Raw genomic sequence first — 72089 nt, 5'->3', positions numbered from 1 at the left:
ACAATTTTTCTATGATTGTTGCTAAAGATTTAATGACATTACCAACAATCACATATAGATGCACAATAGGTGATTCACCTTAGTTGCCAATTCACTGATTTAGTAACATTTGGTTATACAATTAGCAAACAATGGTAAGCTTTGTTCCCAATTCAATAATTTAGTAATAGTTCGAGATGAAATGAGCAACAGTTAGGTAATATTTGTTGCAAATTCATCTGTTTTAGCAACAATGTTGATCAACTGTAGCTGAAATTTATCTTTCAGCAACAATTATTTACAACTATAAGAAATTGCCTGTTGCCAAAGTTCAATTTTATTATAGCATGTTCTTTTTACTAAAGCAAATAGGGACGAAGCTGTCAAATTGCTATGCAAATTTCAAGAGATCTCAAATTTCAAAAGTAAGGAGTCTAGTTTAGCCATAATACCCAAAAAAAGGATGAAAAAGTTGAGAAAACAAATGAAAATGCCTCAATTGAGTCAGAACTATAAATATTTAGGGGTGCCCATGTTTCGAGAAAATAGAAAGCAAAATCTTTAGATTTTTTTAGAAAAACTAAGAGGGAAGTTGAGCAAGTGGAGAGCTTCTTCTCTTTCTTATGCTAGGAGACAAATTCTTGTTCAATCAGCTTTATAGTTTGTCCCAATTCATTGCATGAGTGTAGTCCAATTCTCCAAGAAATCCTTGAATTAATGAACTAGAGAAAATTTAGAGGAAGCTTTGGTTGAGGAGTATGATAGTAACAAGTTTATGAAGTGGGCTAGCTGGGATAAACTTTATTCTCCAATAAAGGTGGATTAGGATTTTAATGAATAGGTTTTGATGATGGGTAAAAGTGGCACACCACTCATTTGTTGCCACATGGACACCTAGAGCCCCCTCAGACCACCTCGACACCTAACGTGGTGACACCTCGGAAAATGTTCATTAGCAGGACGTTTCATGCTGACCAGGACTACCCAAGCTTAGTTGAAGACAGCTTGGGAAGACCGGCCTAAGACATCGGTCATCACCTTGGAGCGTTTATGCGGGCCAAGCATCTGACGAGTTATTTGACCTCATGATGACCGACCTACATCGTTCACTCTTCTTGTACTATTTAGGCCATTTAGTGCCTCCAATATATTCGGGGGCACATCACCCACATAGTGGCAGTTACATGATTCTCCCCCATTTCTTGGGAAAACGACAAGTGGTCGATTTAGTGACCATTCTTGAGTGTTCCCTAAAATCCTGGTTGTTGAGGCCCGCTACCTCTGAGTATGTCGGGGACATTCTGGCCACTCCTCGAGGCCTATATAAGGGCAGTTCCTCGCCCTCAAATGGTACACTCTCATATTGCCAGCTCTCTAGCTCTCATTTTGTTCCTCCCTGCTCTCAGCTCTCTTAGCTTTCTCAGCTCGGTATTGACTTGACCGTCGAAGTCTCCACACCTGGGTCCATAACCTAGGCTCTTTGACATTTGTCTTCTTCGCAGATCCAATGCACTCTACCTTGTTTGACTCACCACTCCAACAGGGACATCAAGCTAAATCAGGTTTAATGAATAAAGATCTGTTTTCTAAAACAACTTGCAGTTTTTTATCTCAGGTTTTCTTTCTCCTAGTAGTAGTACTAAGGGTGGCTTTGGCAATAGCAAAGACCATAAAAACACTAGCATGAATAACAATCTTGTACTGTAACCATACATCCTTAAAGCCGAAAATATTGGGAAAGGGACTTTGAGAGGAACCAGCCATTTTGAAAAAATTGTATTATTAAAACCCTAAAAATAAAAATTAATTACAACTTACTTGGTCCACCGATCCAGAATCCTAACTTAATTTCAACTGGTGAAGTTTCTAATTAAACCTCCCAAATTGCTAACTTGAGATAATTGAGAAATCATTTTACTTGTTAAAATTTAAATACAGTTGAGAATTAGGGACCAGAGAGCAAGAGATTAAGAGAGTATGCCAGTGTATAGGAGAGTATATGAGAGTATGAGAGTTAGTGTGATGAGAATGAAGATGGTAAGGGTATATATAGGAGTTGGAATTAAATTAATTAACCAAAATACCCTTAAAACTAGTTGTTTTATAATTGTTTGGAGGAATATTTTGGTCTTTTACAAAGTTAATTATCATTTCACCAAAATGCCCCCCAAACTAGCCTATTGGAGGACACTATTATCATTTTTCTTGCCCCCCCCCTCCCCCCTGCCCTCCAAAGCCAAACTACAAAAATACTCCTAAACTAGCTGTCTAGAGTTATTGAGTAGGTATTTGCGTAAAAACAGTCAAAAAAGAAAAAAAGTAGCCATTAGGTGGTCCCCAATGACTATAATCTTGGTGGGCTGGCATGGCCCATAGCGGGCCTTGCCGTTGCCGGCTTACGACCCTCAAAACCAAAGCTAGCCATGGCTCATAAATCATGCCAGGCTGTACCGGCCCAGAAACAACATGACCCACTTTCCTACTCTCAATACTTTGACAAATTTGAGCAAGGGGGCAGCTTCTATCTTCTTTTTATGAATATATGGCTGTAATATACATTCACATTGAATCATTTGCCCGTCTAGGAGAAACATAGACATAATTTGATGGTTCTTACACCATACTCCTTTTGATGGATAAAGCGGAGCACAAAAATATTTTGTCCATTTCTAAGTTGAACCATTTTATCTAGACAAGGAATTAGTGCCAATAAACAAATTTATGCAACTCTTAGAAACTTCCCACTATTTTTAAGGAAGTTTTCAAGATAGTTGCATTAATATACAATTATTTATGTAACTTATCCAGACACTTTATTATTTATAGAATAATATTCGGAAAGTTAATCATCAATTGGGGAGAAGAAGCTTGAACAAGCATGGGGTAATGAGATGCCACGGATTGGGGAAGTGAATGAACAGTTTTATTGGCTACATGAAATTGAAAATACAAGAAACCTCATTGACTCAAACCCGAGAGAGAGTGTAGTTACTGGTGAAGGGATAAGGATTAAGGCAATAGATTATTTTGGTGTGTCTCATGTCAGCAGCACTCCCTAAAACAATTTGAAAAATCTCTGAGCAGTGATGATCCAGTGATTAATTAATTAAGTAGAACCCGTTTTCTCTTATGTATTTTATCATTCATTTGCTCTACAATGCTAGAAGTTAACACTACTTAACAGGTTTTAGTGTCCATTCAATTAATGGTTTCTAACAATTAATTGAATAATATTAATTCCTTTGTCTTGTTGCCAATAAGTCAATGGCAAATGCAGAAGTGCTTTATCAAAATTAAAATATCAATTCCTTTATCACCGTTTTTACTAAAGAACGGTAGAACACAAACAAGCATCTAAAAGCACATTGCATTCGGTGTAGTTGGACATATAAGACCAAAGAATTATAATAGACAAATTAATTGGAAAAGGACCCTTCTCTTACTTGGTTCTCAATTGTGGATCATGGCATTAACTAAAGAATATTATTAAGATACTTGGAAAAGGGTTTCCAAATTCCAACTAAAGCTCTTTATTCTAGTTGGTCTGCCTTTTTCTTTCTTTTTTGACATGTAAGGAGATGATGTGTTCAATTTAGACCAGACCGGAGTTGGAACTGTTAGGGTTGGCAACTTCTTTGCTCTCCTCAATCCACATCAATGTAATTGGCTGTCCGAATTAATGCTTCAAATTCTAAATTCATGACAATGCGTTGACTCGATGTTCACCGAGATCGACCCAGATAGGCCACTGGGTTACCGGGTCAGTGGTTCAACCATCCGGCCGGTCCGAGTATGCATGGGGTCTTCTGGGTCCTCCCAGCAGTTTTCCTAGGAGGAAGATTCTTAGGTCACTTGGATATTTTCTCTAGATGACTCAACTAACAAACCCATGCCCTAATATTATACTTCTAGCTAGCTCTTATTATAATTGAGTTGATCGAATGCCCAAATCAGTGGACCATGTAAAAGCTGCAATGGGCTACATGTACAAGCTATCTTCACATGGCAAAGGTTAGCCCTCAATCACTACTTTCTTCTTCTTCTTCTTCATGTTACATGAGTTTAAAAAGAGAAATATTCACAGTATGGATGAAATCGCTTATAATGAGCGGCAATGGTTGCACCGTCTTTGACTCACATGGAGAGATAATTTATCGCATGGATAACTACGACTGCAGACGCAATGACAGAGTTTATCTCATGGATGCCAGAGGCGAAGTCCTACTGACTGTGGTTAGAAAGGTATGTACGTAACAGAATTATGAATTCCATGGCGCTCATATTATATATTTTGCAGTATTTAGTTTCTTGAAGAGAATGAAACCAAAATTTGTCTTCTGTTTTTGATTTATTTTACAGAAATTTAGCTTTACTGGACACTGGGAAGGCTATAGATCCATTGGTTCCAAGCTTGAGAAAGGGAAGCCATGGTTCCGAGTTAGAAAAACTTGCAATATTCTACGAGATTTTCCCTGCCAAGTCACCGTATCATGTCATGAGAATGAAACAGATTCTTTCAAAATACTTGCCTCAGCTAGAAGAAACTCAGCATGCAAAATTGTAGACAGGGAAGGTCGACTTGTTGCAGAGGTAATTAAGTCCAATATCTTTCTAATTTCAATGAACCTTGTTCAACCGGCCAGTCAAACCAGTGATGAGTCATATTTTGGGTTGGGTTGACTCAGACAGTTTAACCGTTGATTCATCTGATCTGACCTGTTCAGCAGGTTGTCGTTTTTTTTTTTTTTTGTTTTCTTCATTGACCCAAAGGCTTACTACATGCATGGGACCCTTGGGTCTTGCTCTGATTGCTTGCAAATTAAATTCTTTTTATTATTCTTGGGTTTCAATTAAAGAGTAAGTCAGATGGTGTGTTATCTAATTTTGTTATATTATATTAATATAGTTTGTAATGAATAATTAAGCAGGTGTATCTAAAGAAAGCACCCTCGGGAGAATTGTTAGGAGATGATGTACTGACTCTGGTGGTCGAGCCTTTTGTTGATCACTCGCTCGTGATGGGACTTGTTACTGTCTACAATATGATCAAGCGCAAAATATAAACAATGTATTCTGAGGAGTGCATATGTTTAATTAACACCTTGAAGTATAAAAGATCACATTTCGGCTTAGAAGAAAAGAAGCATATGACACTTGGGATTGTTGCTTATTTATTTATATTGGTCCACTCAACAAGGCCTTCACTGAACCGCATTTCCCTCCTTTGACAGTAATCGAAGTACATTTTTAATCTAGAAATAGCTTTTTTTTCTTTTTTTTTTTTTTCATGTCCGACTACAAGAAAAAGGAAATCCGTCACTATAGATCTATAGTGACAAACAAATGATGAAATTTCATCCATCACTATAAGTGGCATTACTATAGACTATGGTGACGAGTAATGTTAGTTTTATAGTGACAGTTACATTCGTTACTATAAAATCTTGTTATATTAACAAAATGACCATCACTATAGATGATCATCTATAATGATAAATTTGAAATCCGTCACTAATATTAGGCCTATAGTGTCGTTAATATAAATTTTTGTTATAATGACAAACAACATATGACCGTCACTATAGATATTTGCCTATAGTGAAATCCATCACTAATATTAGGTTTATAGTAGCGGTTACATTCATCACTATAAATTTTTGTTATAGTAACAAACAACATATGACCGTCACTATACATATTTACTTATAGTGGCGAATTTCAAAAGTTGTTACTAATTTTAGACCTTTAGTGATGGTTACATTTGTTATTGTGGCTGCATTTGGTTGCAGTGTAAATATGATTTTTACTAATGTAAATGCATTGGAGTGCAAATCTAGTTTAGTTTTGCACTGGCATTTGCACTTGTCATGTTTAGTTGAAGGTGATGCAACTAATAATACAATTTTGCATTTGTTTGTTTGAATTGTAAAAAGTAAATATAGCAAATAAAATGCAAAGCTTAGATTCTTATTAATTTTTTTGACTCTACCAAGATATAGATTGACATATGCATATGTACCACATGTATAGCTATTAATACATTTTATCTATTAATACACCTGGACCCCACTTATAACATAAATTTATTTAGTTTATAAAACTCAATCTTGATTCCTTACTTTGTCCTTGCTAAAATAGGCTTACATATGCATATGTACCATGTTTAGAACTTACATAGGCATCAAAGCATCGGTAACGATAACATTCCAATGTGGGCCCCACCTATAAACCCAAAGAACTTATAGACAACATGGTCTTAGTGTGGAAAATCAATTATTTTGATGGGTGTTTTGAATTTCATTTTGTACAATTGTTATCGAAATACAAAATTTTTGAATTGCGGGACAAAGATGATCCCGCCCCCTATCTATATTGTCTTTAGAGGAAAAAGAATCAAATATCTTCTACTACAAACTCTCACTTGTTGCTAAGAAACTTGAGTGGACCTAGTTAGAAACCTCGTGCCATAACCGATAAAAGAAAATTAGTAATAGAGAGGGCAACAATTTAATAAATAAATAAACCATTTTAACAATCAATAATCTTCTTTCTGCAATAATCATTAATCTACTTCACTTGTGTGTAATAATAGTCATTAATTAACATAAATAAAGAAGTGGATTAATGGTAATAAACTAAACAAGAAAAATGTTTAGCTAGTTGGGATAAATGTAAGCATAGATCAATAATAAATGTGCAGAAGCTACTTCTAGAACTAACTGAAGTCTTCAATAATAGAAGTTCATTTAAAATACCATATACAACAATAAGAAATTGCATATTAATGGTCTCTCCTACATGAACCAACTTAAACCACCACTTGTTCACTACTAAAGAGTAAAGATAGTTACAACCCTTAATAAGATCCTTATAATTAATCACCTGATATCCAAAGGTATGTGTAGGTGAGGTGGTGGGGTTACATATGAGGGACTCCTTGAAAGACAAAGGAAGATCAAATACAAGAGGTGGGCTAAAGACTAGGGCAAATGTGAATGATAAGTTGATGATTTCATTATGACATGGATCCCTATTTATAGGGAGAGATCCCGAGGTCCCAAAAGGAAAGAGTCAAAAGCATTTGATTCGCACTAGGAAAGAGAATATTGGATTTGCTATCAATTGTCAGGGGACATTGTTAGGGTTTCACCATGTGTCTTACAAGATATCTCCAGTATGAACTTTCCTTTCGTACAAGGATTCTCATAATCCGTGTGTACTACTTCCTTTCGTGACCCATTTAACCAGCATGGCACAAATGATGTCATTATTTAGAGGGTGCACCTGTACTAGGTTTACAGAGTGTATTGTCACGCGCATAAATTAAAGATGCATGTGTTTCTAGCATTCATTCCTGGTCCACAGTAGCTTTGCACTTGTCGCGGCTCCGTAATAGCTTTGAAGTCTATCGCGGATCTGCTTGTGTACAAAGTTCATCGCGGGGTTGCGCATGTCCAAAGATTATTGCAAATTTGTGTGGGTTTAAAGCTCATCACAAATCTATGCGTGTCTAAATCTCATCACAAGTTTACACTAGCCAAAGTTCATCACGACCCGTTTCGGATGCGAGTTTGTTGCACTCATGCGATGAATTATAAATTCATTGCATACGTCCAATGAGTTATAAACTCATCGCAGGCATTCATATGGTATTTATTCGACACCTTTTGTACTTTGATGGTCTGAGTGACCACTATGTACCTATTGTATGGACATTGAAAAAACGTGTTGCTTATGCCAAAGATGATGATGAAACAATACCCAACTTGCTTATACATTGTAGTTTTTTCTCTTTATATGTGGATTCTTTTTATTTTTTTTTGGATTTTGCAACTGTTTATGGGATCTTGGGTATTAATGAGAAATCTATCTATGTCGATTGTTGCATGATCAGTCATAGGATTTTGTCATAGAGGATCTATTTTATAGAATGTCCTTTCCCTTCACAGTTTGCTGGTTCAATTGGAAAGAAAGGGCTTCACAAATCTTAAATATATTAATGCCTTACAACCTATATCTTATAGGCAAAACCAAAAGAATTTTGGTTGGCTATCGAGATCTTTAACCATGTAAAGATTTTGTAGCTTTAGGTTTTGCCCTTTTGATATCCAACAATACAATACTATCTGATGTAGGCGCACATGGCCCTGGCCAATAACACGCACACATGTGTCAGATGGAAGCAACTAGGGTGGACCCAATAAGGGAATGCACAGAACAGAGGCCAGCGTTCAACTCGAAGCCAATGATGCGGTCACATCTGGTGACCTCGGATGGTCGTGATCCTCAAGGCTAGACTGCATCCTAACCGTCCGAGCCCACCTATCTCTAGATGGCCTCAAGTATAAATAGGGGGACAATCCTCTATAAGTAAACATCTGGAATCTAGACTCGAGACTGCCTAGAACTCTCCAATTTCCCTTGTGGCCTTGTCTGAGTGTTCTCACCTTAGGCCTCGTCCACCTGGTGTTGCACCCATACTAACTTGACCGTCGGAGTCCCCGCCTCGGGTTAGCACCTAGGGCCTCTGATGTTTTCTCTCTCTTTGTAGCTCCGACCTACCAGTCCTTGGCCACACTAGACTTTGGACTCCTCAGTTAGCCCTCAGCTCTGAAGTAGAATTACAGTGTTACCCTTAGCCCATTCTGACCAGCAATAATTGGCACCGTCTGCGGGAACATCGCTAGGACTTCGTTCAATTAAACTCACACTCTAAGAAACTTAAGAATTAACTCCTAAGCTTCAGCTGACATGGCAAGAAACACTAGGAACACTTAGAACCTGGTTGCGATGAACCAACTTCATGTGGTCCTCAACAGGATTAACAACCTCGTATAGAGGCTGGACGAGGTGGGGCGCCCGACAGGAGGCCTCCCTCAAGGCAGCTGCCCCACTAGAAGCCTGGGGCACCATGGGGAGCGCATGTCTCCAAAAACGTTGGGCATTGGACTAGTCGGATCCAATAGGGACAACCCCTCAGAGTTCGCTAGCAATCGACGTGCTAGCTAGCCGCCGAGGACCTCTCGATCCCCTAGCCGAAGAGGGGGTGAATTTGCACAGTCTCGCGATTACCGCTGAGACTAGGACATCGCCACCACCACTGATGAGAAAGTTCTCAAGATGAAGGCGGGAAATCGGGCCACCACAGCCCCCCTTCGAGGGCCAAGGGCCGACACCATGCTTCTCCTTCTCGCATCTTAGATCTCCGAGACCTCCTGAATGATAGGTGGGCTAGAAGAAATGAACAATACCCGCATCAAAGTACTCGAGGAACCAAGCTGACCCATACCGCATTCGAGAGAACCTAGAAGCATCCCAAGCCCCCATCGACCAGAAGATCGTCGACCTTTAGGCGTAGCTTAACGTCGTCAAGGATGAGCTCCGCTAAGTCAAAGAGAACCGAGCTGGCACCTCGGCCAGCCAGAACCCTGCCTCGGGTAGGATGGATGCCTTTACCCCAGACATCATCTAAGAGCCTCTTCCACCACACTTCAAAGCGCCCACACTCGAGATGTACGATGGAACGACAGACCCGGGCGATCACCTGGAAAGTTTCAAGAAGCCCATGCTCCTTTATGGATACTCCAACACCCTGACGTGCCGAACTTTCCAGGTGACCTTCAAGGGTGCGGCTTGCCGATTGTTCTCCGAGCTCCCTCCTTGATCCATCGGTTCATTGGAACGATTCGCTAGCCTTTGAAGGGAAGGGAGATCGAACATATGGATGGCTGACCCATGTAGGGTGGCTAGGTGAAATTTCAAAAATTTTCTTTCTCCCTTTTGGGAATTGTATTCCTTGATTTAGAAAAACTACATTTTTCAAGGTTCGTTATTGAAATAAATCGGACAAGATCTGTAACCAAAAGAAAGGGAGGGATATACCTGATATGGAATCCACAAACGTAGCTCCCAACGTAGGTGTTCACGCCCAAAGAGGCCACCAAATCCTACCTCCACTAAAGATGACATAGCTTGAGACGAAGCAGGATCAGCAAAGTAGTTCTTCAGCAAGGACTACAATCCTTCAACAAGGATCACGTAGGGGATGTGAGCACAACATCAGATCTGATTTTTCTAGCAAAAATCAGAATCAATATCGAATCTTGATCAGTCCAAGACTTTGGAGATCAAACTGGGTAGGGTGGCAAGAACAGAGGAAAGAACTGGATTCTACAAAAGTGTTTAACAGAAGGAATTCGCCCTCTATTTATATCCTATTTGGATCAGCTTCCTAATCCTATCAGGAAAGAGTTCTTTAATCCAAATCTTTATTTGGATCTGAACTCTTAAGTGGACAAGACTTATCTTATTCTCTTGTTGATTCAGATTCAGATCTAATATGAAATTTTCCCACTTTTAATTAATCTCATTAACTCAGTTCGAAGGCTTTAGGCCCATTAAGTTACTAGGCTCACTTCCCTTTTAATTTGCTGGCTGACTTGGCTCTCTTTGTATGGCGTGGGACCCTAACATTAATCTCCACAAAAGTCATATTGGTTTAGCCTAGCCTCTGTTATAAGGCCTGGCCGAATTCACTGTTGAACACATTGAACCCCTGAGCCCATCAGTATGGGCTCTTAGCAGGCCCAACAGTTACACTAAATGGTCTTACACTTAACCTCTCAGCCCATAATGATCAAAACTGCCCGATAAGAGAGGACCTCTCCCTCGACTGGAAGGTACAGTGTCACACTCCCTACTCAGGATGGATCTTGAGAATTAAAACCTTTGCAAAAGATTTTCATAAAACATTATATATATAAATATATTTTGCAAAACAAATCTCAAACACATTTGAAATCAACTACTGATAGCTTAGTTTTCTATCAGAGAGAGTGTTGTTCCCTGATCATGCACTTTGTCCGACAAAGGGGCTGATTCTGTCACTATGATCACCCACTCAGGTGAATTCTCAGACTGCCCCAACATACCCAGGTTTTGACCCCCGCTAAGGATCTCATTGATTGACATATCAAAGACAACCCAATCCAACACATAGTGCAATACCATAATCAAGTCTAGGGGTTAGGTGTAACTTTCTAGTTTTGCCCATCTGTCTCCATGGTCTAGGGCATAACTAACCCCCGCTAAGGATCTCATTGATTGACATATCAAAGACAACCCAATCCGACACATAGTGCAGTACCATAATCAAGTCTAGGGGTTAGGTGTAACTTTCTAGTTTTGCCCATCTGTCTCCATGGTCTAGGGCATAACTTGAAAATGGTCTAGTTTAGAGTTTCAATCAAACCCTGGCAATTGAGACAAGCCACCCCAACAGACTTGGCAACACATTAGTGTCAACCTTGGTAGGATAAACCTCCCCAGGTCTATCCAATGGTTGTAAAGATTCTAAACCAACACAAGTCTCATAAGTGTCCAGTTTAAGGGTATTACACAGGAACACACCATATATAACATGAATCAATTATGTACTATTATTCATTTACAATAAATGTCAAAAGTACATCAATCTGATTGGAGCTAAGGGCTTACACTGTCTAACAGCCTCTTCCTCACCCACCTCATCAACAACAAGCGATGTCAGAAGAGTGTCATCTCGCTCATGGCTGTCCAGTAAAAGCACGGTGAGAGCCTACGGTCCTATATCAACCGCTTTAAGAAGGAGGAATTCGAGGTCTGAGACCTCGACCCCATGGTTTCCATGCACGCCGCCATCAACAGCCTCATGTCGGGCTCGGCCCGCAAGTGCTTGGTAGCCAAGACACCACCAAGGTGTAAGGAGGAATTTTAAAGAAGGCTTAGAAGTATACCGTTGCCGAGGATGCCTCGGCTAGCGATCGCCAAGAAGGAGAGGATGACCACCATCACGGGGGCTCGGAGAAGAAAAGAAGAAATGGAGACAACGACAACAACGACAACGACAACAACAACAAGGACAGCAAGAAGCCACTAGCCTTGACCCTGGCTTAGAGCAAGTACATGCCACTAAACTTCACCCAAACATAGATTCTCATGCAAGTAGGGAAGGAGGAGTACTTGAAGTGGCTAGAGAAGATGAAGAGAAACCCCAAGAGGGGAAACCCGAAGAAGTACTACAAGTATCATCATGGCACCGACCACGATACCAAGGACTGCTATGAGTTAAAGAATGAAATCGAGTCCCTCATCCACCTTAGCCATGTGAAATAGTACATGGGAGGTGAGGTTGGTGCCTCATCCTCACAACAACAAAAGCAGTAGCAATAGTAGTTAACCGGCATCATAGACGTCATCATCGGGAGTACGACCTCGGGTGGAGCATCGGCCTCGGCCCGCAAGGCCTATGCCAAGCATTTGAACATCTAGGGGTTGACTCCCAAGAAGCTGGAGCAAAATGAAGCCCTTGCATTCACAAGCAAGGACTTGAAGGGGATCTCGGTCCCCCATGATGATGTGTTCCTGGTGTCCACCATTGTTGCAAACTTTATGGTGAAGAGGATATTGGTGGACAGTGGTTCCTTGGCCAACATCCTCTTTTACGATACATTTGAGAGAATGAAGCTGGCACCTGAGCGCCTCCAGCCCGCCGACATGCCATTCATCGGCTTCTCCAGAAACATGATCAGACCGGAAGGAATAATCACCCTACTAGTCACAGTAGGGACGAAACCTCGATAGGTATTGAGGATGAACGGGTTCCTAGTCATGAATATCAGCTCCCCCTACAATGCCATCATTGGGAGGCCGACCCTCCATGCACTCAAGGCAGTCATCTCCTCCTACCACCTCGCCCTCAAGTTCCCCACTGAACACGGCATCAGAGTTGTTCAGGGGGACTAGCAAGCCACTCGCCAGTTCTATGTGGCAACACTAAAGGGAAAAAATAAGGAAGCCTTGCCACTGAAAGGCTTCAACCTCAGGGAGAAACTAGCGAGCCGAGGCTAACCGGTCGAGGACCTTGTCTTGGTCCCCATAAATGAGGCCGAGCCTGAAAGAATAGTCTGCGTCGGGTCCAACCTTCCCGGAATTGACCCTTTCGTCATTACTCACAAGCTGAGCATGGACCCGAGCTCTAGGCCAGTTCGTCAGAAAAGAGGAACTTTGCACCGGAGCAATGGAAAGCTATAGGGGAGGAAGTTGACAAGCTACTCAACGCCGACTTCATCTGAGAGGTACATTACCCTAATTGGTTGTCCAATGTGGTTATGGTGAAGAAAGATAATGGGAAATGGTGGATCTATATTGACTTTACAGACCTCAATCGAGCCTACCCTAAAGACAATTTTCCTTTGCCAAGGATAGACCACCTCGTCGATGCCACTACAGGGTACGAGTTACTTAGCTTCATGGATGCCTTCTCAGGATATAATCAGATCAAGATGCACCCCGAGGATGAAGAGAAGACCTTGTTCATCACTGAGCATGACACATATTGTTACAAGGTCATGCCCTTTAGCCTTAAGAATGTTAGGGCCACCTACTAGTGCCTTGTAAACAAAGTCTTCAAGCACCAGATGGGAAGAAACATTGAAGCCTATGTAGACGACATGGTTGTGAAAAGCCTAAAAGCTAACTAGCATACCTGGGACCTAGCTGAGACCTTTGACACCTTGAGGAAATACAACATGAAGCTCAACCCCAGCAAGTGTGCCTTTGGCATCACATCAGGCAAATTTCTGGGCTTTGTGACACACAACGAGGTATAAAGGCCAACCTAGAGAAGATTCGAGCTATATTGGACATGGCATCACCTCGATCTGCCAAGGAGACCGAAAGGCTTACAAGCCGAGTGGCTGCCCTTAGCTGCTTCATTTCGAAGTCGGCTGACCGCTGCCTACCTTTCTTCCGGGCCATCAAGAAATTGAAAGACTTTCAATGGACGAAAGAGTGCCAGTGCGCCTTTGAAGAACTTAAGTCTTACCTTGCCTCGCCGGCCCTCCTCACCCGACCACTTCCAGGAGACGTGTTGTACTTATATCTCTCAGCCGAGGACGAGGCCACCAATTTGGTACAATTAAGTGAAGATGGAGTGCAAAGACCAATTTATTATGTTAGCAAGGTTCTCATGACACTGAGACCCGGTACCCTGATGTAGAAAAGTTAGCCTTCGCCCTATTGATCTCGGCCAAGAAGCTTAGGCCGTATTTCCAAGCCCACACCATCATGGTCCTAACCAACCAACCCCTTAAAACCATCCTCGCCAAGCCAAAGGCCTAAGGATGATTGATCAAATGGGTCATTGAACTGTTTGAGTTCGACCTCCAGTACTAGCTAAGGTCGGAAATTAAAGCACAAGCCTTGGCTGACATTGTGACAGAATGCACCTTCAACCGATCCCTTTGCCGAGCCCCAGAAGAAGAAAAGAAAGAAAGACCTCGGCCTACCTGGAAGTTGTTTGTTGATTGAACATCCAACTCTAAGGGAAGTGGAATCGACCACATACTCCTCACCCTAGACAACAATGAAGTAGAATAAACGTTGAGGTTCAATTTCTCGGCCTCCAACAATAAAGCCGAGTACGAAGCCCTCATTGCTAGTCTGTAGTTCACAAAAGACCTCGACTCCCAACACATTGAGGTCTTTTGCGACTCCCAGTTGGTGGTAAACCAAGTCAGCGGTGAGTACGATGCCAGGGAAAAGAGCATGGCCAAATACCTAGCCAAGGTTCAAGAGCTCACCCTCCACTTCCAACACTTCTCTCTATGACAAGTCCCACGATCTGAGAACATGAGGGCTGACGCCCTACCAAAATTGCCAAGTACCTTTGGTGTAGCCCTTGTGATGAGACCAAAAAGAACCCTATTTTTATCCCCTAATATTCACTCTTTTACATTTATTTAGCATTTAAATGGACTCATTACTCTTGTATTTCGATTCAGGGCAATAAAGAAGGCAATTGGAAGAAAATAGGGCAAATCGGGTGATTTTGCATAGTTTTGGCGACAGTCAGTAATCTGGGCCTAACTCTCAATTCCGGACTCCGAATTGGACAATTCAAGAAGCATTAGAAAGATGAAAGAAAGGCCCACAACTTTTATGTTTTAGGTTTCTACAGATTCGACCCGAATCGAGTACGAAAACGATCCCAAAGTCGGAGCAAGTTCGTAGCCAGGCCCATTTCACAACTTAAGCCCAACTCGCAGAAGTACCTTGAAGCAGCCCAAGTTTTAAAGCAGCCCAACTCGAATTCAAGAGTTAAGAGTCTGAATTTCGAATGTAATCTCCAAGGATAGAGTCTTATCAGATCTAAAGTCTTGAATGTAATCCTAGAGAAATAAGAAGATTGAGATTAGATCATTAGATAAGAGATAGGATAGGATTAGTTCAAAGAAGATCAAGACTCCCTAAAGATAAGATGATCTCCTAGAATGAGTTGGAAAACAGCCCTCTCCTCTGGCTATATAAAGAGGGGGGTGAACCAGCTCTAGCATCACTCACTCTTAGATCCAAGAGATCATCAAGAAGACCAAGAAGCTCAAGAAGGCAGTTCGGCTATGGAGAAGAAAAGCATGGAGATTGCGCAGATCATGAACAATTAAGCTTCTTTTTCTGGTTCAAGGGGGGAGGTTCGATTGTGTCATTGTGAGGTTCTGTAGTTAATTTACTTTCTTGATTTTTAATTCAAGTATTCATTGATTCTTGTGCATATTTTTATTGGATGTTGATGTTAATTAGTTTGACAAACTAAATTAATGTTGATATTCCTATTGCTATCCATGATTTCGGTGATCCGTAATTGTCACGAATAATGGTACAAGTAGCAATTAGGTTGATATTTTTTTGTGTCAATTGTTCGTGACAGCCTTTGACCAATGTTTTAACATGGTTCAACCTAAAGGAATCGATGGAACAAAATTCAGTAATTGCAGCTATCTCAATTATTGTTATTTTGGTTTAACTGTTTTCAGAAATCTTAATGCTATCATTGTTTAACATGGAACGCTATCGTACCCAGTTGAGTGGTGATAAGTGTTGATCGAATGTTGGGTTTGGTCAACTGAATTAGAAAAACACAAGGTTTATTATGGCTATCATAATAAATCTAAGGTTAAATGCTTGAATTGCAAGAATGCTGAACTGTACCTAAGATCGATGGCCAATCGATTCAACCCGAACCCTTGAACCAGAATTCGGTAAGACTGATTTTCTCTTGTTTGTTTAGTTTGTTATTCTTTTAATTTTAGTTATTAAATTTTCCCACACAAGATGTGAGTGCATTTTATGCTCCATCTCACACTAGTCACGATTTTATTTTCAAACTCTCTTTTTTTTTTTTGCACAAGAATCACAGGGTTTCACTGCCTGATCCATGAATTCATTGATCATGGTCTCTATATGCCTAACACAACAAGTTCTAGAATAATCAACCCGTGTTTGACATATAATTATGTGAAAATCAATCAAACCCTTATGCATCTTGCCTATTGATCGATTAAAATCATGAGGTACCATATGCAGCCAAGAAAGATTCAGTTAGTCATGCTTGCATCCTATCTTATCTATTCAACCTAAGCACATGATTACTGATAAGTTGAAATCGTTCAAGGATAAGTTTTCGGGAGCAGAAATTTCAAGAAGGTAAGGTATCCCAAATTTCCATTAGATTTCCCTAATCCCCCCACACTTAAGTTATACATTGTCCCCAATGTATGTGATTATGCATAAAGTAGAAGGATTTGGGGGTACTTCCCTGTTTGTCTTGTTGGGTTCCTGCTAAACACAAAAATCAAAACCAAACAAAATAACAAAATTAACTAAACACAATGGGTTGCCTCCCACAAGCGCAATTGTTTAACGTCGTTATGCTCGACGTTCTCCCTTGCTACCTTAACTCTCGTGGTTTCAGCTTTCGGTGTGCTCCCCTTCCATCCATCATGGGCGGGTTCAAATCAGGAATAGGGGCCTTCGTATCCAATTGTGCACTCGATTCTAGCTCCTCATTCATATCTTTTTCAAAAATTTTCTGCGCAGTTGGATCAATAGTGTCAACCGATTGGTCTTCATTTGGGTACTTCATAGCTTCAAAAATATTAAATTTAATACTCCCCGCCGATTTCGATGGAGAGGGTACCCTCATCCACATCTATTTTGGTCTTGGCCATTTTCATAAATGGCCTGCCTAATAGAAGTGGGGCTGAACTTTCAATCATGTCCTCCTCCATCTTCATAATGTAAAAATCAGCTGGGAAAATTAAATCGTTAACCTGCACCATTACATTCTCAACAATCCCTTTTGGGTAGGCGTTAGAATGATCAACTAATTGGATAATAACTTTAGTTTCCTTTAAAGGACCTAATCTCAAAGCATAGTAAATCGAGTATGGCATGACATTGATAGGTGCACCTAAGTCTAGCATGGCATTCTCAATTTGCTTATTGCCAATCACACAAGGTAGGGTGAACATACCTGGATCAGCATGTTTTTCTGGTAAGGTCCTCTTGATCATGGCTGAAATGTTCTCTCCAGCTCCTACCTTAATGGGGTTCTCGTTTGAGTCCTGTACCTCCTCTTCTTCTTGTCCTTTATCCGCCTTCCTTGGTGAGGTAGGTTCTAGCTGCAGTTCCTTCCCGCTTCTCAGCACCACTGCACTTACATTCTCCTTGGGGTTGACTACCGTTTGTGATGGTAGTTTCCCGGAGCTCTGCACCTCCAACTTGCTAATGGAAGTGGCAAGTTGGCTGATTTGGTTCCCCAAATTCTGAATGCTGGCTCTTGTTTCCTGCTGAAATTGCTGAGTATTAGTAGCTAGAGCCTTAACTATATCTTCTAATGACATACCTGAATTCGAGGGTTGGCCTTGCGCTATGATGGGTGTTGAAAACTGGGGTTGTCGACTAAAAAAATGGGGCTGATATTGCTGCTGTCTTCCTTGGTTCCCGTAGCTTAGATTTGGATGATCTCTCCACCCCGGATTGTAATAATTGGAGTAGGGATCATACTTTCATTGGGTCTGCCCCGGGAATCCTCCTACGGCGTTTACTTGCTGCATTGATCCATCTTGTAATGATGGACACATGTCCATAGGATGGCCAGGGATCGAATAGATACCACACACCCTGGCAGTTTGAAATTGTCCGGTAGCGAGTTTTCTTACCAAAGCAGTTAGGTCAGAAATCTGATTTTCTAAATTTACATGGCTTACCTCATTAACCCGTCTAATGGTACCGTCTGTCCTTGCACCGAACTGCTGTGAATTTTTGGCCATGTTGGAGATTAACTCCCTGGCTGCTTCAGGTGTCTTGTTCACTAAAGCTCCTCCACTGGCTGCATCGACCATACTTCTATCCATGGGCTGAAGCCCTTCATAGAAGTATTGGATCAAAAGATGTTTGGGTATTTGGTGGTGTGGACATCTAGCAACAAGTTGTTTAAATCTTTCCCAATATTCATATAGCGTCTCACCACCAAATTGCCGAATTCCACATATTTCTTTTCTTATATTTGCAGCCTGGGATGCAGGGAAATATTTATCCAAAAATATCCTATTCATCTCATCCCATGTGCGTATTGAACCGGGAGGAAGAATATACAACCAGTCCTTTGCTTTATCACGTAAAGTAAATGGAAAGGCTATAAGTTTTACTTGGTTCTCGGTCATACCGTGAGGCTTCATGCTTGAACAAACGATATGGAATTCTTTTAGATGCTTATGAGGGTCCTCACCTGGAAAACCATGAAAAATAGGCAATAATTGAATCAAACCAGATTTCAATTCAAAACCTACATCAAGAGTGGGATACGTGATGCATAGGGGCTGTTGGTTCATAATTGGTGCAGCCAACTCCCTCAATGTCTTCTCTCTGTCAGCCATTCTTTCTCCTTCTTTGAAGATGGGAAAATCACAAGTGGGAAATTCGCAATCTGAATTCACCCTTTTTGGTGAACGATCCTTCCTTTGCTTAGCCTCCTTCCTTAAACGACGGGTGGTCCTCTCAATTTCAGGGTTGTACTCGAGTTCACCTCGTTGAGAAGCATGAGTCATAAAACAAAAGAGGTTAACAAAGAGAAGGTAATAGCTAAGAAATTAAAGTTGCTCCCCGGCAATGGTGCCACCTTGACCGCACTAACCACATGGAGAAGTTAGCTCACCTTACCATCGAAGAAGCCCAAATACTTCCCATACAGGTCGAAACTTCTTGGATGGATCCCATCATTTCTTTCCTCCTGATCGAGCAACTACCTGATAATAGAAACTAGGCCAGACGAATTTGACGGCAGGCTGCCCACTACACTTTGCTTTAAGGGAATCTATATTGAAGATCTTTTTCATTGCCCACCCCTCCGATGCCTCTGCCAAGAGAAGGGCGAGTACGTGCTCTGAGAGATTCACAAAGGCATTTGCATCAACCACATTGGAGGCAGAGCCTTGGCCCAAAAAGCACTAAGGCAAGGGTCTTTTTGGCCGACAGTTCAGAAGGATGTAGTTGAGTTGGTGCGGAAGTGTGACCAATGCCAGAGACACTCCAACATCTCCCACCGGCTAGACACAACCCTTTCGGTCCTTAGTGGCCCATGGCCCTTTGCCAAATGGGGCATGGATTTCCTCGGCCCCTTCCCTCAAGCCACAAGAAATAGAAAATTCCTTTTCTCCACCATTGACTATTTCACCAAATGGGCTGAGCCCCTGGCTATTATCATGGCCAAGATGATACAAAGTTTCTTCTGGAAGAACATCATCTGCCGCTTCGGCCTCCCCCACATGCTAGTCACTGACAATGGGAAGGAGTTTGACAACATGATGTTTCGAGAATGCTATGCCTCCCTTGGAATCAAGCAGCAATATACCTCAGTGGGCTATCCACAAACTAACGGCCTAGCCGAGGTTACCAACAGGACTATCCTAGAAGGGATGAAGACCAGACTCGACAGAGCCAAAGGCCTCTGGGCTGACGAACTCAACAACATCATGTGGGCCTATTGGATGACACCTTAGATAGCCACGGGAGAAACCCCATTCAACATAACTTATGGCACTAAGGCCATCATTCCAGCAAAGATCAGCCATCCAACACTTTGAACCGAGGCGTATAGTGAAGTTGAGAACGATGAAGAACTTAGAACAAACCTGGACCTATTGGAAGAAATCCGAGAGTAGGCTCAAATCTGGGTAGTAGCATACTAGTAGAGAGTAGCCCATTATTATAACCCAAAGGTAAAAGAGAGACACTACAAGGAAGGAGACATCATCCTCAGAAAAGTAATGGTGGCTGAGCCCGATGTAGGCAAGCTTGGCCCCAATTGGGAAGGTCCCTATAGAATCCAACAAGTTATCAGCCCTAGCACGTTTAGGCTTAAGTATCTGAACGGAAGACTAGTCCCTCAAACATGGAACTCAAAATACCTTCTAATGTATTATTAGTGAATGTACTCCCTATTAGCTGAGCAATGAATAAAAGTTCAAAGTTCCTCCCTCCTCGGCTCAAAGTCCTAGTGGCTAGGACCCCTCGGCCACACGACCTGTTGACGTGCACAACCTCACTTGATGTTACACGCTTAGACTGGACAGTGGTCGGGGCACATGGTTCCTTATGAACCATACATCCACCCTGCCTTCACACTAAGGCAAGGAATGACAGGGACCTAGGCTACAAGCATCAACCAAAGACCCCAACCTATAACGAACAATCATACTAAAAATAACCTAAGTGCTTTGCTAAACCAGAAGAACATTGCGGCCTTAGTCAAGTGTAACTTGGTAGCTTCGGCCGTCTAAAGGGTTACACCCCAATGCACCCCTAAGAAAGTCAAGCTAGGTCGGCTAAGGTATACTTCTCACCCCGACTCCTCGGCGGCAATAGGCTACCTTGACTTTACTCACTTAGCGGGGCAAAGGTCAGGAGAGGAACAACCCCGACACCACGGTGGCTCATCCTGACCTTGTCCAACCAATCCCTTATGGAGAGATAAAGTGAGCTAAGAGAGCTAAGGACTTTTCCTCCCTTTCCTCCCCGCCAAGGAAAGAGGCCCCGATCATCTTGGTGGTACAACTCGACCTTGGCCAAACTCCTTTAACTCGACTTTTTAAGCGAACAACTAAGTGGAAGGCCACCTCAGATGACACCTTTTTGCTATTTTTGACCAATCAAATGGGGGCATAGACCCCTGGATAAAAAAAAAAAGATAAGAAGTACAAGTGCAATAAACAAGCAATAAAGGCACAAGCTACGCAAAAAGTGTACTTCATTGAGTATTCATTGTTAGCACTTCACAAAAAATTAGACCTCAAATGGGGAGGCCGAATCCTTTACAAAAAGTACATCAAGCCAAAAAGAAAACAATAGAAAGAAGGGAAGAAGCAAAGCAGACTATTGGGCATCCTCGGCGGTGGGGGCAGGGACCTTAGTGACTTCAGCAGTTGGGCCCTTGGCAGCAGGAGCAGCTGAATCCTCAGTAGCAACAATAGCTGGATCCTTGACAACAAGAGAGACTTCTTCTCTTGGGATCATCAACTGATCCACCGGGTAGACGAGCATCAACTTCAGCACTTGGAAGCTTGGTGTCCTCAAAGCCCTCCAAGTAGGAGTCCACCCCATAGTCAATGAGGTAGTGTTGATACTCCTCTAACATCCTCTAGATGGCAACAACATCCTTGGCCTTCTCCTCCACCTCCACCATTTGTGCCTGAGCAATTGCTAGGGCATCGTCTAGCTAAACACGTTTTAGCTCAAACTGCTCCAACATGTCGTTGGCTTTCTTCAAGGTCTCCTTGAGTTCTGTTATGAAGGCCTTTTCTACCTTGAGGTTGTCCTCCAAGGTCTTCTATAGCTTCTCCTCGTTCACAGCCGAGGCAGCTGATAACTAACCACTCTCGGCCTTGGTGACCCGAACCTCGAGCTGCTCTTTCTATCCCTCGGCCTTCTTCAGGTGCTGGACGAGAAGCCTGACCCGGTCGCCTAGAGCATCCTCGTTAGTAACTTAAAAAAGAAAGATGGTCCTAACCTGGAATTTAAGGAAGAAGAAATGTACCTTAGCCAAGTGGCCCAAAGCATAATCCCGGAGAACCAGTGGGCCCTTGTTCATCATCGCTAGATGATCCCCATGGGGGATCATCCCCTTGACCAAGGCCCTGCCAACCCCCCGAGTGTCGAGGGAGTCACCCTCTCTAACATCCCACTGAGGGTGGAATGTCCGCTGCATCACCAACTACCCCTCACCCTATGGCTCGGATGAAGGGTGGTGGGCTAAAGGGTGAGGCCCCCTCGCAAGGGTGTAGCCTCAGCACAAAAATGGGATGCAATATTTTCTAGGTTAGCTCCATGGCTTGGAGCCGAGCTGCCACTAGCATCGTGATGATAGTCCTCAGCATCTCAAGGATCAGAGGGTGGAGGGAAAACCTAAGACCAAACTCCAAGAAGTGTTGGTAGACACAGATTTCCCCCTCCTCCGGCATCCACGACCGATCACTGGTGTCGGGAACCCTAAGCCTATAGGATCGAGGGATGTAATACTTCCTAGCCAAGGTCTTCACCTGATCAAAGTCAAGGGTATTGTCTAGCTCCAAGTGGGGGAGACGCCCAATCATCACCCCTCGACCAGCACACTTAGCCACCGTCCTTAGGCTAGGCTCGAGGACTTCCTCCCCCTCGACCACCTCGAGGGGCCCCTCAGCCTCCCTTGGCCTTATTGATCCAACACTCTAATTGGGAGAGTCATCGCCCCTTCTGTTGCACTTGGCCTCCCTTGCGACGGAGAAGTCTTTACCTAGAAAAGGAGAACGAACGGCCTAGAATTCCCCCAATCCAACAATTGCTAAACAACCACCTCTGCAGTCCTATCCAGTGACCACCGCATGTCACTCACCTCGGGAAGACAAAATGATGTTGGGCGAGCTGACTGGTCTGCTCACCGCATTGACTGGTCCACCCAACAATGCTGAACCAAAGAGCATGTAACCTGACCAGCCTGGCGTCCGTCTCGCCTACGGACACAGTGCTATGACCCACCCCATGCACAGCTCTGACTCGGAACATGTCTCGAACACGGCTCTGACCCGCCAACGCGAAAGCCCGTGGCATGCACAGTTTGCGCCCGGCACTGAAATTCATCCCCTTCATGGGTTACGGTTTGTCAACAACAAGACCCACTCTACGTACGACTAAGTCACAAACTTCTGTCTCCAAGTGTTACCCTTGGTGGCCTCAGTTGAGGCCAATGCCTTACACAGACTAACCTAGGCACCAATAAGAAGTAGGACCCGGGGGCAAGAGCCCCTTTCACCCGTATCCAGCATGGACCTGAGGTCATAGACACAAGGGTAAAGCCGAGGCCTCTGGATAATAAAAGCCTCCACGGCATCCCTTGGAGAGAGGAATGAAAACCAAGTCGACGCCACCACAAGTAATGTCGAGTTCATCTCCAACAAACCAAAGCCAAGGTCGAGGCCCTTAATAAAGGAAGCCCTTTTGCGCTCCCCAACGAAGACAAGGCATTCTCCTCAAACATCCATCATATGGATGGCCGAACCATGCAGGGTGGCTAGGTGAAATTTCAAAAATTTCTTTTCTCCCTTCTAGGAATTGTATTCCCAGTTTTAGAAAAACTGCACTTTTCAAGGATCGTTCTTGATCCAAACTAGACCAGATCTGAACCAAAAGAAAGTGAGAGTAATACTTGATATGGAATCCACACGTGTTGCTCCCAATGTAGGTGCTCACGCCCAAAGAGGGTACCAAAACCCACCTCCATTGAAGATGGCGTAGCTGGAGATGAAGCAGGTTCAGCAATGCAGTCCTTTAGCAAGAACTACAATCCTTCATCAATGATCAAGCAATTGGGAAGGTGAACACAAAATCTGGTATGGTTTTCTTGCAAAATGAGAGGTAGGAACTGATCTCTATCAGCCCAAAAACTACAGACCAAATTAGGGTTTAGGCGGAAAGAACAGAGGGAGAGAACTGAGAGCAGAAAGGTGAGAACTGAAGCAGCCCTTCTATTTATAAGCCTTAAAGACAAGCTTCTCCTAATCCAATTAGGAGCTTCCTAATCCAAATATTTATTTGGATCTAGACTCCTTAAGTGGATAATAGTTATCCTCTCATCCCACTGCTGATCTAAAACCGTATCCATACCCAAATTTGCCCAAGTCACATGACTGCTTAAGCTGTCATGTGACTTCTTAATTAATCCAATTAATAATGGGCCTTAAGCCCATTAAGCTATCAGGTTCACTTCCCCTTTTAATTGCTGGCTAACTTGACTCTCTTTGTATGGTGTGGGACCCTACCATTGACCTCAAAAACGCCATATGGGTTCAGCCTAGCCTCTGTTACAAGGCTTGGCCCAATTCACTATTAAACACATTGAACCCCTAAGTCCATCAGTATGGGCTCTTAATGGGCCCAACATTTACACTAAATGGTCCTTGAGTCCAGCCATCTTATAAAGGCCTAAGGACTATGGTCTTAAGTGAGATTAGCCCATTAGGTATAAAAGCCCAAAATGGTCTTACACTTAACCTCTCAGCCCATAATAACCAAACACTGCCCGACAAGAGAGGACCGCTCCCTCGGCTGCAAGGTACAGTCTTGCACTCTCTGCTCACATGGATCCTCAGAATTAATACCTTTTGCAAACATTTTTCATAAAACATAATATATATATATATTCATATAAATATATTTTTCAAAACAAATCTCAAACACGATTGAACTTGATTGCCGACAGTTTTGGTTTCCATCAGAGAGAGTGTAGTCCCTGATCATTCACTTTGTTCGACAAAGGGGCTGATTTTGTCACTATGATCATCCACTCAAGTGAATTCTCAGACTGCCCCAACATACTCGGGTTTTGACCCCCGAAGGATCTTACTTATTGGCATATCAAAGATAGCCTAATTCAACAGCTAGTGCCGTACTATAATCAAGCCTAGGGATTTGGTGTAACTTTCCAGTTTTGCCCATCAATCTCCAAGGTCCAGGGCATAAATAGAAATTGGTTCGGGTTCAGTGTTTCAAGAAAACACACACTACATGTGCTTCGGGTCTAACCCTGACAACTGAGACAAGCTACCCCAACTGACTTGGTAGCACATTAGTGTCAGTCTTGGCAGGATAAACCTCCCTAGGTCTATCCAACGATTGAGAACATTCTTAACTAACACGAGTCTCATAAGTGTCTAGTTTAAGGGTAATTACATTGAAAAATACCAAGTATAACATGAATCAATTATGTACTTTTATTCATTTAAAATAAATGTTTAATGTACATCAATTTCATTGGAGCTAAGGGCATACACTGTCTAACAACTCCCACTTGCACTTAGGTCCAATCGGGTATAAGCTGGAGTCTCATACTATCCACGTGTTTCTCAAATACTTTCTGTGTTAGTGGCTTTATCAATGGGTTTGCCACATTCTCCGCTGATGCTACCATCTTAATTTTGACGTCCCCTCTACTAATAATCTCCCACAGTACATGGTACTTCCTCTCAATGTGCTTTGACTTCGAGTGGGCTCGGGGCTCCTTAGCCTGAGCAATGGCTCCAGTGTTGTCACACAATAGTGGAATGGGTGATGTGTTGTATGGAACTACTCCTAATTCTTGAATAAACTTCTTCATCCATACTTTTTCCTTGTCTGCTTCGCTTCCCGCAATGTACTCGGCCTCGGTCATGAAATCTACAATGGACCCTTGTTTGTTGCTTTTCCAGCTAACTGTACAAGACCCCATCGTAAAGATGTAACCAAATGTAGAATTTCTATCATCTGGGTTAGATTGGAAGTCAGAATTAGTATAACCTAGGATCCATAGTGAACTACCATCAAATACTAGACAAAACTCTTTTATCCTTCGAAGTTATTTGAGTATGTTCTTTATATTTGTCAAGTGCTCTTGTCCTGGGTTTGACTGGTATCTATTTACTGCACTCACAGCTTGAGAATTGTCTGGCTGAGTGCACAACATGACATACATGATGTGAAGGGGATGAGAGATCCATCATATGGATGGACGAACACCACAGGAAGATTGGGCGAAATTTCAAAAATTTCTCTCTCTCCCACGTGGGAATCACATTCCCTATTTTAGAAAACTGCATTTCAATGATCAATCTTGAACCTAAACCGAACCAGATCTGAAACCAAAAGTGAGTGGAGGGATATACCTGATACGAAGTAGTAATAACCTCCAATGAAGGTGTTCACGCCCAAGGAAAGATCTAAAGACTGCTTCCACCGGAGATGACACGGTGCAGGATGAAGCAGAATTAGCAAGATGGTTCTTTAGCAAGAACCGAATTCTTCAGCAAGAATCTGATGGAGGGCATGTGAGCACGACTTCAGATTACCTTTTCTACCAAAAGGTAATATCAAGAACTCTTCTTGATCACTCCCACATGTGGAGACCGAACTGGTATGGCAGAAAGAACAGGAGAGAAGGAGACAATGCAGTCAAACTGTGTTGTCTCTCTCTGGAAATCAACAGTCAGTCATATGATTTCTGTTGTATCCTGAGGGTTCGCCCTGCTCTGCTATTTATAGCCTTAAAGAGAGGTTCTCCTAATCTCATTAGGAGTTTCCTAATCCAAATCTTGTATTTGGATCTAGACTCTCTTTAAGAGATAAGGATAATCCCTTATCTTATCTGCAGATAAAGATCAGCCCTCCTAATCTAATTAGGAGTTTCCTGATCCAAATTGTTATTTGGATATGGACTCTCTGAGTGGATAGGGACAATCCCTTATCCTATATGTTGATCTAAATCCTAGAACCGCCACCTTTTAATTAATCTTATTAAGCCAGTTCGAGTTGGGCTTTAGGCCCATTAAGTCTATCTGCTCACTTACCCTCCAAACTGCTGCCCAGTTGGATATCCTTGTATGGCGTGAGATCCAAACATTGATCTACAAATCAGCCACATGGATCGGATTGGGTTGTCTTTGATATTCCAATCAGTGAGATTCATAGAGGGGGTCAAAACCTGGGTATGTTGGGACAATCTGAGAATTTGTCTGAGTGGGTGATCATAGTGGCAGGATCAACCCCTTTATTGGACAAAGTGAATGATCGGGGATGCACTCTCTCTAATGGAAACCTAAACTGCCGGCAGTTGATTTCAACCATTGAAATTTTTTTTGCAAAATATATTTGTATAGAGATAAACATATATATATTATGGTTTCAAAAAGTTTGCAAAAGGTTTTAATTTTAGGGATCCCATATGAGTAGAGAGTGCAACACTGTACCTTGTAGCCGAGGGAGAGGTCCTCTCTTGTGGGGCAGTGTTTGATCATTATGGGCTGAGAGGTTAAGTATAAGACCATTGAGGGTAATACCTGATGAGCTAATCTTGCATCTACCCACAGTCCTTAGGTTTTATAAGATGGCTTGACCCAAGGACCATTTAGTGTAAATGTTGGGCCCATTAAGAGCCCATGGTGATGGGCTAAGGGTTCACTATCTCCTATAGTGAATTCGGCCAGGCCTTGTAATAGAGGCCAGGCTGAGTGTAGTATCATAATCGAGTCTAGGGGTCAGATGTAACATTCCAGTTTTTCCCATCTATCACTAAGGTCCAGGGCAATACTGGAATCCTGGTCCGGTTCAAGGTTCCAAGAAAACCCACACTACATGTACCTCAGGTCTCACCCTAGCAGTTGAGACAAGCCACCCCAACCAACTTGGCGGCACATCAGTGTCAGCCTTGGCAGGATAAATCCCCCAGATCTATCCAATGGCTGTGAAGATTCTAAACTAACACGAGTCTCATATGTGTCCAGTTTAAGGGTATTACACATAAACACACCATAATAACATGAATCAAATATGTACTTTATTCATTTACATTAAATGTCATAATGTACATCATTCTGATTGGAGCTAAGGGCATACACTGTCTAACAACTCCCACTTGCACTTAGGTTCAATCGGGTGCAAGCCGGAGTTCCAGACTTTTCACATGTTTCTCAAACACTTTCTATGTCAGTGGCTTAGTCAATGGGTCTGCCACATTCTCCGCTAATGCTACCTTTTAACATCAATCTCCCATAGATCCAGTGTTGTCACACAACAGTGGAATGGGTGATGTGCGAAATTCCAAATTTCAGATTGGGCTCCTTCATTCATTAGGCAACCTCACTTACGACAATGTGTTCGGCTTGGGTTATGGACTGTTATCCTTACTACTTAGGACCCCTGTCCAAACATTCATGGGACCACATACATCAGTATGTATAAGGTCAAGTGTGCTCATCGATCCTTCAAGCTTACTGTTAAATGGTCGTTTCGTCATTTTACCCTGAAGGCAAGGTTCACAGGTTGGAAGATCTTCTACAGTTAGAAAATCCAAAGGACCATCCCTTACCAACCTTGTGTTACGATCTATGTTAATGTGTCAAGTCAGTAATGCCACAGTCACGTTGGATTGACTGTATCATGGGTTCTTTTCTTGGGGTTATTATCTGACGTAGTTTCGGTTATATTTGTTTCCAGAGAAGGATGGAGAACATAGAGACCATTCTCAAGTTCTCCACATGTGAGGAATTTGTTATTTCTTTTAGTAGTAATCATATTACTAAAGAGAACGGAATATCCATCCGCACACAGTTTTGAAAAAGAAATCAAATTTCTTCTCAAATTCGGTACACAAAGACAATCTTTTAATGTAATTAATCCTTCTCTGAAATACAATTCTACAGTCCCTGTGGCTGTAGCTGCAACACTTGCAGAAGTCCCCATGTAAAGAATCACCTCTCCGTCACTCAATCTTTTGCTTGTCCTGAACTCCTGCATCGTATTACATGCACGAGCGGAAGCTCCGGAGTCAATACATCAGGAAGCAAAAGTCTCCAACAAATTGGTTTCTATGATAAAGGATTCGAAATTACCTTATTTCTTGGTCTCCAAGTACTGAGAACAGTTCCTCTTCCAGTGGCCGGCCTGGTTATAGAAGTGACAAGCATCTGATGCTTTGTCCTTCCTCTGCCTTTTAGTCTTGCTAACTCTCTTTTGAGGCTTCTTCTTTGCCTTCTTCTTCTTCTTGCCCAATTTTCCAGTTTCAACAAGCATGGCAATGGGCTCATCCTTCTTTATCAGTTCCTCATCCCTCTACAACATATTGTTGAATTCCTGGATGTGAACATTTAAATTGTTCATGTTGTAGTTCATGATGAACTGATTGAAGGAAGAAGGCAAAGAATTTAGGATGGTATCAACCTTGGTGACATGATCAAGCCCGGATCCAAGATCCTCAAGTTCATTGATGTATCCCATCATCTTAAGACAATGGTCATGAACTTGCTAGTTCTTGGACATCTGCGCAGTCATGAACTGTTTCAAGACCTTCTGACGAGTTGAACGGTTCTGCTCCTCATACATCATCCTTAGACTGTCCAAGATATCCTTAGACAATTCGATCTGATCGATTGTCACTGTATCGGATTATCTAAGGAGGCTATGATGTAGCAGCGAGCAAGAGAATTTTTCTCTTCCCATTCTTGATAGTCCCTCCTACATGCCTCAGAAGCCCTCTTACGTTCCGGGGCAGGGTTTTTAGCTAGCTTGTCCAATTTCTCAGACGTCAGGACAAGCATAAGGTTACGATACCTGTCAGCGTAGTTTGTGCCCTTAAGTTTGCTGTCATTGAACTATTTAGCGAATTGTTTATTTACCATTTCTGATAAAGGGCAAAGCAAATATTAGTCCACAACCTTATTTGATTCATGTTATCTACATAGATATGGCTTTTAATCTATGTTCCATTTCCATTTATTCATCTCTGAGATTTCCCTCCTATCTCAGTGACGGAGACTACGGATTATGCCTCTGAAAATGTGGGAAATCACATAGGGTGCATGGAGCCAACTGTTTCAGCTACATAACCCCACCACCTCTCTATGAAGGATCATATCCACTCATCTTATGAGCTTTCCCTTTGCCCTCTGTCAGACAAGGTTCATTGCCATTTTAGGTTAAACCTTTTTGTCCAGTGAGTGCTCACCCATCATATCCGTGAATGCCAAGGTACTGTGAGAGAGTCTTCCATTTTAGGATAAGCCCCTCCCACATCGGTCTATGATGCCCCTATCATCTTATGATACAATCCAACAGATCCAACAGCAAATGGATAGACCAATTTTATGTTGCGTTTTCTCATTACTAAAGGACCCATCTCCCTATCACATGCACTCATATTTCAGTGGAGGAAATGAAATATTATGCCCTAGTTTAATTTAGGTCAAACAAAGGTGGCTCCCACAGACTTTCATAAAGCAGATTTAGGTGGGCCCTAAACGGCTAGGGTTCCGCATGGTTCCTCTCGGGGAGGTGTGGGGCCCACTATGAAGGGAGATCATCCAATGATCTTATGGACACCATGGCAATGATGTGCATTCACCATGGTGTGCGCAAGAGCCACTATCGAATCAACATGGGCCAAGTACTTATGGCCCATTAACGTTGCACATCACACATCCATACATTACATGCAATAAAAGCATAAATAATCTAATCAATTAAATAACTATAAAACCCATGATTAAAGCCCATAAAAATTCATAATATTACTGATTAATATTATCTAGGTATATAGGCTGAATTGCAAAGAGCAGTTTGGCCCATATAGCTTTTATGCTGAAATGGGCTAAAGCAGTTTTAACATATTAAAACTGGGTTTTACAGATGTTGGCTGAATTGCATCTTGCAATTAACCATCAACTCCTGGACCCATGAGTGAAAATTAGGGCTGAGAACAGCCCCCAACAAACCACAGATTGGGTCCAGTTTGGTCCAATCTGGTTCGAATGGGTCTAGGGTTTGATTTTTAATTCAAGATTTAATTCAAGAACATGATCTGAAATTAAATTACTGAAACAAGACATTTAAGAATCAGTAGGAGGGCTGTTTGTAGGAATGCTACCATGCAAAACAAAAGTTAGATCACAACATGCAGTTTCCAAAACTGCAAATCGCAGATGGCCGAACCCTAATCTGCGAAATTCTCCTCGCGCTTTCTGCTTCAACTTTGAATGGAATAAAATAGAAAACCTAATTTCTATTAATATTACATCAAAATTGAATTCCTATACATTCTGTCTAAAAATTAAAAATAATTAATTATAGACGCAGAATGAAAAAGAACAGCAGATGCACAGATTTCTTGTGTCATTAAAGATTTCGATCTCCACCGTACGAACAACCCAAACAATAAAGAAAAATATGTAGAACAATTCTAAATATAATTCAGATTTATAAATATTTAATTTTTGATCAATCTCCCAAAATCTAGGAACAAATTTCCCAGAAAACGCTAATCTACACAAATCGGGTAGAACGCCTTCTGCCCATTTGCGCAGTTTCAGATCTGGTTAATTTTGGTTCAATATTTGAACCTAGCTCTGATACCACTGAAGGGGATGAGAGATCCATCATATGGATGGCCGAACCTTGCAGGAAGGTTGGGCAAAATTTCAAAAATTTCTCTCTCTTTCACATGGGAATCACATTCCCTATTTTAGAAAACTGCATTTTCAAGGATCAATCTTGAACCTAAACCGGACCAGATCTGAAACCAAAAGGGAGTGGAGGGATATACCTGATACGAAATAGTAATAACCTCCAATGAAGGTGTTCACGCCCAAAGAAAGATCCAAAGACTGAAAGAATGGTAGGATCCATCGTATGGATGCCAAAAAGGTTGCGGAATGGGTGGGCGATTTTCAAAAATTTCCTACCTTTCTTCCAACTGAGAATCACATTCCCTTATTTTAGAATCAAATATTCAAGGATCTACTCGTACCAAACCAGACCAGATCTTAACCAAAGATCAGGAGAAGGGTTATACCTGATACGGAGAATCAAAATCTCCCAATGTTGGTGTTCACGCCCAAAGAAAGATCCAAGATCTGCTCCCGCTGAAGATGACACAACGATGGTGGGGCAGAACCAACAGCGTATGTCTCACGTACCAAACTCTTCACAAGAACTCGTTGGAGGCTTAGAGCACCGAACCAAATCAGCCTTTCAGCAAAGACTGATATCAAGAACAAATTTTTTGATTCTCCCTTCAATGGAGTTCGAACTATGCAGCAAGGTGGCGGCGGCTGGAGGAGATGCCTAAGGCTGAAAGTGTCGTGAATGCAGTTTTCAACTTAGTGAAGATGAGATCCTATCTCAGATTGCAGAGAGAGTTCACTGCAAAACCCTAGGTCGAATTCTTGTAATTCTTGATTAGGATTTCCTCCTTACTTAGTGATTAAGAAATCTCCTAATCCTATTAGGAGTTATCCCAATCCAAATCTGTATTTGGATAGGGGATAATCTTAATCCTATCTACAGATTAGATCAGCCCATTCCTGATCTCATCAAGAGGTTAATCTTAATCCTATTTGCAGATTCGCCCCCTTAAGTGGGTGATCATATCAGCCCAGTTCGGAATGGGCTTTTAGGCCCAATAAATAAATAGTGCTCAATAAGTTTCCAAATTGCTGCCCAGTTGGGCTTCTTTGTATGGCGTGGGACCCAAGCATTGATCTCCACATCAGCCAAATGGGTTCGGCCCAGCCTTTGCTACAAGGCTTAGCCGAATTCACTAGAAAGCCCAGTGAACCCCCTGAGCCCATCACATGGACCCTATGGGCCCAACACTTACACTAAGTGGTCGCTGGGCCAAGCCATCTTATAAAAGTCCAGGGACTGTGGGCAGATGCAAGATTAGCCCATCAGGTATTATCCTAAATGGCCTTACACATGACCTCTCATCCCATAATGATCAAACACTGCCCAACAAGAGAGGACCTCTCCCTCGGCTGCAAGGAACAGTGCTGCACTCTCTACTCACATGGATCCCGGGAGTTAAAACAACTTGCAAACATTTTGAAACCATATATAAGTATATATCATATATAAATTTTGCAAAACAAAATTCCAACGATTGAAATCAATTGCCGATTGAAATCAACTGTCACTATGATCACCCACTTAGATGAATTTTTAGACTGTCCCAACATACCCAGGTTTTGACCCCCGCTAAGGATCTCACTGATTGGCATATCAAAGTCAACCCAATCCGACACCTAGTGTAGTATCGTAATCGAGTCTAGGGGTCAGGTGTAACATTCCAGTTTTGCCCATCTAACTCCAAGGTCCAGGGCAATACTGGAATTCTGGTCCAGTTCAAGGTTTCAAGAAACCCACATTGCATGTACCTTAGGTCTCACCCTGGCTGCTGAGACAAGCCACCCCAAACCAACTTGGTGGCACCTCAATGTTAGCCTTGGCAGGATAAATCTCCCCAGATCTATCCAACGGCTGTGAAGATTCTAAACTAACACGAGTCTCATATGTGTCCAGTTTATGGGTATTACACAGAAACACATCATAATAACACGAATCAAATATGTACTTTATTCATTTACATTAAATGTCATAATGTACATCAAAACTGATTGGAGCTAATGGCATACAAAACTGTCCAACAAAGGCTACTTCCACCAAAGATGACACGGTGCAGGATGAAGCAGAATCAGCAGGATGGTTCTTCAGCAAGAACCAGATTCTTCAGCAAGAGTCTGATGGAGGGCTAGTGAGCACGACTTCAGATTACCTTTTCTGCCAAAAGGTAAAATCAAGAACTCTTCTTGATCGCTCCCATAGGTGGAGATCGAACAGGTATGGCGGCAAGAGCAGGAGAGAAGGAGACAGTGCAGTCAAACTGTGTTGTCTCTCTCTGGAAATCAGCAATCAATCAGATGATTTCTATTGTGTCTTGAGGGTTCACCCTGCTATGCTATTTATAGCCTCTAAGAGAGGTTCTCCTAATCCCTTTAGGAGTTTCCTAATCCAAATCTTGTATTTGGATCTGGACTCTCTTTAAGAGATAAGGATAATCCCTTATCTTATCTACAAATAAAGATCAACCCTCCTAATCTAATTAGGAGTTTCCTAATCCAAATCTTTATTTGGATCTAGACACTCTGAGTGGATAGGGACAATCCCTTATCCTATCTACTGATCTAAATCCCATAATCGCCCAATTTTAATTAATCTCATTAAGCCAGTTCGATTTGGGCTTTAGACCCATTAAGTCTGTCTGCTAACTTACCCTTCAAACTACTGCCCAATTGGATATTCTTGTATGGCATGGGACCCAAACATTGATCTACACATCAGCCACATGGGTTCAGCATGGCCAAATTCACTGTAGAAGACAGTGAACCCTGAGTCCATCACCATGGGCTCATAATTGGCCCAACATTTACACTAAATGGTCCTTGGGTCAATCCACCTTATAAAACCCAAGCACTGTGGGCAGATGTAAGATTAGCCCATCAGGTATTACCCTCAATGGTCTTACACTTAACCTCTCAGCCCATAATGATCAAACACTGCCCGACAAGAGAGGACCTCTCCCTCGGCTACATGGTATAGTGCTGCACTCTCTACTCACAAGGATCCCAGGAATTAAAACATTTTGCAAACATTTTGAAACCATAATATATATATATATATATATATGTATATCTCTATGTAAGTATATTTTGCAAAACAAATTTCAATGGTTGAAATCAACTGCCGGCAGTTTAGGTTCCATCAGAGAGAGTGCATCCCCAATCATTCACTTTATCCGACAAAGGGTCTGATCCTGTCACTATGATCACCCACTCAGAAGAATTCTCGGACTATCCCAACATACCCAGGTTTTGACCCCCTTTAAGGATCTCACTGATTGGCATATCAAAGACAACCCAATCCGACACCAAGTGTAGTATCGTAATCGAGTCTAGGGGTCAGGTGTATCATTCCAGTTTTGTCCATCTATCTCCAAGGTCTAGGGCAATACTGGAATTCTGGTCCGGTTCAAGGTTTCAAGAAACCCACATTGCATGTACCTTAGGTCTCACCCTGGCCGCTGAGACAAGCCACCCCAACCAACTTGGTGGCACCTCAATGTTAGCCTTGGCAGGATAAATCTCCCCAGATCTATCCAACGGCTGTGAAGATTCTAAACTAACACGAGTCTCATATGTGTCCAGTTTATGGGTATTACACAGAAACACATCATAATAACATGAATCAAATATGTACTTTATTCATTTACATTAAATGTCATAATGTACATCAAAACTGATTGGAGCGAATGGCATACAAAACTGTCCAACAAAGGCTGCTTCCACCAAAGATGACACGGTGCAGGATGAAGCTGAATCAGCAGGATGGTTCTTCAGCAAGAACCGGATTCTTCAGCAATAGTCTGATGGAGGGCTAGTGAGCACGACTTCAGATTACCTTTTCTGCCAAAAGGTAATATCAAGAACTCTTCTTGATCGCTCCCACAGTTGGAGATCGAACAGGTATGGCAGCAAGAGCAGGAGAGAAGGAGACAGTGCAGTCAAACTGTGTTGTCTCTCTCTGGAAATCAGCAATCAATCAGATGATTTCTATTGTGTCCAGAGGGTTCGCCCTGCTCTGCTATTTATAGCCTCTAAGAGAGGTTCTCCTAATCCCTTTAGGAGTTTCCTAATCCAAATCTTGTATTTGGATCTGGACTCTCTTTAAGAGATAAGGATAATCCCTTATCTTATCTACAAATAAAGATCAACCCTCCCAATCTAATTAGGAGTTTCCTAATCCAAATCTTTATTTGGATCTGGACACTCTGAGTGGATAGGGACAATCCCTTATCCTATCTGCTGATCTAAATCCCATAATCGCCCAATTTTAATTAATCTCATTAAGCCAGTTCCATTTGGGCTTTAGGCCCATTAAGTCTGTCTGCTCACTTACCCTTCAAACTACTGCCCAATTGGATATTCTTGTATGGCATGGGACCCAAACATTGATCTACACATCAGCCACATGGGTTCAGCCTGGCCGAATTCACTGTAGAAGACAGTGAACCTTGAGTCCATCACCATGGGCTCTTAATGGACCCAACATTTACACTAAATGGTCTTTGGGTCAATCCACCTTATAAAACCCAAGCACTGTGGGCAGATGTAAGATTAGCCCATCAGGTATTACCCTCAATGGTCTTACACTTAACCTCTCAGCCCATAATGATCAAACACTGCCCGACAAGGGAGGACCTCTCCCTCGGCTACATGGTATAGTGCTGCACTCTCTACTCACATGGATCCCGGGAATTAAAACCTTTTGCAAACATTTTGAAACCATAATATATATATGTATATCTCTATATAAGTATATTTTGCAAAACAAATTTCAACGGTTGAAATCAATTGCCGACAGTTTAGGTTCCATCAGAGAGAGTGCATCCTTAATCATTAACTTTGTCCGACAAAGGGTCTGATCCGGTCACTATGATCACCCACTCAGATGAATTCTCGGGCTGTCCCAACATACCAAGGTTTTGACCCCCTCTAAGGATCTCACAGATTGGCATATCAAAGACAACCCAATCCGACACCTAGTGTAGTATCGTAATCGAGTCTAGGGGTCAGGTCTAACATTCCAGTTTTGCCCATCTATCTCCAAGGTCCAGGGCAATACTGGAATTCTGGTCCGGTTCAAGGTTTCAAGAAACCCACACTGCATGTACCTCAGGTCTTACCCTGGCCGCTAAGACAACCCACCCCAACCAACTTGGTGGCACATCAATGTCAGCCTTGGCAGGATAAATCTCCCAGATCTATCCAATGACTATGAAGATTCTAAACTAACACGAGTCTCATATGTGTCCAGTTTATGGGTATTACACAAAAACACATCATAATAACACGATTCAAATATGTACTTTATTCATTTACATTAAATGTCATAATGTACATCAAAACTGATTAGAGCTAATGGCTTTCAAAACTGTCCAACAAAGTCTGCTTCTACCAAAGATGACTCGGTGCAAGATGAAGCAGAATCAGTAGGATGGTTCTTCAACAAGAACCGGATTCTTCAGCAAGAGTCTGATGGAGGGCTAGTGAGCACGACTTCAGATTACCTTTTCTACCAAAAGGTAATATCAAGAACTCTTCTTGATCGCTCCCACAGGTGGAGATCGAACTGGTATGGCGGCAAGAGCAGGAGAGAAGGAGACAGTGCAGTCAAACTGTGTTGTCTCTCTCTAGAAATCAGCAATCAATCAGATGATTTCTGTTGTGTCTTGAGGGTTCGCCCTGCTCTGCTATTTATAGCCTCTAAGAGAGGTTCTCCTAATCCCTTTAGGAGTTTCCTAATCCAAATATTGTATTTGGATCTGGACTCTCTTTAAGAGATAAGGATAATCCCTTATCTTATCTACAAATAAAGATCAACCCTCCTAATCTAATTAGGAGTTTCCTAATCCAAATCTTTATTTGGATCTGGACACTCTGAGTGGATAGGGACAATCCCTTATCCTATCTGCTGATCTAAATCCCATAATCGCCCAATTTTAATTAATCTCATTAGGCTAGTTCGATTTGGGCTTTAGGCCCATTAAGTCTGTCTGCTCACTTACCCTTCAAACTACTACCCAATTGGATATTCTTGTATGGCATGGGACCCAAACATTGATCTACACATCAGCCACATGGGTTCAGCCTGGCCGAATTCACTATAGAAGACAGTGAACCCTGAGTCCATCACCATGGGCTCTTAATGGGCTCAACATTTACACTAAATGGTCCTTGAGTCAATCCACCTTATAAAACCCAAGCACTGTGGGCAGATGTAAGATTAGCCCATCAGGTATTACCCTCAATGGTCTTACACTTAACCTCTCAGCCCATAATGATCAAATACTGCCCGACAAGAGAGGACCTCTCCCTCGGCTACATGGTATAGTGCTGCACTCTCTACTCATATGGATCCCGGGAATTAAAACATTTTGCAAACATTTTGAAACTGTAATATATATATATATATTTCAATGGTTGAAATCAACTGCCGGCAGTTTAGGTTCCATCAGAGAGAGTGCATCCCCAATCATTCACTTTGTCCGACAAAGGGTCTGATCGTATCACTATGATCACCCACTCAGATGAATTCTCGGGCTGTCCCAACATACCCAGGTTTTGACCCCCTATAAGGATTTCACTAATTGGCATATCAAAGACAACCCAATCCGACACCTAGTGTAGTATCGTAATCGAGTCTAGGGGTCAGGTGTATCATTCCAGTTTTGCCCATCTATCTCCAAGGTCCCGGGCAATACTTGAATTCTGGTCCGGTTCAAGGTTTCAAGAAACCCACATTGCATGTACCTCAGGTCTCACCCTGGCCGCTGAGACAAGCCACCCCAACCAACTTGGTGGCACATTAATGTTAGCCTTGGCAGGATAAATCTCTCCAGATCTATGCAACGGCTGTAAAGATTCTAAACTAACACGAGTCTCATATGTGTCCAGTTTATGGGTATTACACAGAAACATACCATAATAACACGAATCAAATATGTACTTTATTCATTTACATTAAATGTCAGAATGTACATCATTCTGATTGGAGCTAAGGGCATACACTGTCTAACATGATGCTCCCTACTGGTGAGGCATAGGGAACTTCCTTTATGCCCTCAATCTCCTCAGGAGTCTTGGGAGACATACCCTTGGAGAGAGTGACTCCATGTCTAAAAGGGACAAATCCCTTCTTGAAATTCTCCATGTTGTATCTTTTGACAATCTTGTGAATGTATGTAGATTGGGATACTCATTCCCAACACGTAGAATGCCATTTATATACAAAACCAAGAACCTAACCTTATTTCCCTCTACTTTCCTATAATCAAAAGGCTCATCAAAATTTTGTTTAAAGTCAAACTATTTGACGGTAGAGTCAAATCAGATGTTCTAAATTCTAGATGCTTTCTTAAGTCCATAGATGGATTGGTTAAATTTACACACCATGTGCTTCTGACCAGCAACAATGAAACCTTGCGGTTGCTTCATATAGATATCTTCAATTTGATGAGAATGAAAAATATCATATTTTTCTCCCTTAATAATTAGCCTTTTATGTTTATTTTATGCCCAAATGCACTCATAATTATTATATTTTGGTTTAAGGCACGAAAGGAGGTGTTTGATGAGAAACAAGGCTAATCGGGTCATTTTACACAATTTCGGCGCCGTGTGGTAGGTTGAGCATAACGCTCTCATATGGACTCCGATTTAGATGATTCAAGATGTGTTGGAAAGTTAAGAAAAGGTTCTACAACTTTACTGTTTTGAGTTTTGATAGATTCTGGCTCAAATTCTCTACAACTGCACTGGTGACGTGTTGAAGACATTCCTTAGCCTTGAAGCTTTAATCCGCGATTTCACCACTTTCCCACTCACACAAGAACTTTGTTTTATCTTATTTTTGAGTCTTTTCTTGATAATTCAGACTTGTAGATTTTTATCTAGAGAAAATTTAGGAAGTTTTGTAGGCTTCTCTTGGGGGAAGTAGATAAGAGGAGAAAAACCTAGAGAGAAGGCAAGCAGATTGGGAGCAACCGAACCTCTCTTCTCTTCTCTTCTCTTCTCTTCGCCCCTCTTCTTCATTCTCTGATTTTCTTGGAGTTTTCACCATGACCATGTGTGGCTAAACTCTTGTACTTGGTCGAAGGAAGCAGAAACCTCGAATCCACCAAACTGTGAGATCTAATTTGGTTTTTATTCTTTAATTCATGCTTTGGATATCAAATGTTCTTCTATGTTTATATCTATGATTGTTTCGTGTGAATGCTTGGAAGGCCTACTAGTTTATTATTCATTATAATCTATTGCTAGATTAGACATCAAATATGTAATTGTTTGGTCTCTCTAATCTATGAAGCAACTAGGGTTTAATGATTTGCTGCATCAGAAATTGTTAGATCCTAGGAAGGACACTCAACTGAATTAAATGCAACCGCTTGTGCTTGTGTTGTTTAGTTTCATTGATCTCTAATGCTTAATGCTATTGATGGATTAAATCTTTAATACTTGTTTAGGGGTTGTTCAGTAGTAAGGGTTAAGAGGATCACTTGCTTCCCATTTAAAGTTTGTTCTCTTTAATCCCGGTTTTCTTTCTTTCAAATCTGGTTTTCATTACACACACACCCCCTCCATCTTTGATTCACGTAGCAAATAATTCAGATTACATACTCTCTGTGGGAATGATCCTTACTCGTACTACTACATTTTATTCTCATGAGTATAGGTTTTACTTTCGGGTGCCTACGACAGCACACCAAATTTTGGCACTGTTGTTGGATAGTTTTTCTAATCTATTTTTGTGCTTCTTGTGATCATTATTTTGTTTTTGAATTTTCGAAAAAAAAAATACTCTAGAGATCACTTTGATTGTTTGTGTTTTAGAGTAGAGTATTTTCTATTTTATTCATTTATTTATTTATTTAATCGTTCTAGATTTTTTTATTTATTTTTATTTGTTTTATGGTATGTTGTTCATGGTTTATTAGGGTTTCCTTAATTTATGCCTGTAACCCGATTCTCTAAGAAAGGTAATTTGCAGTTCGATCTGAAAATAGAAGGGACTTTACACAGGTTAAGGAGGGAAGCTTGGAGTCATTTTGAGGAGAACGATCCAGCCTTCGATTCTCTATCTATTAGCAGATCTGATTTGAGGGAAGAGGACATCATGGCCGAAAATCGAACCTTGAAAGAGCTTGCTGCACCTGATTTAAATCAGCAACCCTTATGCATAACTTTTCCTGCTTTAGATGCTGATGTTAATTTTGAATTAAAATCTGGATTGATACATCTCTTACCCATTTTTCATGGGTATGCACGAGCATGAAACCCATGGGGGTAACTGAAGAGCAAATCAAATTGAGAGCCTTATCGTTTTCTCTAAAAGATTCAGCTAAGGATTGTTTCTATTATCTACCTTCCGGGAGTGTTATCACATGGAACGAGATGAATAGGTTATTCCTAGAAAAGTACTTCCCAGCTTCAAGGGCAGACAATATCAGAAAAGAAATTTGTGGTATAAAGCAATACAACGGGGAGTCCCTACATGAATACTGGGAACGCTTTAAGAAGTTATGTGCAAGCTGTCCCCATCATCAAATTAGTGAGCAGCTACTGATCCAGTATTTCTATGAGGGTCTTCAACCCACTGATAAGAGCATGATTGATGCTGCTAGTGGAGGAGCTTTAGTGGATAAAACCCCCGAGGCCGTGAGAAATCTGATTGCAAACATGGCCGCCAATTCTCAACTGTTCGGCTATAGACTTGGCCCTCCATCAAAGCATGCTAATGAGGTAAATATCTCTTCCCTAGAATAACAAATTGCAAGTCTGACTTCTCTTGTTCATCAAATGGCTGTAGGTAAAATGCAAACGGTGAAGGCTTGTGGGATATGTTCAGTAGTAGGGCATCCAACTGATATGTGCCCAACTCTTCAAGAGGAGCCTGTTGAGCAAGTAAATGTAGTAGGTGGTTTTCCAGGACAACCGCAAAGGAAATATGATCCCTATTTGAGCACATATAATCCAGGATGGAGGGATCACCCCAATCTTAGCTATGGGAATCCACAGAACCACCCAAGTTTCCTGCAATATCATCTGACTTTCCAGCAATATCAGCCGCACCCCCCTAGACAACAGCCAACCCAAAATTCTGATTCAGGTATGTCTTTAGAGGATATTGTCAAATCTCTTGCCACTAAGACTTTGCAATTTCAGCATGAGACAAGGGCTAGTATCCAACGTTTGGACAATCAGATGGGCCAAATGGCGACGGCGATTAGTCGGTTAGAGGCGCAAAGTTCTGGGAAATTACCCTCTCAAATGGTTGTGAAGCCAAAAGAAAATGTAAGTGCAATCATTTTGAGAAGTGGTAAAGAGGTTGAGGCACCAGCAAGGGCAGCCCCCGCATTGTCAAACCAAGAAAAGGAGAAAGACATCACTCCCGATGGTGATGAAGTACCCAAGCGTAAGTTTCCTCCTCTTTCTGATTATAAATCAGTACTTCCTTTTCCTAATGCTTTAGCAGGTTCTAGGAAAAATGAGCAGTTCAAAGATTTTTATGAAACTTTCCGTAGATACGAGGCAAATATGCCCCTTTTTAATGCTCTTAACAAGTACCTCATTATGCTAAATTCCTGAAAGAATTATGTACACATAAAAGGAAACAGAAACTAAAAGGATGTGAAAAGGTGAGAGTAGGGGAGAATGTTTCTGCAATTATTCAAAGAAAACTCCCTACAAAGTGCAAGGATCCAAGTATGTTCACTATCCCCTGCATGATAGGTAACATTAGAATTGAGAAGGCCATGTTAGACTTAGGAGCTTCTATTAAGGCCATGATAGGTAACATTAGAATTGAGAAGGCCATGCCATATTCTATATATGCTTCTTTGAAACTTGGACCTTTGAATAAGACCGGTGTAGTGATTCAATTGGCTAATAGATCTAATGCCTATATTAAGGGTGTAGTTGAGGATGTTCTTGTGAAAGTAAATGATTTGGTTTTTCTTGTTGATTTTTATGTGCTTGATATGGATAATGGTGATCAAACCACTCCTATTTTGCTAGGAAGACCATTCTTAAAAACATCAGACTAAAATAGATGTTTATAGTGGCACACTCACCAAGGAATTTGATGGTCAGATTGTTAAGTTTAATATTTATGATGCCATGAATTATCCTACTGATGATAATCCTATTTGTTCTGTTGATGCGATTGATTCTTTGGCACAGGAAGTCTTCGAACTTAATGAAAATGATGGATTAGAAGTCTCCATTATTAAACATCTTGAGAAAGAGGAGCCAATGCTGAAAGCTGATTTGTAGGAAACTGTTGCAGCATTGGATGATTCTCCAGACTTACAACAGTCAGGTAATGCTCCTTATGTTATATTGTCGAATTTTGATAGGAGACCTTTACCCTTTGTTTTGCAGGCCCCCATTCCAGAATTGAAGCCTCTCCCTAATCACCTCAAGCACGTATTCCTTGGAGACAGAGAGACATTACAGGTGATCATGTCTAGTAGCCTTAGCGCACCACAAGAAGAGAAGCTTGTGCAGGTTCTTACGGAGCATAAGACGACTATCGGTTGGACGATTATGGATATCAAAGGAATCAACCCATCTACATGCATGCATCGCATCTTACTTGAAGAGCAAGAAAAACCTCTTGTCAACCACAAAGAAGGCTGAATCCACCCATGATGGATGGAAGGGGAAAGCACCGAAAGTTGTAACCACAAGAGTTAGAGGATCCAGTTTATGGTGATTAAAAATAGGGAAGTTTATTTTTTCTTTTTCTCTTCTTTTTTGTTTTTGCATTTATGGTTTAGTTGTTTCTTCCCTTTCTTTGCAATTTATCCTACATTGGGGACAATGTAAGTTTTAAGTGTGGGGGAGGGGATTTAGGTTAGAATTTAGGTTGCATTTTAAAATTTAATTTAGGTTGTGTTTTTCTGCATTTGTTCAAAAAAAAAAACTCAACTCTTTTGGAATCAATTGAAACAGTGTTCTGGGGCAACTCTTGTGAACTTAGTAAAGAAATATGATTAGGGAATACAGGATTCACCTAAAGCCATCCCCTTTTTAAGCTAGTCCTAAATCCAGGTTCAAGTAAATAGGGTAAATATTTTACCATTGCTACAATTGGTAGGACAAAGCATAAAATGCACCTACCAACCAAGCAATTCAATAGTAGGATGGAGCATAAAATGCACCTACTAGCTAGAAATTCAAACAGTGGAGTGGAGCATAAAATGCACCCACTGACTAAGTCCTAAAAGTGAGATGGAGCATAAAATGCACTCACTTCCACCAAAAAAAAATGTTTTACCTAGTTTACTACCTGGTTTGTAGTAGTAAAGAAATTGGATTGGTGGATGGTTGAGTCGTGTATAACTTGGTCGTGTTGATTTAATGGTTTGCAACAATTAACCTAGAATATTTATGGAAAAAGATGAAGGAAGATTGAGTTTAAAGTTTGGTAGAATAGTTTGCTTAGTTTGCTTAAGTTCTGTATTGCTTGAGGATGGGCAAGGTCTAAGAGTTGGGGGATTTGATGAGAACGAAAAATATCATATTTTTCTCCCTTAATAATTAGCCTTTTATGTTTATTTTATGCCCAAATACATTCATAATTCTTATATTTTGGTTTAAGGCACAAAAGAAGGCCTTAGGTGAGAAACAAGGCTAATCGGGTCATTTTACACAGTTTCGGCGCCGTGTGGTAGATTGAGCATAACTCTCTCATCCGGACTCCGATTGAGATGATTCAAGATGCATTGGAAAGATAAGGAAAAGTTCTACAACTTTCCTGTTTTGAGTAATAAGGGTTAAGAGGATCACTTATTTTCCCATTAACTGATATTAGGAAGATGTAGAAAAATAATTCCTATGATGAATATTCAAAGTCTGAATTGATTTATTTTTGCATCGATGAGTAGTAGTGAAATTTTGATGGTGGATGTTATCCTAGACCAAGATTTGCTCTTTTGGTTAATTACAACATTCTAAATTACCTTGCTTCCCATTTAAATTTTGTTCTCTTTAATCCCGATTTTCTTTCTTTCAAATCTAGTTTTCGTTACACACCCCCCTCCATCTTTGATTCACGTAGCACATAATTCAGGTTAGATACTCTCTGTGGGAACGATTCTTACTCGCACTACTACATTTTATTCTCACGAGTATAGGTTTTATTTTTGGGTGCCTACGACAGCACACCAAAGATCTCCATTCAGGAAGGCAGTTTTGATATCCATTTGCCAAATCTCATAGGCATAGTGTGCTACTACAACTGGCAATATTCATATGGATTTAAGCATGGCCACTGGCGGAAAGATTTACTCATAATCGATTCCCTCTTTCTAAGTGTACCCCTTCGCTACAAGATGAAATTTATAGGTCTTAATCTTCCCATCAAGACCCTTCTTCCTCTTGTGGATCCATTTGCAACCAATTGCTTTCATCTCAGGGGGTGTGTCTACGAGAGTCCAGACCTTGTTAGTTTTCATTGAGTCCATCTTGGTTTTCATGACATCTACTCACTTCAAGAATATATGTCCAACATAGCTTTCGTATAAGTCATGGGATCTTCCTCACTAATCATGGCTTCCATAAAGTAACTTTCTTGATCATAGTCGTATTATCTGGAACTTGTGGGATATCTCCCACTACTCCTGGGCTCTCCTCATCAAGAACAATTTCCTGAAGATGATTATCCAAGATGTAATCTTCTTCCAAGAAATAGGCATTTCAACTGTAAAACACCTTTTCCTCTCTTGGGTCAGAGAATAAGAAACCTGCAAAGCTTTTGGGGTAGCCTACAAATAGGCAACGACTGGTCTTGGATTCCAATTTATCAGAACTTGTTTTTTTAACATGTGCCAGACAACCCCAAATTTTCAAGAGTCTTACACTTGGCTTCTTACTAGTCCAAAGCTCATAGGGAGTCTTAGGAACGGATTTGGTTGGAACTCGGTTTAGCATGTATATCACAGTCTCCAATGCGTATCCCCAAAGGATATAGGTAGTTCTGAGTGGACGAGAAGTGAACAGACCATATCTAATAGAGTTTGATTTCTCCTCTCCGATACATCGTTTAATTGTGGTGTAGCAGAAGGAGCTAACTGTGATACAATCCTATTGTCCTTTAAGTAGTCCCTGAATTCGTTGGAGAGGTATTCGCCTCCTTGATCTGATTGGAGGGCCTTAATCTGTCTCTCCAACTGTTTCTCAACCTCTTGCTTGAACTCCTTGAAATTTTTAAAGGATTTAGACTTATGTTTCATTAGGTACATGTAACCATATTGAGAATAATCATCGATAAAGGTTATAAAATAAGCATGCTAGTTACGTGTCCTAACATTCATGGGACCACATATATCAGCATGTATCAGGTCAAGTGTGCCCATAGATCCTTTAGGCTTCCTCATAAATTGTTGTTTCAACATCTTACCCTAAAGGCAAGGTTCACAAGTTGGAAGATATTCTACTGTTAGAAAATCCAAAGGACCATCTTTTACCAACCTTGTGATACGATCTATATTAATGTGGCCAAGTCGGTAATGCTATAGGCACGTGGGATTAACTGTATCACGCATTCTTTTCTTGGGGATAATTTCTTATGTAATTTTGGTTATGTTTGTTTCCAGAGAAGGACGGAGGACATAGAGACTATTCTCAAGTTCTCTGTAAGTGAGAAATTTGTTATTCAGTTTAATAGTAATCGTATTATTAAACAAAAGAGAATAACCATCTTTCCACAATTTTGAAACAGAAATCAGATTTCTTCTCAAAGTAGGTACATAAAGACAATCTTTAAGCCTAACAATTCCTTCTCTAAAAATTAAATCTATAATTCCTATGGGTATAGCTACAACTGTTGCAAAAGTCCCAAGTAAAGCATCACTTCATTGTCACTCAGCCTTCTACTTATTTTGAACCCCTGCAATGTGTTACATGCATGAGTAGAAGCCCCGGAGTCAATACACCAGGATGCAAAAGTGACCAATATATTGGTCTCTATGACAAGAGATTTGAAATTACCTTCTTTCTTCTTGGTCTCCAGATATTGAGGACAATTGCTCTTTCAGTGTCCGGTCTGCTTGTAGAAGTGACATGCATCTGATGCCTTGTCCTTCTTTTGCTTTTTAGGCTTGACTGCTTTCCTCTGAGGTTACTTCTTAGCCTTCCTCTTTTTCTTGTCTGACTTGCCACCTTCAACAAGCATGGCTATCGGCTTATCCTTCTTTGTCAATTCTTTGGACCTCTATAACACATTGTTGAGTTCTTGAAGGCTAACGTTTAGCTTGTTCATGTTGTAATTCATTACAAACTAATTGAATGAGGGAGGCAGAGAGTTTAAGGCATCAGTTTTAGTGTCCTCATTTAGTTGAAAACCAAAAGCCTCCAGTTCATTGATATAGCCCATCATTTTTAAACAATGGCCATGGACCTGTTGGCTCTCAGTCATTTGTGTGGTCATCAATAGTTTGAGGACCTTTTAACAGGTAGGACAATTCTGCTCCTCATATATTATCTTTAGACTATCCATGATATCTTTGGACACTTCGATCTTATCAAATTGTCTCTATATCTGATTGTCTATAGATGCTTCGATATAACACCGAGCAAGAGAGTTCTTCTCCTCCCATTCCTGATACTCTTTCTTATGGGCCTCGGAAGCCCTATCACCCGGATGTTCCGGTGTAGGATTTTTGGTAACCTTGTCCAATTTCTCAGACTTTAGAACCAGCACAAGGTTATGAAACCAGTTAGCATAGTTGGGTCCATTTAGCTTGTTATCATCCAATAACTTGGCGAATTGTCCGTTTGCCATTTCTGATAAAAGGCAACACAAATTAGTCCATGATATAAAATTGATTCATGTTAACTACATAGAAAGGTCTTTTATCTATGTTCCATTTCCATTTATTCGTCTCTGAGATTTCCTTCCTATCTCAGTGATGGAGACACGGTTATGCATTTGGAAATGTGGGAAATCACATAGGTGCATGGAGCCAACTGTTTCAGCTACAAAACCCCACCACTTTTTATGAAGGATCATATCTACTTATCTAATGAGCTTTCCCTTTGGCCTCTACTAGACAAGGTTCATTACCATTTTAGGTTAAAAATTTCAGTCCAATAAGTGCTGACCCATCACATTGTGGACCCTAAGGTACCGTGATAGAGTCTTCCATTTTAGGATAGGCCCCTCCCACATCGGTCTATGACGCCCCTATCATCTTATGAAGCAATCCAACAAACTAGACCATCAAATGAATAGCCCAATTTTATGGTGCATCTCCTCATTGCCAATTCAACCCATCTTCATGCTAATGACAGAAGGCCTTTAGAGAATTCATCATATGAAATTCCCTATCACTTGCACTTATATTAACTGGAGGGAACTAATTGATATGTTCCTATATCTGATTTAGGTCAAACCAACGTGTCTCCCACTGACTTTCATAAAGTCAGATTCAAATGGGCCCAAAATGGGCTAGGGTTCCGTATGTTCCTCTTTAGGACACCGTGGCAATGATGTGCATTCATCCATGGTGTTCGAAGAAAGCCACTAACGATTAAACATGGGCCAAGTACTTATGGCCCATGTGCGAATCACATTCAGCACATCACAAGCAATCACATACACAAATTGATCCAATCAATCAAATAACTTGAAAAACCCTAATTAATCAAAGTTAACACATTATCATCCCATTAAGGCCCATGTATTATTAAATAATATCATCTAGGTATATGGGCTAAAGTGCAAAAAGTAGTTTGGCCCATATAGATGTTATGTTGAAAATGGGCTGATGTTGCTTTAACTTAGCAAAACAGGGTTTCTTAGGGGTGGGCCGAATTGCATCATGTGATGGGCCATCAAATTCTTGGTCCATAACCGAATTTGGGTCACCTAAAACGTGACCCATGGGGCTGAGAATAGACCCCACAAAACCATGGGTTTGGTCCAACCAGTTTTGACCGAACTAGGTCAATTCGGCCTAGGGTTTGGTGTCCAAAACATGTTGCAATTTTCAAGATTATGATCTGAAATTAATTATAGCTGAAATTGACATTCAAGAACAGCAAGAAAATACAAGAACTAGGGCTGCAAGTGTGATAGTCCGAATCTGATCCGGACAAACTACAAACCTGCAAGAAAAGGTTAATCGTAGATTGCAGATTTCATTTTTGTAAAATCTTCTTCTCCTCTGCGTGCTCCAGCAAATCTTCCAATGTAAAAAAGTAGAAAAACCTAAATTTCTATTAATTACATCAGATCGAATCCTATACATTTTGTCTAAAAAAAATTATTTAGATTGAAATTGAATAGAATGAAATTGCAGGGTGCACAAATCTTAGCGCCATAAAAGAATTCGATTTCCATCACAAACAGCCCAAAAATTCAAGAAATCATCATAGAACCATTCTAAAATTATTGCAGAATAATAAAGAATTAATTTCAGATCAAACACTCAAATCTGAGAACCGAATTCTCATAAAAATTGCCAATTTGCACAAATCGGGTAGAACAGTTTCTGTCGATTTGTGCTGCTTCAAATCTGATCTAAATTTGGTTCAAGACTTGAACCTTTGGCTCTGATACAACTGAAGGAAAGGGAGATCCATCATATGGATGGCCAAACCATGCAGGGTGGCTGGGCGAAATTTCAAAATTTTCCTTTCTCCCTTCCAGGAATCGAATTCCCAGTTTTAGAAAAACTGCATTTTTCAAGGATCGTTCTTGATCCAAACCGGACCAGATCTGAAACTAAAAGAAAGTGAGAGCAATATTTAATACAGAATCCACACATGTAGCTCCCAAAGTAGGTGTTCACACCAAAAGAGGGTACCAAAACCCTCCTCCACTGAAGATGGCGCAGCTTGAGATGAAGTAGCTTCAGCAATGCAGTCATTTAGCAATGATCAAGAAAGTGAGGGTGAGCACGAAATCTGATATGATTTTCTTGCTAAATCAGAGGTAGAAACTGATCTCTATCAGCCCAAAAACTGGAGATCGAATTAGGGTTTGGGCGGCAAGAACAGAGGAAGAGAACTGAGAGCAAAAAGGTAAGAACTGAAGTAGTTCGCCCCTTCCATTTATAAGCCTTAAAGATCAGCTTCTCCTAATCCAATTAGGAGCTTCCTAATCCAAATCTTTATTTGGATTTGGACTCCTTAAGTGGGTAATAGTTATCCTCTTATCCCATTGCTGATCTTAGCCCATATCCATACCCAAATTCGCCCAAGTCACATGACTGCTTAAGTTGTCATGTGACTTCTTAATTAATCCAATTAATAATGGGCCTTAGGCCCATTAAGCTAGCAGGCTCACTTCCCATTTTAATCACTGGCTAACTTGGCTCTCTATGTATGGCGTGGGACCCTAACATTGACCTCACAATAGCCATATGGGCTCAGCCTAGCCTCTGTTACAAGGTCTGGCAGATTTCACTGTTAAACATAGTGAACCCCTGAGTCCATCAGTATGGGCTCTTAATGGGCCCAAAATTTACACTAAATGGTGCTTGAGTCCAGCCATCTTATGAAGGCCTAAAGACTATTGTCTTAAGTGAAATTAGCCTATCAGGTATAGAAGCCCTAAATGGTATTACACTAAACCTTTCAGCCCATAATGATCAAACACTACTAGACAAGAGAGGACCTCTCCCTTGGCTACATGGTACAATGTTGCACTCTCTGCTCGGATGGATCATGGGAATTAAAACCTTTTGCAAACCTTTTTCATAAAACATAATATATATATATATATATATATATAACACGAGTCTCATAAGTGTTCAGTTTAAGGGTAATTACACTAGAACATACCAAGTATAACATGAATCAATTATGTACTTTTTTTCATTTACAATAAATGTTTAATGTACATCAATCTGACTAGAGCTAAGCGCATACATTGTCTAACAACACTATCCTATACCATCTATCAAAAGGAAGAAAAAATTAATATCTTCTTCTAGTTTTTAAAAACCCAAATATTCTTTAAAAGTAGGCAGCGGTTAATTGTTACAACACAACATGGCTCAGCTAGACAACTTGAAGTAGAGAACTACATATAAATGTAAAAAATCCTAGTTATGCAATGTGTTCAATAAACGATCATATTGAGAAGAAAATCAACCAAAATATTTCATTCATTATGTAAGATATGGGATATAGATGGTCGTTCTCTCTCCCTCCCTCCCTTTCTCTCCCCCTCTAATCTATTTATAGAAAGCTAAAATGTTGATGTTAAATCAATCATGCTCAAGTTGTAACATAAGACGAATTATAAATTCTTTTATTCAAAATATAATATTCTTCACTTTGCTTTTTGCTACTAATTTTAGTTGAATATTTATTCTAGTGAAGGAAGGGTTAGGATCCATCATATGGATGGCTGAACCATGCTAGATGGCTGGGCAAAATTTCAAAAAATTTTGGGTCCTTCCAGGAATCGTATTCCCTAAGTTTTGAAAAACTACATTTTTTTAGGATCGGTTTTGCACTAAACTGGACTAGATTTGAAACCAAACAAAGAGGGAGATGTAAACCTGATACAGATACCACAAATATAGATCCCAAGGTGGAAGTTCAGGCCTAAATCAGTCCTAAAACTAGCCTCCACTGAAGATGGCGTAGTGTACTCTTGAAGCCAGTTCAGCAACATAATTTTCAGCAAAACTGTAATCCAACTGTTTGGATCGAACTGGGGAGGTGAGTACGGAATTTCTCTAATTTTTTCTTACAAAAATCAGAGAGAAAACTGATTTCTATCAGTCCCAAAAGCTGTTGTCAAACTAGGGTTTCTTGGAAAACAAAAGAAGAGAGAGTAGAATTGAGAGAGGTGGTTTTGTTTAGTTCACCCTCTTCTTCTTTTATCTCCTAATGGAGCACTTCTCCTAATCAAATTAGGAGATTATCCAAATCTAATTTGGATCTAGACTCTATTAAGAGATAAGCCTTATCCTCTTAAGAGGATAGGTGCTCCATACCCATTTCAAAACCTAGATTCACCCCTTGTCACATGACAACTTAAGATGTAATGTAACATCTTAATTAATCATATTAATTATGGGCCTAAGGCCCACATTAGTTATATGTGAAGGGATGGGATATCCATCACATGGATGCCCAAGTCTTGCGGAATGGAAAGGGCAAATTTCAAAAATTTCTCCCATCTTTGCAGGGAATCGAATTCCCTATATTTAGAAAAACATGTTTTTCAAGGATTAATCTTGAATCAAGAGCCAAACCAGATTTGAACCAAAAGGAGTAAGAGGGAGGATGTACCTGATACAGAGAAGCAATATCTCCCAATGGAGGTGTTCACGCCCAAGGAAGGATCCAAAATCTGCTTCCACTGAAGATGGTGCAGTGCAAGATGGAGCAGAATCAACAATGTTCTTCTAAAAGAACTTGACCCTTCGCAAGAATCAACTGGACGGCTTGTGAGTACAACTCCAACCAATCTTTTCCCAAAAGATTGGAATCAAGATCAGATCTTGATTTCTCCCAAGAACTGGAGATCGAACTGAAGGTGATGGCGGTGGCAGGAAGGAGGCGGCAAAAGAGAATTCGCAGGGTGCAGAAATCTCTCTTCTTGTGATTTTCAGCTCTGAAGAGGATTGAACATCAACCAATAACTGTTGCCGCCCCTTTCTTCTTTCATAATCTTAAAGGGATCAGCTCCTAATCCCATTAGGAGTTGCTAATCCAAATCATATTTGGATGAGAAGTCCCTTTAAGTGACAAGGGATAACCCTTATCTTATTTGCAGATCAGATCAGCCATCTCCTAATGTAATTAGGAGGCTTCCAGATCTAAATCTTAGTTAGATCTTGGACTCTCTAAGTGGATAGGGTCTAGGCCCAATCCTATCAGCTGATCCATCTCAGAATTCGCCCCCTTTAATTGACTTATCAAATCAGTCCAGTTCGAAATGGGCTTAAGGCTCATTTAAGGTTATGTACTCACTTAGCCTTCCAAACTGCTGCCCAGTTGGGTTTCCTTGTATGGTGTGGGACCCAAACATTGATCTACACATCAGCCACATGGGTTCAGCCCAGCCTTTGTTACAAGGCCTGGCCGAATACACTATTATGGACAGTGCACCCCCTGAAACCCATCTTATGGGCTCTATGGGCCCAACACTTACCCTAAGTGGTCCTTGGGCCAAGCCACCTTGTAACACCCAGGGACTTGTGGGCAGATGCAAGATTAGCCCATCAGGTATAATCCTCAATGGTCTTACACTTAACCCCTCAGCACATAATAATCAAACACTACCTGACAAGGGAGGACCTCTCCCTCGACTGCAAGGAACAGTGTTGCACTCTCCGCTTACATGGATCCCGGGAATTAAAACCTTTTGCAAATCATTTCGAAACCATAACATATATATATATATTATATATCTTTATATAAATATATTTTGCAAAACAAAATCTCAACAATTGAAATTGGCTGCCGACAGTCTTGGTTTCTATCAGAGAGAGTGCATCCCTGATCATTACCTTTGTCCAACAAAGGGGCTGATCTTGTCACTATGATCACCCACTCAGATGAATTCTCAGACTGTCCCAACATACCCAGGTTTTGACCCCCACTAAGGATTTCACTGATTGGTACATACCTTGTAAGAATTCTTCATGAAACAATTAAGAGAAAATTGATAACAAGAAAACTTTCTTAGCCTTCCCCTAGCTACTCTTTATATAGGTATACACCCTTGTGACTCCTATTCCTAATCTGAAAACACTCCATAATAGAATCTTAATAAAACTCCTTAAAAATTAAAATCCTAATCTAAGAAACACATCAAAATAGAATCTTACTAAAATCCTTCAAAAGCAAAGTCCTAATTGAATATAAATTCGAAATAATGCTATCTTAGTAAAAACGAACTAAGATGGGAACTCTGAGATGGCTCCAACTTGGTAAAAACGTACTAAGATAAAATTCTTGTGATGATGCTATATCGATAAATATTTACTAAGATGGGCCGGTGGCGTTATTTCTACTTCTTATTGAAGGGATGAGAGATCCATCATATGGATGGCCGAATCCTGTAGGAAGGTTGGAAGAAATTTCAAACATTTCTCTCTCCCATCTGGGAATCGTATTCCCTATTTTAGAAAACTGCATTTTCAAGGATCGTTCTTGAATCCAAAACTGTACCAAATCTGAAACCAAAAGAGAGGAGAGGGATATACCTGATATGAAGTAGTAGTAACTCCCAATGAAGGTGTTCACGTCCAAGGAGAATACCAAAACCCACTTCCACCAAAAATGACACAGTGTATAATGAAGCAGGATCAGTAGGATGGCTCTTCAGCAAAAACCAGGATCCTTTAGCAAGAATCGAACAGGGGTTGGTGAGCACGACTTTAGATTGTTTCTTCAACTATGGAAAAATATCAAGAACCTTTGTTGATCAATTCCTCAATAAGAGATTGAATTGGGTAGGAATGGAAAGAATATGAGAGAATTCTACAAGTTGTTGTGTTGTATGACTGAGGAATTCGCCCCCTTATTTATAGCCTTCTCAGGATCAGCCTCCTAATCTAATTAGGAGAGGGTTCCTTATTCCAAATCTGATATTTGGTATGGACTCTTGAATGGATAAGACTTATCTTATCCTTCAGCTAATCGTAATCAGATTATAAATCCTATCTTGCCTCGATTTAATTAACTAACTTAAGCCCAGTTCGAATTGGGCTTTAGGCCCATTAAGCTTATGTGCTCACTTACCCCTTAACCTGCTGCCCAGTTGGCTCTCTTTGTAAGGAGTGGGACCCAAACATTGATCAACACATCAGCCACATGGGTTCAACCCAGCATTTGTTACAAGGCCTGGCCGAATTCACTATAGGAGACAATGAACCTTGAGTCCATCACTATGGGCTCTTAATGGGCCCAACATTTACACTGTGGGCAGATGCAAGATTAGCCCATTAGGTATTACCCTCAATGGTCTTACACTTAACCACTCAACCCATAATGATCAAACACTGCCCGACAAGAGAAGACCTCTCCCTCGGCTGCAAGGAACAGTGCTGCACTCTCTACTCACATGGATCCCGGGAATTAAAACCTTTTGCAAACATTTTGAAACCATAATATATATAAGTATATCTCAATATAAATATATTTTGCAAAAAACAAATTTCAATGGTTGAAATCAACTGCCAGTAGTTTAGGTATCCATTAGAGAGAATGCATTCCCCGACCATTCACTTTGTCCAACAAAGGGGCTGATCCTATCACTATGATCACCAACTCAGATGAATTCTCGAACTATTCCAACATGCCCAGGTTTTGACCCCTTCTAAGGATCTCACTGATTGGCATATCAAAGATAGCCCAATCTGACACCTAGTGCAGTAACATAATCGAGTCTAGGGGTAAGGTATAACATTCCAGTTTTGCCCATCTATCTCCAAGGTCTAGGGCAATACTGGAATTTTGGTCCAGTTCAGGGTTTCAAGAAAACCCATACTACATGTACCTCAGGTGTCACCCTGGCAGCTAAGACAATCCACCCCAACCAACTTTGCGGTACATCACTATCAGCCTTGGTAGGATAAATCTCCCCAGATTTATCCAATGGCTGTGAAGATTCCAAATTAACATGAGTCTCATAAGTGTCCATTTTAAGGGTATTACACAGAAACACACCACAATGACATGAATCAATTATGTACTTTTATTCATTTATAATAAATGTCAAAAGATACATCAGTCTGATTGGAGCTAAGGGCATAACCGTCTAACAGCTCCCACTTGCACTTAGGTCCAATCGGGTACAAGGTAGTGTCCCATACAATCCACGTCTTTCTCAAATACTTTTTTGTGTAAGTGGCTTAGTCAATGGGTTTGCTACATTCTCCGCTAATGCTACTTTCTGAATCAGGACGTCCCCTCTACCAACTATCTCCCATAATACATGATACTTCCTCTCGATGTGCTTTGACTTCAAGTGGGTTCGTGGCTCTTTACCATGAGTTATACCTCCATTGTTGTCACACAACAGTGGAATGGGTGATATACTGGACGGAACTACTCCTAATTCTTGAATGAACTTCTTCATCCAGATGTCTTCTTTAGTAGCTCACTTGCGACAATGTATTTGACTTCAGTCCTAGAATCTGTAGTGGAACCATGTTTGCTGCTTTTCCAGCTAATTGCACAAGCCCCCATCGTAAAGATGTACCCAGATGTAGATTTTCTATCATCTGGATCTGACTGGAAATCGACATTGTTGTGTGATTTATGCACAGTTAATTCAGGCAAGTGTACCTTAGTTAAATGTGTGTATAATGATGAGAAAAGTGTCAATCCCACAAAGACTAGATCACAGTATCAAATCAATTTTAAACTAACCTAAGTTGAACTCGTGAATCAATTGAATGAATACAAACTAAAAGAATTAATGAAAATCCAAGAACTTACCAAAAATTGAATTGATGGATGAATGCAGCTAGAGTTTAGATTTCATTAGAACAAGGTTTATAATTACCTATTTAATCCAACTCAAGACCGAAATTACCCTAAGGTATATTAAAGTTATTTGCATGTGATGGTGGATTTCCCTAAATTAATTAATAAGCTTTCTCAAGTCCTATTAATCCTTTATTAATCCAATTCTACCATAAAATTTCTATGTGGTTGTCAAAAGGAAAAATAAGTATTAAGTTCTTTGGAAACCTCTAATCGTAGAAGGGGATTTGACTCACTAAGCTTCCATGATTCCTACACATGAGCTAATCATCTTTCAAAATCATAGTTAATGGAGGGTGATTTAACCCGACCTCCTGACTAGGTGACACGTGGACATGACTCAACGTAAGTGACAGCTCTGCATGACAGCCTGGCTACAACTCGGCTTAATGAGCTCACTAAAACCCAGGCTAACAGCTCACCACCAAGAAGCTCGCTACAAGGCAGCTCACCACCGGGCAGCTCGCTACAAGACAGCTCGCCACTAGGCAACTTGCTACAAAGTAGTTCGCTATTGAGTGATCCGAGGTTTTTGGGAAGCTTCATATCTGACAAGACAGCGCCCATTAGACTGCTCCCACGTCCCTTGTCTAACGGCGCAGCACCTGCCAATCCATAGGATTGTGCCCACGTCTCTCAACAGGCGGCATCGTGTCTGCCAGCTTCAAAAACGTCTCTCAACTAACAAGGCCGTACCCTTTGACGGTTACCTACGCACACCTACTCAGCCCTAGCAAATAACGGCTATGGCAGAGAATTAAAGGCGGTTACACTTGATTTGACAACGCATTAATATACAGACTTCAATATCCATGGCTTCCTCTAGCAACGCCAGACGCAACTCAGGCGCGAACACTTCCCCTGAACCCCAACTCCCTACAGTGTGCATTGGATAATTCACCCTTCCTCTCTCTGCGGATGGGGTCCCAACGCTTAATGTGCCTTAGATCGTGGCACCGGTGAGGGCTCCGCTCCCCTCCATAGTAGGCACCTCTTTCACTAAGCCTTCTCTTCCCCCACTAGCTAGACCAAACCTGCTCGAAGATCTGATGCATCGCATGCGAGCCATACAAGCTCAAGTGCAGCAAGTCCAACAACTTCAGCTGTACCAGCAGCAAGCTCTACACCATGTATACCAGTAGCAGTATCAACAGCAGTTCCCCCTGTTGCCTCTGAACCAGCCACCGATTCCACCATAGCACCTGGCCCCACAGCAGACTAAGCCTCACCGCCGGAATGAACACCCCTCTCATCGAGGAGAGACCTCCCAGGAGCCAAGTCTCATCCCGCAGCAGGAGGGAGAATCCAGTCACACCCAGCTCTCCGCGTGCATTCAGGTCGGGAAACTCTTTGCCTCCCAGATCCGCATCACCTCAGCTTTTCGAGTTTGTGGCCCCTCTCCTTGAGAACCGATTCGAAGTCCTGGCCGCAGACTCTAGTCAAGGACCGATCCACAGTCGTCATCAGTAGTCCGAGCCGCTCCCTACAAGAACCATTCCTAACAACACAAAAGCGAGCAACACCAATGCAAAGCTTGTGAAGAAGTAGAGGAGACATCGCCGAGCTCGTCGAACTGCGACACATCACCTGCTTGAACTCAAAGAGAAAGAAGAGGTAAGCTCGGATGAAGTGAAATCCGCTCCGCTCCTCTCTGTACCATCCCCTCTGTCTCCTGAACTCTTGGTCATCCCAATGCCCAAGGACTTCAAACTACCTCCCCTGGACCAGTATGATGGATCGTTTGACCCGAATGATAACGTGGATGCCTTCCAGTCGCAGATGCACTTGGCAAGGACAAGCGAGTCCTGCATGTGCATGGCCTTCTCTACCACTTTCAAAGGAGTAGCCCGCACGTGGTACAGGAATCTCGTGCCTGGGATAATAAAAAGTTGGGTGCAATTCATGCAGGTCTTCACCTCCCACTTCGTCACTAGAAAAAGATGCCCGAGAACCCAAGAAAGTCTCCTCGGCATAGTCCAGAGGGAAGGGGAGTCTATCCGCAGCTACATCAAGCAGTTTAATGACGCTTGTCTACAGATACTCGACTTGGACCCCGTAGTGTGCCTCACAGCAGCTAAGAGAGGCATAACACACAAGGAGTTTAAGTGGCATGTAGTTGTCAACCGACCTAAGACTGTAACCGAGTTCCTCAAGATCGCGGACTAGTTCATAGGAACGGAGGAGGAGATTAACCAGAAGAATGAAAGTTTGCCTAAAAAGAGGAAAAGAGAAGTTGAGTCCTCGATTCATGGGGACAGCAAGAAGAAGAAAGACCCACTCGGGGAGGAAGACTAGGTCAGCCCTTCCGAGCTCCTCCAACAGAAAGAACTGATTACACACCTTTGAATTCAAAGCGGGCCGAGATTCTCATGGCGATCAAGGATGCCCTGTACGTGAAGTGGCCACCTCGGTTGAGAGGGGACTTGAGGCGGGCCGAGATTCTCATGGCGATCAAGGATGCCCCGTACGTGAAGTGGCCACCTCGGCTGAGAGGGGACTTGAGTGTTAGAAATAAAAATTCGTATTGTAATTTTCATAAAGATCACGGTTATAGTACTGAAAGTTGTAAGAACCTCCGCGACGAGATAGAAGAGCTCATCCATCGCGGATATTTAAGAAATTTTGTATAGAATGATAATAAAGCAGGTCGGCAAGGCGAGCAAGGCAAGGATGCCCCCAACTCTAGCAACAGGAAAGGCGAGTAGCCGTAGAGGCCACCTCCCGAAGAGAGGCCAGTTCGGGGGACCACACATATGATCACCGAAGGATTGATTGTTGCGGGCTGCACTTCGGCCGCAGCTCGGACCTCAGCTCGTGAGATCGGAAGGGAAGAGCATAACCCCCCGAAGCGGCCAAAGACAGAGGAACCAATCTTCTTCATCGAGGACAACACGCATGGAGTCCACTACCCTCACGATGACACGCTTGTCGTGAAGATAAGGATCAATGATTTTGAGGTGAGCCGTGTCCTCGTTGATCTAGAAGCTCGGTAGACATCCTCTTCAAAGCCACGTTCGACAAGCTTCAGCTCCAAGAGAGTGACCTTAAGCCCGCAAGTACTCCCTTGGTGGGCTTCAGCAGAGAGGAAGTCAGGCCCTTGGGGAGAAACGCTGTACCTGTGGAGGTCGGCACCTGGCCTAGCATAATGAGACTCATCCCTTGACTTTTTGGTGGTCGCAACTCCCTCTCCGTACAATGCCATAATAGGTCGTTCCATAACCCATGCTCTACGTGCGGTGGTCTCCACCTATTATTTGGCAATGAAGTTCTCCATGGACTTCGGAGTTGGAGTAGCACGAGGCGATCAACTCGAGTCTCGCAAGTGCTACGTCGCCGCTCTCAAAGGAAAAGCCAAGGTGGCAGATGACCATGAGTTGGAGCGACCTGCGGAGCATTGCGAAGAGCGAGCTGCATGTATGGAAGAGACTGTTTCCATGCCAACTTCGATAGAGGACCCAGCTCGGACACTTCAGATCGGCGCTTCAGTCGAGGAGCCTCTGCGATCTCAACTGTTAGGCCCATTAGATAGAAGAAACGCAACCTATCCCCGGAGCGTTGGAGAGCAGTTGACGAGGATGTCAGGAAGCTCCTTCCAGCCGATTTTATCAGGGAAGTCCATTACCCGAGCTGGGTGGCCAACCCTGTTCTGGTAAAAAAGGCTAACGGTAAATGGCACATGTGTGTTGACTATACCGACCTAAATCGGGCTTGCCCGAAGGACTACTCTTTCCACTCCCCATGATCGACCATTTGGTGGGCACGACCTCAAGGCATGAGTTACTGAGCTTCTTGGATGCCTAATTGGGCTTCAACCAGATCAAAATGGACCTTGCCGATGAAGAAAAACTGGCCTTTATAACTGAGCTCGGCTTGTACTACTACAAGGTCATGCCCTTCGGACTGAAAAACGTCAGGGCAACATTCCAAAAACTTGTAAACAAATTGTTTAAGCCATTGATCGGCAAGAAAGTGGAATGCTATGTAGACAACATGGTCATCAAAACTCAGTTTTCAAGTGATTCAATAAAGGACTTACATTCTGTCTTTGAAATCTTGCATAAATTTAACATGAAATTAAACCCAAACAAGTGCGTTTTCGGTGTCACCTCGGGTAAATTCCTAGGTTACATCGTCAACCAACGTGGCATTGAGGCTAACCCTAAAAAAATCAGGGAAATCTTAGATATGAGACCACCCCGGAAATTGAAGGAGGTTCAGAGGTTGAACGGCCGCATAGCCACTCTCAGCCGCTTCATGTCTAGATCGGCAGATCGTTGCCTGCCTTTCTTCAAGGCAATTGAAATCAAAGGCTTTGAATTGACCGAAGACTGCCAGCTCGCTTTCGACGAGCTCAAAAAGTACCTCGCCTACATCCCAACCTTGACCCGACCCAAGGTCGGAGATACTTTGGAGCTATACATCTCTGCGAGTGACGAGGTAGTCAGCTCGGTACTAATAAAAGAGCTGCTCTAGTTGTTGCAGCTCAGAAGCTTCATCTGTACTTCCAAGCTCATACTATCGTTGTTCTCACTAATAAGCCTCTAAGGCAAGTCTTACTCAAGCCTGAGGTGTCTAGTAGGTTGACGAAGTGGGCCATCGAGCTCAGTGAGTACGACATCCAGTACAAGCCGCAAACTGCTATAAAGGCTTAAGCCTTTGCTGACTTTGTCGCAGAATGTAGTTTCAGCACCGAAGTCCCCAGGGCGGACGAGCCTGAGCACCGTGAGGGAACAACAAGCGCGGCATCTCTCCTAGTTAGATTAAACCCGAGCTGGGATGAGGAGCCCTGGATCCTTCATGTGGATGACTCAACAAATCGACAGGGTAGCGGAGATGGAATCATTCTGTACGGGCCAAGCAGTGCGAAAGGAGTATGTACTACGCTTTGAGTTCGCTGCGTCCAACAATGAAGCGGAGTATGAGGCATTAATAGTCGGGTTGGCTCTAGCAACTGATTTCTTGATTTCTTTCCTTCAAAGATCCAATCTTTTCAGAGAATGGCGGTGGCTGGAGGAGAATTCCTGAGATGAAGATGGCAAATATTGCTTCTCTTCTCTCTAGAGAGTTATGAGATCCTATCTCAATTCGCTGCAAGTTTTCTTACACCAAAATCCCTAGGTTCGAATTTTGTTGATGTTTTCTCTTAGGGTTTCTCCTCTTTTCTTCTTGATTAAGAAATCTCCTAATTAGGAGTTATCCCAATCCAAATCAGTATCTGGATAGGGGATGATCTTAATCCTATCTGTAGATTAGGTTAACTTACTCCTGATCTCATCAAGAGGTTACCAGATTCAAGTCTGATTTGAATTTGGTCTCCCAGAGTGGATTAGGTTAAAGGCCCAATCCTTTTGCTAACTTTAATCCCAGATCCGCCCCATAAGTGGGTGATCATATCAGCCCAGTTCGAAATGGGCTTTTGGCCCATTAAGTGTTCAGTGCTTAACTAGTTTCCAATCTACTGCCCAGTTGGGCTTCTTTGTATGGCGTGGGACCCAAGCATTGATCTACACACCAGCCACATGGGTTCGGCCCAGCCTTCATTACAAGGCCTAGCCGAATTCACTGAGAAGCCCAGTGAACCCCTGAGCCCATCACATGGACCCTATGGGCCCAACACTTACATTAAGTTGTCCTTGGGCCAAGCCATCATATAAAAACCCAGGGACTGTGGGTAGGTGCAAGATTAGCCCATCAGGTATTATCCTAAATGGCCTTACACTTAACCTCTCAGCCCATAATGATCAAGCACTGCCCGACAAGAGAGGACCTCTCCCTCGGTTGCAAGGGACAATGTTGCACTCTCCACACACATGGATCTCAGGAATTAAAACCATTTGCAAACGTTTTGAAACCGTACAAATATATATATATATATATATATATATATATAAATTTTGCAAAACAAAATTCCAACGATTGAAATCAACTGCCGACAGTTTGGTTTCCATCAGAGAGAGTGCATTTCCGATCATTACCTTTGTCTGACAAAGGGGCTGATTCTGTCACTATCATCACCCACTCAGATGAATTCTCAGACTGCCTCAACATACCTAGGTTTTGACCCCCGCTAAGGATCTCACTGATTGGCATATCAAAGACAGCCCAATCCGACACCTAGTGAAGCATCATAATCGAGTCTAGGGGCCAGGTGTAACTTTCCAGTTTTGCCCATCTGTCTCCAAGGTCCAGGGCAATACCGAAAATCTGGTCCGGTTCAAGGATTCGAGTAATCCCGTACTGCATATGCCTTGGGTCTTACCCTGGTGGCCGAGACAGGCCATCCCAACACTTGGCGGCACACCAATATCAGCCTTGGCAAGATAAATCTCCCCAGACTTATCCAATGGCTGTGAACATTTAAAACTAACACGAGTCTCAATAAGTGTCCAGTTTTAGGGTCTTACACAGAATTATACCAAACAACATGAATCAAGCATGCACTTTATTTATTTACACAAAATATCAAAAGTATATCCAATCAGATTGAAGCTAAGGGCATACAAAACTGTCCAACAACTATAACACTAGGGTCAAAAAGCGGAACCTCCGCGTCGGAGACATGGTCCTTCGTAAAGGCATGGTACCTGAGCCCGGTGTTGGTAAGCTCGGCCCAAATTGGGAATGACCCTACCAAGTAAAGTGGGTGCTCGGGGAAGGAACATATGAGCTCGAAACCCTAGAAGGGAAGTAGATACCTCAGGTGTGGAATATTGTCAACTTATGGAAATATTACCTATAAATGTCGATCTAAGGACCACGGCGCCCAGTCGCCTCTTTGTCATGGGTAAACTCTAGGAGAGTGGACTATAAGTCGCTCCCCCAACATAAGGGCCAAAAAGCAGAGCTAAGGACCTCGGCACCCAGTCGCCTCTTCAATATGGGCGAACTCCAGGAGAATGGAATATAAGTCGCTCCCCAGCTTAAGGGCCAAAAAGCCGAGCTAAGGACCTCGGCACCCGGTCACCTCTTCCGTATGGGCGAACTTCAGGAGAATGGACTATAAGTCACTCCCCCCAGCCTAAGGGCTAAGACGCTGAGCTAACGAAAGACCTTGGTGCTCTAAGTAGTTCATGTAATTCGAAACTATTCTTCAGTTACCCTTGCTTGTTACCATCTCGGCAGCTCGGCAGCTCGGGTAACCTATCTACATGACATGGATCCAAAAACAAACCATTCTAAGCAAAAACAAACATTTCATAACAAAGGTTTTAATATAAAAAAAACAGGCCTAACGGCCTGAGAGAGTACTTCAAGATAGAAAAGAAGAAGAGAAAACCGGGCTCAGCCACCCGGGAACATGCATTCCAAAGTCCAGAAGAAAGAAAAAGAACAACTCTAGCCTCAAGGGTCCACCGCCTCCACATCCTCGTCAGTCTCCTCCAGGGAGTCAGGCTCCTCCTCCTCTACTGCATCCGCCGTCTTCGGTGCAAGGTCCTTCATTGTAATGCTGTCAAGACTTAGACCGGAGAACTTTTTCCAGACCAGGTATCGGCAAAGCTTGAACCCCGAGCGGTAGGACTTCGTGCCATAGTTGACTTGGAGGTCCTGGAACTCCGGGGACTCTTTGAAGTGGTCCACCGCCTTGACCCGCTCTTCCTCCACAGCAGCATCGAAGGTTCGAGTCCATTCATGGAGCATGGCCTCCAAACTTTGAACCTGCTGACGAAGCTGCTCCCTTTCCTCGACCACCCTTGAGGACTCCTCCCTATAACGGGCACTCTCCTTGGTCAACCAGGAGATCCGAGCTTCCTGGTCCTAGACAAGCAGCCCCTGGGCCTCGCTTCCCTTCTGAGCCTGGAGGACCTCACCCCGGGCCCGGTCGAGCTCGCATTGGAGCCTCCACACCTCCTTCCTCTGGTAGTGGGCATCCTGGGAGTGAATGGCCGTCTGATAGGCCATGGCGTGGAGGGCGGAGTTCACTTGCCAATAGAAAACCAGGGTAAGTAAAAAAAAAAAAAAAAAAAAAAAAAAAAAAACACAACACAAAGAGAAGGGGAAAAAGCAGGCACTTACCACCCTACAGTGGGACAAGGCCAGCCCCAAGAGCCGCCTAGGGTGAATCCTAGACCATGTCGCGATCTCCTCGTGGTAGATCGACTCCCGGCTCTTCCGCGAGTCCAGCAGGAAGTTGGTGATGCTCTCATCCTGCCCCTCAGTAGGGAATGCTGGAAAGGTGGAGGGGTCGGACAGCGTGGCCTGAGGGTACTGCCCCGGAGGTGGGACCTCTTCTTCTTTGCTGCCTTCTGCAGCTACTCCCTCGTATGACGTGGATGGGACCTCCGGCGGTAGAACAAAAGACGGGTCCGCGGCCTCGAACTCGACGACCCTAGAAGTAGACACCCGGTCCAGGCGGGACCTCTTTGTTCTGCGCTTCTGGGAGCTCGACAAGAGACAATGCGCATCCATAGCTAATATTTTGGCTACAAGAAATAAAAGGCGTTAGCCCAGCAAAAAAAAAAAAGAAAGGGGGAGAAAGACCTAAAGGTGACCTACCGGGGCTCAGGCCGGCTTGCACGAGCTTGTCCTCAGCCAAATAATCCGAACAGAGGAAGCCGACCTCTGCCCAGGACTGCAGCGTTTCCCGAACCTTCGGGTCCAAGCTAATGCCTAAATCTTGAATGGCAGCCCTCTAGTGGTTCGGAAAGGGCCACCTCTCGGGCTTGCAATCTATAAAATAACCTCGCTTCTAGGCCGGAATTCTGTTAGGCAACTCATGGAGGAGCTCCGGGGGAGGCATTCTTGATCAACAGAATGGAAGCAAAAGTATCGAGGGATAGAGGGAGACAGTACTCAAAAAACAAAGAGATAGTCCCCACCAAGTTCCAAACGGAGTTCGGGTGCAATTGGTCTATGGTGACGTTGAAGTGGGTAAGGACCTCCACTATTAAAGAATGCAGAGGGAGTCGAAGACCAGCCACGAGCTGCTCCTCAAAGATCACGATCTCATCATGATCGTGCTCCCAGGGATAGTTGCTGGTTGGGAGGCTATAAGTGAGCTCCTTGGGGAGATCGTACTGGAAGACCAGGGCCCAAAGTCTCTCCATTGACATGGAGGAAGGGCCGAAGCTATCTGGCTCCCGACTCCAAGAAGTGGAAGCCGAGTTACCGGAGGCTTCCAGAACCTCTAGAGCCTGCCCCTCAGGGAATCTCCAAGCTCCCCCCGAGCTCGAGGGGGCCTCATCCTGATTACCATCCCGGGAAAAGACACCATCATACGGATACCCAGACATTGTTTGGCAAGGCAGAGGACTCACCGGAAAGAGTAAACTGAAAGAAGCGACGAGGAGAGCACGAGTAATCAAGGCGAAGGCGTGACCTTAAAATCGAAAGCAAGGCAAGTTGGCATAAAAACAAATGAGGCCTAGGGCCCTCCTATTTATAGCCACTATGCCAGAAAACCAACGGTCTCGATTAAGGTGAATCTAACGGCTCATAATAAAACCGACTACACGTTCTCCGAGACCAAAGGCAGTTTAGCCCATTTTTTAGCACCCGCACAATCTATAAGTTGCTTGACATCCGCCCGTATACCTCACACGGTCAAGCAAGATAGTTTGAATTACGGGTCAGATCTACCTGCCGCTTCGTAAACTCCCCGCACTAGAGCAAGACCCTTAGCCCGAGGAGTGGGGGCAATTGATGGAGGGTGATTTAACCCGACCTCCTGACTAGGCGACACGTGGACATGACTCAACGTAAGTGACAGCTCAGCATGACAGCCTGGCTACAACATAGCGTAATGAGCTCGCTAAAACCCAGCCTAACTGATTGCCACCAAGCAGCTCACCACCGAGCAGCTTGCTACAAGACAGCTCGCTACCAGGCAGCTCGCCACCAGGCAGCTCGCTATGAGGCAGCTTGTTACAAAGTAGTTCACTATTGAGCGATCCAAGGGTTTCGAGAAGCTTCTTATCTGACAAGACTGCACCCGTCAGACTGCTCCCACATCCCTTGTCTGACGGTGCAGCACCTACCAATCTAGAGGACTGCGCCCACGTCTCTCAATAGGCGGCGTCGTGCCTGCCAGCTCCAAAAACGTCTCTCGACTGACAGGGCTGTACCCTGTGACGGTTACCTGTTTCCACCTACTCAGCCCTAAATAGCTGCGGCAGTGAATCAGAGGCGGTTACACCCGATTTGACAGAGCATTAATATATAAGGACTCCAACTCCCAAGGAAAAGGGTAATCAAAAATTGCGCATCTTCACTCTTAGCATTTATTTCTTCGCAACTCTCTCAGTTCTCTACCGAGTTCTAACTTAAGCATCGGAGTGTTCCTGTCAGGCGAGCTCCCCAGGAATCCTTCACCTTCTTCCTTGCAGATACCTCATCCAGCGCTAGTTAGGAGCGTAGCCCCTGCCAGCTAGGAGTGACCAGATCGCGCACCACCAATAGTCTAACATGCGATTTTTATTGCCTAGGGATTTAATTCATAACAATCCTTTGGTCAGTTATGCATGAATCATCAAATCATTAAAAGATCGGCTAATTGTTTTAAAGCATTAAGCACAACAATAAAAATTCCTCATGCAAATAATAAAGGTCTTCAATTGAACTAATCAAGTAACTATATAATCTTAAGATCAAAATCCATCTAAACCCTAACTAAGAGAATTTAGCTAGAAATCATTAAATTCAACATACTCAAGAAAATTAAAGGGGAAACACATCAAGAACACATCAAAGAATGAATAGAATAACAAGAAAATTTTAGCCTTTGGAGGTCAAAGACAAGTGCAGCATCTAAGCCTTCCTCTCTCTTGGATTCAGATTCTTCCTCTCCTTCTCTAGCATGCTGAAACTACTTCCTCTCTTCTTCTAATGTGCTGAGACTGCTTCCTCTTTTTTTGTCTTCCAAATTCTCTCTAAAGATGTGTCCCCTTGCTTTGAGTCTATGGTCCTTTTTATAGTGCAGCCTCCCCTCAATTGCTTCTCAATGCAGACTCCTAATTCAACACAAATTAGGTCTCTTAGTCTTTATCTTAGTTGAATTCCTCTCTTCTGCATTGCCAACTACCAGACCCGAAACTTATAGTTAGAATTGCACTTGGTTGGCGGCTGAATTAGGTTGAGTGATAAACACAAGAGTTGTATCCCTATCTCTTATCTTTAATTATCCGTTTGAATCACCTCAATACGAGTTGTAGGAAAAACGTTATGCCCAAAATACGGGAACTATATCAAAACAGGAAATTTCTCGATTTTTGTGCATACATATCAAATCCGATTTCAATGGATTCTCTCCATCATGGCTACATCATGGAGCATCATTGCTGCATAGTCCTTCCTCTATGATTATCTTGATCAATTAAATCAAAATCCTCCTTAAAATTGCACAATTAAGCTCCAAATCATCTTGCAAGACAATTTCATCATAATTAGTGCAATACCATGCTAATTTCAAAAACATTATTACCAAAATCATCAAGTTAGAGGTATGAAAATATGTGCAAATATAGGCTTATCAAGCATCAATATACACTTGGATCAGTAGTGAACTATCACCGAATACCAGGCAAAACTCTTTTGTCCTTTGGAGGTATTTCAGAATGTTTTTCATAGTTATCTAGTGTTCCTGTCCTGGTTTGGACTGGTATCTACTTACCGCACTCACTGCCTGAGCTATGTCAGGACGAATGCACAGCATGGCATACATGATGCTCCCTACGACAGAGGTATAGGGAATCTCCTTCATGCCCTCAATCTCCTTGGGAGTCTTGGGAGACATACCCTTGGAGAGTGACTCCATGCCTGAAAGGAACATTTCCTTTCTTAGAGTTCTTCGTACTATATCTCTTGACAATTTTGTCAATGTAAGTAGATTGGGATAATCCTATTATCCTTTTCGATCTATCTCTATAGAGTCGAAGTCCCAAGATATAGGTGGGTTCTCCAAGATCTTTCATGGAAAATTGTTGTGAAAGCCACACTTTCACCGTTGTTAACATTCTTACATCATTCTTAATGAGTGAAATGTCATCTACATATCGAACCAATAATGTAACCTTATCCCCACTGGTTTTCCTGTAAACATAGGGCTCATCCGGATTTTGCTTAAAGTCAAACTATTTGACGGTTGAGTCAAACCGGATGTTCCAACTCCTAGAAGCCTGCTTTTGTCCATATATGGATCGGTTAAGTTTTCATACCATGTGTTCTTGACCTGCAACAATGAATCCTTGCGGTTACTGCATGTAGATATCTTCAGTAAGATCTCCATTCAGGAACGCGGTTTTGACATCCATTTGCCAAATCTCTTAGTTATGGTGTGCTGCTACAGCTAGCAAGATCCTAATAGACTTCAGCATAGCCACCGGCAAAAAGGTTAGGTTTCCTCATAGTCAATTCCTTCTTTCTGAGTGGACCCTTTTGCCACAAGACGAGTTTTATAGGTCTCAATGTTACCATCTAGGCCCTTCTTCCTCTTGTAAATCCACTTGCAACCAATTGCTTTCACCCCAAAGGGTGGATCCACAAGAGTCCAAACCTTGTTGGTCTCCATCGAGTCCATCTCGGCTTTCATGGCATCTATCCACTTCGGGGAATCTATGTCCAACATAGCTTCCGCATAAGTCATGGGATCCTCCTCACAAGTCGTGGCTTCTACCAAGTAACTTTCTTGGTCATAGTCATAACGAACTAGAGGCCTGGATATCTGGGTAGGCCTTCTAGGTTGAGTATCTGGATCTTATGGGACACCTCCCACTACTCCTGGGCTCTCCTCAACAAGAACAACTTCTTGTTGAAGATTCTCCAAGATGTAATCTTCTTCTAAGAAGTAGGAGTTTCAACTGAAAAACACCTTTTGTTCTTTTAAGTCATAGAATAGGTAACCTACAGAGCCTTTGGGGTAACCTACAAATAGGCAACGACTGGTCCTAGATTCCAATTTGTTAGCACTAGTTCTTTTAACATGTGCCGAACAACCTCAATTCTTCAAGTGTCTCACACTTGACTTCTTATCGGTCCAAAGCTCATAGGGAGTCTTCGGAACGGATTTGGTTGGAACCTAGTTCACCACGTAGATCGCAGTATCTAATGTGTATCCCCAAAAGGATGTAGGTAATTCTGAGTGGACGAGAAGTGATTGGACCATATCCAATAGGGTCTGGTTCCTCCTCTCCAACACACTGTTTAATTGTGGTGTAGCGGGAGGGGCCAATTGTGATACTATTCCATTATCCTTTAAGTAGTCCCTGAATTCGTCAGAGAGATACTCACCACATCAATCTGATGAATGGGTTTTAGTTTCTCTCCCTAACTGTTTCTTGACTTCTTGTTTGAACTCCTTGAACTTTTCAAAGGATTCAAACTTATGTCTCATTAGGTACATGTAACCATATCAAGAATAATCATCGGTAAAGGTTATAAAATAAACGTGTTGATTATGTATCCTAACATTCAGGGTACCACATACATCAATATGTATAAGGTCAAGTGTGCCTATAGATCTTTCAGGCTTACCGTTAAATGGCCGCTTCATCATCTTACCCTGAAGGCAAGGTTCACAAGTTGGAAGATCTTCTATGGTTAGAAAATCCAAAGGACCATCCTTTACCAACCTTGTGATACGTTCTATGTTGATGTCGCCAAGTCAGTAATGCCATAGGCACGTGGGACTAACTGTATCATGGACTCTTTTCTTGGGGATTATTTCCAATGTAGTTTCGGTAATGATGGTTTCTAGAGAGGAATGGAGAACATAGAGACCATTCTCAAGTTCCCCATATGCTAGGAATTTGTTATTCCATTTAATAGTAACCACATTACTAAACAAAATAGAATAACCATCCATGCACAATTTTGAAATATAAATTAAATTTCTTCTTAAATTAGGTACGAAAAAACAATCTTCCAGTACAATAATTCCTTCTCTGAAAACTATTTCTATAGTGCCTATGGTTGTAGCTGCAACAGTTGTAGAAGTCCCCAAGTAAAGTGTCACTTCTCCATCACTCAGTCTTCTACTTATCTTGAACCCCTATAGTGAGTTACACGCATGAGTCGAAGCCCCGGAGTCAATACACCATGAAGTAGAAGTGACCAACAGATTGGTCTCTATGATAAAAGAATCGAACGTACCTTGTTTCCTAGTCTCCAGGTATTAAGGACAATTCCTCTTCTAGTGGTCAGTTTGCTTGCAGAAGTGACAGGCATCCGTTGCCTTATCTTTCTTCTGCTTTTTAGTTTTTCTACCCTTGTTCTGAGCCTTCCTTTTAGTCTTCCACTTTTTTTTGCCCAATTTTCCACCTTCAACAAGCTTGGCTATCAGCTTATCCTTCTTAATCAGTTCTTCAGCCCTCTGCAACATATTGCTGAGTTCCTGAAGGCTAACATTTAGCTTATTCATGTTGTAATTCATGATAAACTGATTTAAGGATGGAGGTAAGGAATTGAGGACAACATCAATTTTGGTGTCATGATCTAGCCCTGACTCGAGAGCCTCCAGTTCATTGATATAACCCATCATCTTTAGACAATGGTTATGAACCTGTTGGTTCTCGGTCATCTATAAGGTCATAAACAATTTTAAGACATTTTGTCGAGTAGAACAGTTCTTCTCTTCATACATAGTCTTTAGACTATCCAATATATCTTTGGACACTTCGATCTTATCGAATTGTCGTTGTATCGGATTGTATAAAGAGGCTATAATATAACACCGGGCAAGAGAATTTTTCTCTTCCCATTCTTGATACTCTCTTTTTCGAGCCTTAGAAGCCCTATCACCGGAACGATCCAGAGTAGGGTTCTTAGCAATTTTGTCTAATTTCTCAAACGTCAGAACTATCATAAGGTTTCGGAACCAATCAGCATAATTAGGGCCCTTGAGTTTGTTATCATCCAACAATTTGGTGAAGTTTCCGTTTGCCATTTTTGGTAAAGGCAAGGCAGATTTATAAGTCCACAACCTAATTGATTCATGTCATCACATAGAAAGGGCTTTTAATCTATGCTCCATTTCCATTTAGGGCATCTCTGAGATTCCCTCCAATCTCAGTAATGGAAACAGTTGTCTCTAAAAAAGTGGGAAATCACATGGGGTGCATGGAGCCAACTGTTTCAGCTACAAAACCCCACCACATTCTGTAAAGGATCTTATCCACTCATCTTATAAGTTTTCCCTTTGGCCTCTGTCAGACAAGGTTCATAGCCATTTTAGGTTAAACCTTTCTTTTCAGTAAGTGCCCACCCATCATGTTCGTGAATGCCAAGGTACCATGAGAGAGTCTTTCATTTTAGGATAGGCCCCTCCCATATCGGTCTATGATGCCCCTATTATCTCATGATGCAATCCAGCCAACTATATTAGCAGATGGATAGCCCAATTTTATGGTGCATCTCCACCCACCAATGCATCCAACCTTTATCATAATGATGGAAGGTCGTTAGAGAATTCATCATATGAAATTCCCTATCACATGCACTTATATTTAATGGAGGGAATGAATACCCCTTAGATCTGATTTAGTTCAAACCAAAGTGGCTCCCACTGGCTTTCGTAAAGCCAGATTCAAAGTGAGCCCAAAACGGTTATGGTTCCGGGGTGTTCCTCTTGGGGAGAAACTAAAGTGGGCCCTACTGAGAAAGGGAGATCATCCAATGATCTTAAGGGCACCATAGCAATGATGTGCATTCAGCCATGGTGTTCGAAAGAGGCACTATCGAATTAACATGGGCCAAGCACTTATGGCCCATGCACGCAGCACATCACATCACATACATCACATGCATGGAATTCATAATTGATTCAATCAATTAAATAACTGCAAAACACATAATTAAAATTAAAAAACTTTCAGCCCATTATATTATCAAATAGTATTATCTAGGTATATGGGCTGAACTACAAAGAGCAGTTTGGCCCATATAGCATTTATGCTGAATTGGGCTAAAGTAGTTTTAACAATCCAAAACAGGGATTTACAGATGTGGGCCAAATTGCATATTGCAATTAACCATCAACTCCTTGACCCATATAGGAAATTTTAGGGCTGAGAACAGCCCCCATCGAACCATAGATTCGGTCCAACCAGTTTGGTCTAATCTGGTTCGAATGGGTCTAGGGTTTGATGTTTAATTCAAGATCCAATTCAAGAAACATGATCTAAAAATAAAAAAACTGATACATGACAATCAAGAATCAGTAAGAGGGCTGTTCGTAAGGCTGTTACCCTACAAAACAAAGATCAGTTCGCAGTGTGCAGTTTCCAAAACTACAAATTGTAGATCGCTGAACCCGAATCTGCGGAATTCTCTCATTTGCGCTTTCAGCTTCGTCTTCAAATGAAATAAAATAGAAAACCTAATTTTTCTATTAGT

At 42.1% G+C, this 72089-nt stretch overlaps 2 protein-coding genes and 1 non-coding gene across 3 annotated transcripts; 2 read left to right on the top strand and 1 right to left on the bottom strand.

Annotated features, from left to right (window-relative positions):
• Positions 1-3920: 3920 nt before the first annotated feature.
• Positions 3921-5042, top strand: LOC104588350 (protein LURP-one-related 3-like). Its single transcript, XM_010246232.1, has 4 exons — positions 3921-3990; positions 4064-4221; positions 4339-4569; positions 4908-5042. The coding sequence occupies exons 1-4, from the start codon at positions 3921-3923 to the stop codon at positions 5040-5042; spliced, it is 594 nt and encodes a 197-aa protein (XP_010244534.1).
• Positions 5043-40580: 35538 nt separating this feature from the next.
• Positions 40581-42941, top strand: LOC104588349 (uncharacterized). The gene is made up of 5 exons (XM_010246231.1): positions 40581-41042; positions 41130-41863; positions 41911-42238; positions 42342-42571; positions 42659-42941. The coding sequence occupies exons 1-5, from the start codon at positions 40581-40583 to the stop codon at positions 42939-42941; spliced, it is 2037 nt and encodes a 678-aa protein (XP_010244533.1).
• LOC148801362 (small nucleolar RNA R71) lies at positions 40743-40849 on the bottom strand. The gene has a single exon (XR_016084890.1). It is a non-coding gene; the product is annotated as a small nucleolar RNA R71 (small nucleolar RNA).
• Positions 42942-72089: the final 29148 nt, after the last annotated feature.

Source organism: Nelumbo nucifera, chromosome 3 (genome assembly GCF_055504915.1).
Source record: "Nelumbo nucifera cultivar China Antique chromosome 3, China Antique-T2T, whole genome shotgun sequence".
NCBI lineage: Eukaryota > Viridiplantae > Streptophyta > Magnoliopsida > Proteales > Nelumbonaceae > Nelumbo > Nelumbo nucifera.
Note: the sequence above shows the minus strand (reverse complement) of the source record. Positions and strands in the feature narration are given on the sequence as shown.

Bases quoted from the DNA above. Each gene is read 5' to 3' on its own strand.
- LOC104588350 (XM_010246232.1), top strand. From the start codon at position 3,921: ATGCCCAAATCAGTGGACCATGTAAAAGCTGCAATGGGCTACATGTAC. The intron at 3,991-4,063 runs GTTAGCCCTCAA...AAATATTCACAG, and splicing joins GCTATCTTCACATGGCAAAG to TATGGATGAAATCGCTTATA. The intron at 4,570-4,907 runs GTAATTAAGTCC...ATAATTAAGCAG, and splicing joins AAGGTCGACTTGTTGCAGAG to GTGTATCTAAAGAAAGCACC.
- LOC104588349 (XM_010246231.1), top strand. From the start codon at position 40,581: ATGGGGGTAACTGAAGAGCAAATCAAATTGAGAGCCTTATCGTTTTCT. The intron at 41,043-41,129 runs GTAAATATCTCT...CAAACGGTGAAG, and splicing joins CATCAAAGCATGCTAATGAG to GCTTGTGGGATATGTTCAGT. The intron at 42,239-42,341 runs GTAAATGATTTG...TAAAAACATCAG, and splicing joins TTGAGGATGTTCTTGTGAAA to ACTAAAATAGATGTTTATAG.